The sequence below is a fragment of the Phocoena sinus genome, chromosome 2, assembly GCF_008692025.1.
Source record: "Phocoena sinus isolate mPhoSin1 chromosome 2, mPhoSin1.pri, whole genome shotgun sequence".
NCBI lineage: Eukaryota > Metazoa > Chordata > Mammalia > Artiodactyla > Phocoenidae > Phocoena > Phocoena sinus.
Window position 1 is genome coordinate 129,774,858 of NC_045764.1, and position 72,089 is coordinate 129,846,946.

At 40.5% G+C, this 72,089-nt stretch overlaps 1 protein-coding gene across 1 annotated transcript; it reads left to right on the plus strand.

Moving 5' to 3' along the window:
* Positions 1 to 27,235: 27,235 nt before the first annotated feature.
* Positions 27,236 to 41,623, plus strand: PTGER2 (prostaglandin E receptor 2). The gene is made up of 2 exons (XM_032623774.1): positions 27,236 to 28,771; positions 37,980 to 41,623. Exons 1-2 carry the CDS (start codon positions 27,929 to 27,931, stop codon positions 38,199 to 38,201), a joined length of 1,065 nt encoding a protein of 354 aa, XP_032479665.1. The 5' UTR covers positions 27,236 to 27,928; the 3' UTR covers positions 38,202 to 41,623.
* Positions 41,624 to 72,089: the final 30,466 nt, after the last annotated feature.

Consider the following 72,089-nt stretch of genomic DNA (forward strand, 5'->3'; position numbering starts at 1 on the left):
ACTAGTAATTTCCATAGTCTACTTTCCAGAGCCCCAGAGGGTAGGGCACAGGACAGGAGCTGGCAGGAAATCAAATCAGTAGGGGGTCTAAACCTTTCTCCATCTGAGTCATCCAGAGCAGGTCCATTTATATTGATACCTAGGCGTAACAAAAAATACCATACAGAAGAGATACAAATTGTACCAATTTCGAGGATTCTCTAGAAGGACTCACAAGACTCACATATAGGGAGAGGCTAAAACACACAGTCAACAATGGGAAAAAGCACATGAGGTGAAGTGCAGAGAAAACCAGGCACAAGCTTCCTAGAGTCCTTGCCAGTGGGATCACAACAGATGTGCTTAATTCCTCCAGCAATGAACTGTGACAACACCTATGAAGCGGTGTCCACCAGGGATGCTCATTAGGGACGTAGTGCCCAAAGTTTCTATCAGAGTTGGTCACATAGGCAGCCTCTACCTGGCACATAACAAAAATCTTAGACTTTTTGAAGGAAAACAGGTGTTCAGCATAAACTATATTTTTGCACAGTCTAAAAATATTGAAGCACCCTTATCGCTTAGAGAATGCCGAAAACCCTCCCAAAGTCCAAGTTCCCAGAAGCCAGCCAAGGGCCAACCATGTAAGCAGGCCTGTCTAATGATAGCAGTGTCAGGCCTGCTATATTAACACACAGAATTTCTACACACAGAATTTTCTAAGAAGAAAGAAAGGCATCATTCTAAACTGATACTATTATGTATCTAGAAAATATAAAGGAATCATCTGATAAGCTATTAAAACAAATAAAAGTTTATAAATATGGCTTAATATAAAATATATAAAAGTCAATAACATCTTTATATAATAGAAGCAACCTATACAAAAATGAACCAAAAAAAAAAAAGTCCTGTTTGCAATAGCTAATAAGACATACATAATGCCTGGGAATAATCTTAACAAGGTATGTAGTGATGTCATGAAGAAAAAATGCAAATTATATTGAAAATATAAAGTAAGACTTGGAAAAATAACTAGGTGTTTATCTCAACTTATATTCCTAGTTAGGAAGATTTCATATGAAAATAACTATGTCCAAATTAATTTATAGGTTTAATGTGATGCCAATCAAAATGTCTACTCCTTTGAGTTCCTTCTTTTCTTTTTTTTTTTTAACATCTTTATTGGAGTATAATTGCTTTACAATGATGTGTTAGTTTCTGCTTTATAAAAAAGTGAATCAGTTGTACATATACATATAGCCCCATACCTCTTCCTTCTTGCGTCTCCCTCCATCCCACCCTCCCTATCCCTCCCTTCTAGGTGGTCACAAAGCAACGAGTTGACCTACCTGTGCTATGCAGCTGCTTCCCACTAGCTATCTATTTTACATTTGGTAGTGTATATATATATGTCCATGCCACTCTCTCACTTTGTCCCACCTTACCCTTCCACCTCCCCATATCCTCAAGTCCATTCTCTAGTAGGTCTGCATCTTTATTCCCATCTTGCCTCTAGGTTCTTCATGACCTTATTTTTTTTAAGATTCCATATATATGTGTTAGCATAGGGTATTTGTTTTTCTCTTTCTGACTTACTTCACTCTGTATGACAGACTCTAGGTCGATCCACCTCACTACAAATAACTCAATTTTGTTTCTTTTTATGGCTGAGTAATATTCCATTATATATATGTGCCACATCTTCTTTATCCATTCATCTGTCATTGAACACTTAGGTTGCTTCCATGTCCTGGCTATTGTAAATAGAGCTGCAATGAACACTGTGGAACATGACACTTTTTGAATTATGGTTTTCTCAGGGTATATGCCCAGTAGTGGGATTGCTGGGTCATACGGTAGCTCTATTTTTAGTTTTTTAAGGAACCTCCATACTGCTCTCCATAGTGGCTGTATCAATTTACATTTCCACCAACAGTGCAAGAGGGTTCCCTTTTCTCCACACCCTCTCCAGCATATATTGTTTGTAGATTTTTTGAAGTTGGCCATTCTGACAGTTGTGAGATAATATCTCACTATAGTTTTGATTTGCATTTCTCTAATGATTAGTGATGTTGAGCATTCTTTCATGTGTTTGTGGGCAATTTATATCTTCTTTGGAGAAATGTCTATTTAGGTCTTCTGCCCATTTTTGGACTGGGTTGTTTGTTGGTTTGATTTTGAGCTGCATGAGCTGCTTCTAAATTTTGGAGATTAATCCTCTGTCAGTTGCTTCATTTGCAAATATTTTCTCCCATTCTGAGGGTTGTCTTTTCATCTTGTTTATGCTTTCCTTTGCTGTGGAAAAGCTTTTAAGTTTCACTAAGTCCCATTTGTTTATTTTTATTATTCTTTCCATTTCTCTTGGAGGTGGGTCAAACGGAATCGTGATGTGATTTATGTCATAGAGTGTTCTGCCTATGTTTTCCTCTAAGAGTTTGATAGTGTCTGGCCTTACATTTAGGTCTTTAATCCATTTTGAATTTGTGTATGGTGTTGGGAGTGTTCTAATTTCATTTTTTACATGTAGCTGTCCAGTTTTCCCAGCACCACTTATTGAAGAGGATGTCCTTTCTCCGCTGTATATTCTTGCCTCCTTTATCAAAGATAAGGTGACCATATGTACGTGGGTTTATCTCTGGGCTTTCTATCCTGTTCCATTGATCTATCTTTCTGTTTTTGTCCAGTACCATAGTATCTTGATTACTGTACCTTTGTAGTATAGTCTGAAGTCAGGGATCCTGATTCCTCCAGCTCTGTTTGCCTTTCTCAAGATTGCTTTGGCTATTCGGAATTTTTTGTGTTTCCATACAAATTGTGAAATTATTTGTTCTAGTTCTGTGAAAAATGCCAGTGGTAGTTTGACAGGATTGCATTCAATCTGTAGATTGCTTTGGGTAGTAGAGTCATTTTCACAATGTTGATTCTTCCAGCTCAAGAACATGGTATATCTCTCCATCTATTTGTATCATTTTTAATTTCTTTCATCAGTGTCTTATAGTTTTCTTCCTACAGGTCTTTTGTCTCCGTATATAGGTTTGTTCCTAGATATTTTATTCTTTTTGTTGCAGTGGTAAATGGGAGTGTTTTGTTAATTTCACTTTCAGATTTTTCATCATTAGTTTATAGGAATGCAAGAGATTTCTGTGCATTAATTTTGTATCCTGCTACTTTACCAAATTCATTGATTAGCTCTAGTATTTTTCTGGTAGCATCTTTAGGATTCTCTATGTATAGTATCATGTCATCTGCAAACAGTGACAGCTTTACTTCTTCTTTTCCAATTTGTATTCCTTTTATTTCTTTTTCTTCTCTGATTGCTGTGGCTAGTACTTCCAAAACTATGTTGAATAATAGAGGTGAGAGTGGGCAACCTTGTCTTGTCTCTGATCTTAGTGGAAATGGTTTCAGTTTTTCACCATTGAGGACGATGTTGGCTGTGGGTTTGTCATATATGGCCTTTATTATGTTGAGGTAAGTTCCCTCTATGTCTACTTTCTGGAGGGTTTTTATTGTAAATCGGTGTTGAATTTTGTCGAAAGCTTTCTCTGCATCTATTGAGATGATCATATGGTTTTTCTCCTTCAATTTGTTAATATGGTGTATCACATTGATTGATTTGTGTATATTGAAGAATCCTTGCATTCCTGGGATAAACCCCACTTAATCATGGTGTATGATCCTTTTAATGTGCTGTTGGATTCTGTTTGCTGGTATTTTGTGTAGGATTTGTGCATCTATTTCATTAGTGTTATTGGCCTGTAGTTTTCTTTCTTTGTGATATCTTTGTCTGGTTTTGGTATCAGGGTGATGGTGGCCTCATAGAATGAGTTTGGGAGTGTCCCTCCCTCTGCTATATTTTGGAAGAGTTTGAGAAGGATATGTGTTTAGCTCTTCTCTAAATGTTTGATAGAGTTTGCCTGTGAATACATCTGGTCCTGGGCTTTTGTGTGTTGGAAGATTTTTAATCACAGTTGCAATTTCAATGCTTGTGATTCGTCTGTTTATATTTTCTATTTCTTCCTGGTTCAGTGTTGGAAGGTTGTGCTTTTCTAAGAATTTGTCTATTTATTCCAGGTAGTCCATTTTATTGGCATATAGTTTCTTGTAGTAACCTCTCATCATCCTTTGTATTTCTGCAGTGTCAGTTGTTAGTTCTCCTTTTCATCTCTAATTCTATTGATTTGAGTCTTCTCCCTTCTTTTCTTGATGGGTCTGGCTAATGGTTTATCAATTTTGTTTATCTTCTCAAAGAACCAGCTTTTAGTTTTATTGATCTTTGCTATTTTTTCCTTCATTTCTTTTTCATTTATTTCTGATCTGATCTTTATGATTTCTTTCCTTCTGCTAACTTTGGGGTTTTTTAGTTTTTCTTTCTGTAATTGCTTGAGGTGTAAGGTTAGGTTGTTTATTTGAGATGTTTTTTCTCTCCTAAGTAGGATTGTATTGCTATAAACTTCCCTCTTAGAACTGCTTTTGCTGCATCCCATTGGTATTGGGTCATTGTGTTTTCATTGTCATTTGGTTCTAGGTATTTTTTTGATTTCCTCTTTGATTTCTTCAGTGATGTCTTGGTTGTTAAGTAGTGTATGTTTAGCCTTCATGTGTTTGTATTTTTTACAGATTTTTTTTCTGTAATTGATATCTAGTCTCATAGCGTTGTGGTCAGAAAGATACTTGATATGATTGCAATTTTCTTAAATTTACTAGTGCTTGATTTGTTACCCAAGATATGATCTATCCTAGAGAATGTTCCATGAGTGCTTAAGAAGAAAGTGTATTCTGTTGTTTTTGGGTGGAATGTCCGATAAATATAAATTAAGTCCATCTTGTTTAATGTATTATTATTAATTTTTTTTATGTTGGGGTAGGAGTTTATTAATTAATTTATTTTTGGCTGTGTTGGGTCTTCATTTCTGTGTGAGGGCTTTCTCCAGTTGTGGTGAGTGGGGGCCACTATTCATCGTGGTGCGTGGGCCTCTCACTGTCACGGCCTCTCATTGCAGAGCACAGGCTCCAGACGCACAGGCTCAGTAGTTGTGGCTCATGGGCCCAGTTGCTCCGCGGCATGTGGGACCCTCCCAGACCAGGGCTTGAACCCATGTCTCCTGCATCGGCAGGCAGACTCTCAACCACTGCACCACCAGGGAAGCCCCTTATGTATTATTTAAAGCTTGTGTTTCCATATTTGTTTACATTTTGGATGATCTGTCCACTGGTGAAAGTGGGGTGTTAAAATCTCCTACTATGATTGTGTGACTGTCAATTTCCCCTTTTATGGCTGTTAGTATTTGCCTTATGTATTGAGGTGCTCCTATGTTGGGTGCATAAATATTTACAATTGTTATATCTTCTTCTTGGATTGATCCCTTGATCATTATGTAGTGTCCTTCTTTGTCTCTTGTAATAGTCTTTGCTTTAAAGTCTACTTTGTCTGATATGAGAATTGCTACTCCAGCTTTCTTTGATTTCCATTTGCATGGAATATCTTTTTCCATCACCTCACTTTCAGTCTGTATGTGTCCCTGGGTCTGAAGTGGGTCTCTTGTAGACAGCATATATATGGGTCTTGTTTTTGTATCCATTCAGGCAGTCTATGTCTTTTGGTTGGAGCATTTAATCCATTTACATTTAAGGTAATTATCGATATGTATGTTCCTATTACCATTTTCTTAATTGTTTTGGGTTTGTTATTGTAGGTCTTTTCCTTCTCTTGTGTTTCCTGCCTAGAGAAGTTCCTTTAGCATTTGTTGTAAAGCTGGTTTGGTGGTACTGAATTCTCTCAGCTTTTGCTCATCTGTAAAGGTTTTAATTTCTCTGTCAAATCGGAATGAGATCCTTGCTGGATAGAGTAATCTTGGTTGTAGTTTTTTCCCCTTCATCACTTTAAATATGTCCTGCCACTCCCTTCTGGCTTGCAGAGTTTCTGCTGAAAGATCAGCTGTTAATCTTATGAGGATTCCCTTGTATGTTATTTGTTCCTTTTCCTTTGCTGCTTTTAATATTTTTTTCTTTGTATTTAATTTTTGATAGTTTGATTAATATGTGTCTTGGCATGTTTCTCCTTGGATTTATCCTGTATGGGACTCTCTGTGCTTCCTGGACTTGATTAACTATTTCCTTTCCCATATTAGGGAAGTTTTCAACTATAATCTCTTCTAGTATTTTCTCAGTCCCTTTCTTTTTCTCTTCTTCTGGCAACCCTATAATTTGAATGTCGCTGCGCTTAATGTTGTTCCAGAGGTCTCTGAGACTGTCCTCAATTCTTTTCATTCTTTTTTCTTTATTGTGCTCTGCAGTACTTATTTCCACTATTTTATCTGCCAGATCACTTATCCATTCTTCTGCCTCATTTATTCTGCTGTTGATCCCTTCTAGAGAATTTTTAATTTCATTTATTGTGTTGTTCATCATTGTTTGTTTGCTCTTTAGTTCTTCTAGATCCTTGTTAAATGTTGCTTGTATTTTCTCCATTCTGTTTCCAAGATTTTGGATCATCCTTACTGTCATTATTCTGAATTTTTTTTCAGGTAGACTGCCTATATCCTCTTCATTTGTTTGGTCTGGTGGGTTTTTGCCTTGCTCCTTCATCTGCTGTGTGTTTCTCTGTCTTCTCATTTTGCTTAACTTACTGTGTTTGGGGTCTCCTTTTCACAGGCTGCAGGTTCGTAGTTCCCGCTGCTTTTGGTGTCTGCTCCCAGTGGCTAAGGTTGGTTCAGTGGGTTGTGTAGGCTTCCTGGTGGATGGGACTAGTGCCTGTGTCCTGGTGGATGAGGCTGGATCTTGTTTTTCCGGTGGCAAGTCCACATCTGGTGGTGTGTTTTGGGGTCTCTGTGGCCTTATTATGATTTTAGGTAGCCTCTCTGCTAATGGGTGGAGTTGTGTTCTGTCTTGCTAGTTGTTTGGCATAGAGTGTCTAGCACTGTAGCTTGCTGGTTGTTGACTGGAGCTGGGTCTTGGCATTGAGATGGAGATCTCCGGGAGATTTTCACCACTTGATATTACTTGGAGCTGGTAGGTCTCTTGTGGACCAATGTCCTGAACTCGGCTCTCCCACCTCAGAGGCAGAGTCCTGACGCCTGGCTGGAGCACCAAGAGCCTGTCTTCCACACGGCTCAGAATAAAAGGGAGGAAAAAAAAGAAAGAACGAAAGAAGATAAAATAAAATAAATTAAATTAAAAAGTTATTAAAATAAAAAATAATTATTAAAAAATATTTTTAAGTAATAAAAAAAAGAAGGAAGAGAGCAACCAAACCAAAAGGCAAATCCCCCAACAATACCAAGCGTTAAAAACTATACTAAAAAAAAAACCAAAAAACCGGACAGACAGAACCCTAGGACAAATGGTAAAAGCAAAGCTATACAGACAAAATCACACACAGAAGCATACACATACACACTCACAAATAGAGAAAAAGGGAATATATATATATATATATATGTATATATATATGTATATATATACATATATACATATATATATACATATATATATATATATATGTATATATCGTTGCTCCCAAAGTCCAAGTCCTCAATTTGGGATGCTTCATTGTCTATTCAGGTATTCCACAGATACAGAATACATCAATTTGATTGTGGAGATTTAATTCGCTGCTTCTGAGGCTGCTGGGAGAAATTTCCCTTTCTCTTCTTTGTTTACACAGCTACTGGGTTTCAGCTTTGGATTTGGCCCCGCCTCTGCATGTAGGTCGCCTGAGGGCGTCTGTTCTTCGCTCAGACAGGACGGGGTTAAAGGAGCAGCTGATACGGGGACTGTGGCTCACTCAGCTCAGGGGGAGGGAGAGGTGCGGATACGGGGCGAGCCTGCGGCGGCAGAGGCTGGTGTGACGTTGCACCAGCCTGAGGCGTGCCGTGCGTTCTCCCGGGGAAGTTGTCCCTGGATCGCGGGGCCCTGGCAGTGGCGGGCTGCACAGGCTCCCAGGAGGGGAGGGGAGGATAGTGACCTGTGCTTTCACACAGGCTTCTTGGTGGCTGCAGCAGCGGCCTTAGTGTCCCATGCCCGTTGCTGGGTTCCGCACTGATGGCCGCGGCTCACGCCCGTCCCTGGAGCTCCTTTGAGTGGCGCTTTTAATCCCCTCTCCTCGTGCACCAGGAAACAAAGGGGGAAGAAAAAGTCTCTTGCCTCTTAGGCAGCTCTAGACTTTTTCCTGGACTCCCTCCCCGCTAGTCGTGGCGCACTAGGCCCCTGCAGGCTGTGTTCACACCACCAACCCCAGTCCTCTCCCTGCGCTCCGACCGAAGCCCAAGTCTCAGCTACCAGCCCCGCCTGACCCGGCGGGTGAGCAGACAAGCCTCTCGGGCTGGTGAGTGCTGGTCGGTACCGATCCTCTGTGCGAGAATCTCTCTGCTTTGGCCTCCGCACCCCTGTTGCTGTCATCTCCTCCACGGCTCCGAAGCTTCCCCCTCCGCCACCCGCAGTCTCCACCCACGAAGGGTTTCCGGTGTGTGGAAACCTTTGCTCCTTCACAGCTCCCTCCCAGAGGTGCGGTCCCATCCCTATTCTTTTGTCTCTGTTTTTTCTTTTGCCCTACCCAGGTACGTGGGGAGTTTCTTGCCTTTTGGGTGGTCTGAGGTCTTCTGCCAGCATTCAGTATGTGTTCTGTAGGAGTTGTTCCACATGTAGATGTATTTCTGATGTATTTGTGGGGAGGAAGGTGATCTCTACGTCTTACTCTTCCGCCATCTTGAAGCCCGAGTTCCTTCTTTAAAAGAAGAATAATTTTTGCCTACATTGACAAAATGATCCTAAAATTCACTTGGAGAATGAAAAGGGAAGAAAATACTGAAAAAAATTAGTTGTGAAAAGATTAGCCCTATTCTGTTTTAATCACAAAGATATGGTAATTAAAACAATGTGATGTATGTACAAAGAAAAGTCTAGATCAACAAAGACAAGTCCAAATATAGATCTTACTATATGAATGACAAAGAATGCATCTCAAATCGATGAGGAAGAGAAAGATTAGTCAATATATGATATAGTAATAACTGTTTAACAATTTGGAGCACGTTAATCTAGGCCCTAACTTGTTTTAAGAGAAAACCAAGCATGTCTTATCTTTTTATTATTTCCAATGACCATTATTTGACACCTAATTAAAGCCAAGATGTATTTGGCTTTGAAAAGGATTTACAGTTACAGTTTATATGCTGCTTCCATCCAAGGCCATGTGAACTTGGGTAAGTTGTTAGCTTCTGGAAGACTCAGTCTCCTTCCTCCTTGCAGGATTGTGGTAAGGATTTAAAATATATGTAAAGCTCTTAGCCCAATATTTGACATATTATGGTTGCTCAACAAATGATGGCCAGTACTAACTACTAAGTGTTATTACCACTACTCAGTGGTGGTGGTAGTGGTTGTGAAAGTAAGAGCTCACTAAGTAAGAAAATTGTAAGTCCCTCAAAATACATAGATAAAGAACATGAACAGAGGGAATTCCCTGGTGGTCCAGTGATTAGGGCTCTCTGTGGTGAGAGAGTTCTCTCTGCAGTGAGATAGACTGGGTTCAATCCCTGGTCAGGGAACTAAGATCCTGCAAGCCGCACAGCATGGCCAAAAAAATTAAAAATCAATCAATCAATAAATAAGAACATGAACCGAGACTTCTCAAAAGGGAAAGTAAAACTCATAAACTTGGAAAATGGTTCAACCTCACCAAAAGCCAAAGAAGTGCAAATGAAAACAATGGGATGGCATTTTTTGGTCTACCAAATTATCAAAACATTTTTTAAAACAGTGGCATCCAGGGCTGGGAGCGTGTGCTGAAAGTGGTATTTTTGTACATTTCTGATAATATATAAACTGGTACAACCCTCTTAGGAAGTTATGTGGAAACATATACTGTCATTTCAAAAAAGATCATATTTTTGATTCAATAATTTCACAGCTGAGATTCAGTCCTGAGAACAGTTCCCCAAGCATGGAAATACTACATGAATAAAAATGTTAAATGTAGTTCTTATTGAATAGTTGGAAACAACCTAGCTGTCCAGCAATTGGAGGAATAATTAGGATTTACTCTGTAGATATGATGATACTAAATAGAAAATACTTACAGTAAGAAAGAAAAAAGCAGGATGCAGGATTTTCCATGTAGTATTGTACAGCAGAATAAACTGGAAGGACATATTTCAAATTAGAAACAGGAATCATACTAAAGTGGTACGATTATGGAGAATTATTAATTTAAAATTTTAAAATTATAGTTAATTAAAACTAAGTTTTCCTATTTCCAAATGGGTTCTTTCTCTTTTAAATGACACCAAAATTTAACTTCAAAACTCTTAAAAGCTGATAGACCTGAGTTTTTATATTGCTCCTCTAGAGGGAGCAGAAGTACTTAAAATATGTCCTCACCAAACCCATCTAACTCACCGTAGTCAAGAATCTTAAAACTGGAAGTGACCTCAAAGATAATCCAGTGTGTTTTCTTTAGCGTTAGGGATATACAGAAGATAATCCCTAACTATAAATCATTCATTTTCTATTATTAGTGCTGCTTTTAAATGGCACAGACTTTCTCAAATTATAGTGTATATAATTTTTTAAATTAATTTTTATTGGAGTATAGTTGCTTTACAATGTTGTGTTTGTTTCTATAGCAAAGTGAATCAGCTATGCACATACATATATCCCCTCTTTTTTTGAATTTCCTTCCTATTTAAGTCAACACAGAGCGTTGAGTAGAGTTCCCTGTGCTATACAGTAGGTTCTTATTAGTTATCTATTTTATACATAGTATCAATAGTGTATATATGTCAATCCCAATCTCCCAATCCAATTCATCCCACCACCCCCCCTTGGTATCCATACATTTGTTCTCTACATCTGTGTCTCTGTTTCTGCTTTGCAAATAAAATCATCTATACCATTTTTCTAGATTCCACATATATGCATTAATATACGATACTGGTTTTTCTGACTTACTTCACTCTGTATGACAGTCTCTAGGTCCATCCACATCTCTACAAATGACTCAATTTTGTTTGTTTTTATGGCTAATATTCCATTGTATATATGTACCACATCTTCTTTATCCATTCCTCTGTTGATGAGCATTTAGGTTGCTTCCATGACCTGACTATTGTAAATAGTGCTGCAATGAACACTGGGGTGCATGTATCTTTTGGAATTATGGTTTTCTGCCGGTATATGCCCAGGAGTGGGATTGCTGGGTCATATGGTAGTTCTATTTTTAGTTTTTTAAGGAATCTCCATAATGGCTGTTTGAATTTACATTCCCACCAACAGTGCAAGAGGGTTCCCTTTTCTCCACACCCTCTCCAGCATTTATTGTTTATAGATTTTTTGATGATGGACACTCTGACTGGTGTGAGGTGATACCTCATTGTAGTTTTGCTTTGCATTTCTCTAATAACTAGTGATGTTGAGCAGCTTTTCATGTGCTTCTTGGCCATCTGTATGTCTTCTTTGGAGAAATGTCTATTTAGGTCTTCTGCCCATTTTTTGATTGGGTTGTTTGTTTTTTTGATATTGAGCTGCATGAGCTGTTTGTATATTTTGGAAATTAATACCTTGTCAGTTGCTTCATTTGCAAACATTTTCTCCCATTCTGAGGGTTGTCTTTTCATCTTTTTTATGGTTTCCTTTGCTCTTCAAAAGCTTTTAAGTTTCATTAGGTCCCATTTGTTTATTTTTGTTTTTATTTCCATTACTCTAGGAGGTAGGTCAAAAAAGACCTTGGTGTGATTTATGTCAAAGAGTATTCTTCCTATGTTTTCTGCTAAGAGTTTTAAGGTGTTCAGTCTTACATTTAGGTCTTTAATCCATTTTGAGCTTAGTTTTATGTATGGTGTTAGGGAGTGTTCTAATTTCATTCTTTTACATGTAGCTGTCCAGTTTTCCCAGCACCACTTATTGAAGAGACTGCCTTTTCTCCATTGTATATTCCTGCCTCCTTTGTCATAGACTAGGTGACCATAGATATGTGGGTTTATCTCTGGGCTTTCTATCCTGTTCCATTCATCTATATTTCTGTTTTTGTTCTCTATTGGCTTTCTCTCTCTCTCTCTCTCGCTCTCTCTCTCTCTCTCTCTCTCTCAGTATCTTTGTATAGACACATGGATTTTTATAATTCGGTTTGATTCAAGTCTAGTAAATCTTTTGTTGTTGTTCAAATTGTTGCAACTTTGGGCTCCCTATTTTTTTGAACTTAGATTTACAGATAATGTTCCTTCCTCTGAGCACTATCCTAGTCCTCAATTTATGCGTAATAGTTTTTTTGCTGATGTTCTTCTCTGTGATTAACTTAGGCAATACTCTTTTTTTTTTTTTTTGCGGTACGCGGGCCTCTCACTGCTGTGGCCTCTCCCGTTGCGGAGCACAGGCTCCAGACGCGCAGGCTCAGCGGCCATGGCTCACGGGCCCAGCCGCTCCGCGGCACGTGGGATCTTCCCAGACTGGGGCACGAACCCGTGTCCCCTGCATTGGCAGGCGGACTCTCAACCACTGCGCCACCAGGGAAGCCCAGGCAATACTCTTTATTATATATATATATATGTATTGCTGTGTGTTTTTGTCTAATATAAACAGCTTTCTGCCTTTTAATTTTCAACTTAATAATTCATGACCATAAAAAGTATTTGTCTCTGGCCTACCAAATCCGTAGTTGGTTGTCCATTTTCTTTCCAATTTTAAAATTTTTGTTGCTTTTGTCTCTCCCATTGTCTTTGTCTTCATAGAGGGTAGGCAGGAGCCAGGGCATGATGGGTCTTACATGCCAAGTTGAAGAATTTAGACTTTAATCTGAAGGCATGGGGGAAACATTGACCAGTTATAAACAGGGAAGTATCATGATCACATCTCCTTTTTGGAATGATTACTCAGGCCATAATATGAATAACTGAATGGAGGTGAACAGAACTAGAGACTGGAAAACCTGATTCAAGCGAGTCACATAAATTTTTTGGTTTCCTGGTGCATATAAAAGTTATGTTTATACTATACTAGATTCTATTAAGGGTGAAATAGTATTATGTCTAAAAAAAGTGTACATACCTTTATTTAAAAATACTTCATTGCTACAAAAAGGCTAACCATCATCTGAGCCTTCAGCGAGTCATACCCTTTTTGCTGGTGGAGGATCTTGACTCGGCGTTAATGGCTGCTGACTGATGGGGATGGTGGTTGCTGACTTTGGGGTGCCTGTGGCATTTTCTTAAAGTAAGAAAACAGTGAAATTTGCTGTATTGATTGACTCTTCACAAATGATTTCTCTGTAGTATGCAATGCTGATAGCATTTTATCCACAGTAGAAATTCTTTCAAAACTGGAATCAATTCCCTACAGACTGTCATACAGAGTGAAGTAAATTAGAAAGAGAAAAACAAATATCGTATATTAATGCATATATGTGGAATCCAGAAAAATGGTACAGATGAACCGGTTTGCAGGGCAGAAATAGAGACACAGATATAGAGAACAAACTACAGATACCAAGGGGGGAAGGCGGGGATGGGGGGGTGGTGGTGGGATGAATTGGGAGATTGGGATTGACATGTATACACTAATATGTATAAAATAGATAACTAATAAGAACCTACTACATAAAAAAAAAATTGGAGTCAATGCTTTCAAACTCCGCTGCTGCTTTATCAACTAAGGTTATGTAATATTCTAAATCCTTTGTCGTCATTTCAACAATCTTCACTGCATCTTCACCAAGAGTCGATTACATCTCAAGAAACCACTTTCTTTACTCATCCATGCATCCCTATGCATTCAAGTTTTTTTTTTTTTTTTTAGTTTTTATGTTATATTGGGGTATAGTTGACTAACAATGTTGTGTTAGTTTCAGGTGTACAGCAGAGTGATTCAGTTATACATATACATGTATCTATTCTTTTTCAACCTCTTTTCCCATTTAGCTTGTTACATAATCTTGAGCAGAGCTCCCTGTGCTATACAGTAGGTCCTTGTAGGTTATTATCATGAGATTGCAGCAATTCAGTCACGTCTTCAGGCTCCACTTCTATTTCTAGTTCTGTTGCCATTTCCACCACATCTGCAGTCACTTCCTCCACTGAAGTCTTCCTCAAAATCATCCATGAGGGTTGGAATCAACTTCTTCCAAACTTCTGCTCATGTTGATATTTTGACCTCTTCCCATGAATCACGAATGTTCTTAATGGCATTTAGAATGGTGAATCCTTTCCAGAAGGTTTTCAATTTACTTTGCCTAGATCCATCAGAGAAATCACTGTCTATGGCAGCTATAGTCTTACAGAATGTATTTCTTAAATAACTTGAAAGTCGAAATTACTCTTGATCCATGGGCTGCAGAATAGATGCTGTGTTAGCAGGCATGAAAACAAAATTAATCTCCTGAACATCTCTATCAGAGTTCCTGGGTGACCAGGTGCATTGTCAGTGAGCAGTGATATTTTGAAATGAATCTCTTTTGTGTGAGCAGTTGGTCTCAACAGTGGAGTTAAAATACTCAGTAAACCATGTTGTAAACAGATGTTCTGTCATCCGTGTTTTATTGTTCCATTTATAGAACACACAGTACATAATTCTTACAGATTCTTAAGAACTCTTAAGGGAAATCTTGATTCTTAAGGAAAATCCCTAGGATTTTCAGAATGGTAAATGAGCATTGACTTCAACCTAAAGTCGCCAGCTGCCTGAACCCCTAACAAGAGTCAGCCTGTCCTTTGAAGCTTTGAAACCAGGCATTGACTTCTCTCCAGCTATGAAAGTCCTCGATGGCATTTTCTTTCAATAGAAGGCTATTTTGTCTACACTGAAAATCATTTTTTTAGTGTAGCCACCTTCATGAATGATCTTAGCTAGATCTCCTAGCAGATCGTAGCTAGATCAGCTTCACCTTGCACTTTTATGTTATGGAGACGGCTTCTTTCCTTAAACCTCATGAACCAACCTCTGCTAGCTTCAGACTTTTCTTGTGCAACTTCCTCCCCTCTCTCAGCCTTCATAGAATGGAAGAGAATTAAGGCCTTGCTCTGGATGAGGCTTGGCTTAAGGGAATGTTGTGGCTGTTTTGATTTTCTATTTAGGCCACTAAAATTTTCTCCGTATCAACAATAAGGCTGTTTGGCTTTCTTATTGTTCATGTATTCACTGAAGTAGCACTGTAATTTCCTTCAAGTTTTCCTTTTCCTTCACAATTTGCTAACTGTTTGGCACAAGAGACCTAGCTTTCAGCCTATCTCAGCTTTCGACATGTCTTTCTCACTAAGCTTTTGATTTAAAGTGAGAGAATTGCAGCTCTTCCTTTCACTTGAACACTTACAGGCCATTGTAGGCCATTGTTATTAATTGGCCTAGTATCAGTAGTACTGTGTCTCAGGGAATAGGGAGGCCTGAGTAGAAGGAGAGAGATAGAGTATCAGCCTGACCGTGGAGAAGTCCAAACATACACATTTAATCCGTTAAGTTCACCATCTTATATGGGAGCAGTTCAGACCCACCCCAAACAATTACAGTAGTAACAGCAAAAATCACTGATCACAGATCACTATAACAAATACAATAACAATGAAAAAGCTTGAAATATTATGAGCATTACCAAAATGTGATACAGAGCGAATGTTGTTGGAAAAACAGTGCCAGTAGACTTGCTCTATGAAGGGTTGCCACAAACCTTCAATTTGTAAAAAAAAACGCAGTATCTGTGAAGTACAATAAAAGTGAAGCACCAGAAAATGAGGTTTTTACTTACACATGCCTGTGTAGCATGCTGCCTTTATCAATGCCAAGTTCCACGGCAGCTTATCTTAATTTGGATATAAACGGCCACAATTTCCCAGCTAATGTACTTTCCTACTCCTGGAAGTGATGACGCACTGTTTCTATTTGAAATCACCAACATCCCTCCTTCCTTCTTTGGTGGAAAATCTCCTCATCCTCCCCGCCAATTCCGCCAACCTACCTGCATCTGTGCCCACGTACACTGACTTTCATCCAGGAGGAAATGCACCTGTTCCCCTTTATGGCGCCCCCTACTTGTGCCCTACTCTTCTCTTCTCAAAATTCTCAAGCTGTTTGCACTAGCAATTACTGATTTTCTCTTGTGTATCATCTTTTTCTCCTTCTTTACAGGACAATTTCCATCTGTGTACTATTACCCATTTTATAAAGGGAACTCCACGACCCCTCCAGCTACCACTGAATTTCTCAGCACCCCTCATGGTTCTCCAAAACTCGCCTGTATTGTGGTCTTCATTCCTGTGGTTTCTCATCGTCAGTTCCCTCCTCATTCTCTCCCCTAGTTCCTCTCTAATCAGGTTTTATCCCTGCCACTCCACCAAAAGAGCTCTTAGCAGGGTCACCAATGGAACCTCCTGCAAAAGTCAGTGGCCAGTTCTCTGCACCCATCGCGTTAGACCCCTCGGCAGCACTGGCTCAGCCCACTGGTCCCTCCTTTATTCATTCAACACGTATTTACTGAGTGCTTACTCTATGCCAGGCACGGTTCTAATCCCTGGGATGATACATCAATGAATTAAAGAGACCAAGATCCCTTCCTTCTAGGTACTGAAATTCTATCAGAGGGAGATAGTCAACAAGCAAAAAACTAGCAAAACCATGTGTGTTAGAAGGCAACAGAGCTATGGAAAAGAGAAAACATAGAACTCAGCATGGCCTGTGGAATCTCCCTTTGACACACAGTTGTCACCATAACAAAACACACCCTATGTGACAACAATATTTAATATCAAATCAAATTGTATCTATATGTCTGTATATCCCCACATAATAAAAATGAAGCACATTTTCATCTGCTATCTTTCTTAAGTCAATACTCTTCTCCCTCCTACTTCTCCTGGATTTGATATGATATTGGAGAAAAGAAAAAGTAGAAACTCAGGGGAAGGGATAACGGGGATTTGAGAGTCCTTAGTTTGTTCTAGTTGCATAATATTCCATTGAACAGATATACCTAATATATTTCCATTACTATCTTTTACTTAACATTTAGGCTAGTTCCTAAAGCTAACATACAAATAATAATGAAAGAAACTTCCTTATACTTACAACTTTGAGCATTTATTCTTTCAGCTTCAGTTTGCTCATCTGTAAAAGGAGGATATCTCTGACCCTTCCTACAGAACTGATATAAAAAGTAATGAGGTAGGGCTTCCCTGGTGGCGCAGTGGTTGAGAGTTTGCCTGCCGATGCAGGGGATGTGGGTTCGTGCCCCAGTCCGGGAGGATCCCACATGCCGCGGAGCGGCTGGGCCCCGTGAGCCATGGCCGCTAAGCCGGCGCATCCGGAGCCTGTGCTCCGCAACGGGAGAGGCCACAACAATGAGAGGCCCGTGTACCACAAAAAAAAAAAGTAATGAGGTAATGTGTACAAAGCCTTGAACAGTTTTGGGAATATAATAAGTCCTTAATAAATTGCACATTTTTAATTATTGTATCTGATTATGAACTTCATTAGAGGGACCATATTAACATTTTTCAGGACATGGCTCAATGATAAAATAGCTAACCCCCACTGAGTACTTCCTATGGGTCAGGCCCTTAGCTCAATGGCAACCTTTAAAGGTCTGAGTACTGTTATTATCCCCATATTACAGATGAGAAAACTGAGGCATATAGAGGTAAAGTAACTTGCCTAAGGACAGAACTAAAAATTTGAAATCAATGCAATCTGACTCTAGAATCCATTCTCTTAAAACTCTATTGTGCTACCTCAGAATATATATGCCTCAATAAATTGTTGTTAAGTAAATAAATAAGTGGATTATAGATTTCTAGAAATGGAATTTCACATGCACATTTTAAAGCCTTTAATACATATTTCACTTACAAGGTATTCATTGCACTTCTAAGTTTCTTAAATAGAAGTATAGAAAATTTTACATATAAAATTATCACAACTGGCTTCCCTGGTGGCACGGTGGTTGAGAGTCTGCCTGCCGATGCAAGGGACACAGGTTCGTGCCCCTGTCCGGGAATATCCCACATGCCGCGGAGCAGCTAGGCCCGCGAGCCATAGCCGCTGAGCCTGAGCGTCCAGAGCCTGTGCTCCACAACGGGAGAGGCCACAACAGTGAGAGGCCTGCGTACCGCAAAAAAAAAAAAAAAAAATTATCGCAACTATGGGGGAAAAAGATCTGTATAGAAGAAAAATTGAAACAAACACAATAGAAATTTTTAAATTTTATTTTTTAATACAGCAGGTTCTTATTAGTCATCCATTTTATACACATCAGTGTATACATGTCAATCCCAATCTCCCAATTCAACACACCACCCCCACAGCCCCGCCACTTTCCCCCCTTGGTGTCCATACGTTTGTTCTCTACATCTGTGTCTCAATTTCTGCCCTGAAAACCGGTTCATCTGTACCATTTTTCTAGGTTCCACATACACATGTGAATATACGATATATGTTTTTCTCTTTCTGACTTACTTCCACTCTGTGTGACAGACTCTAGATCCATCCACGACTCTACAAATGACTCAATTTCGTTCCTTTTTGTGGCTGAGTAATATTCCATTGATCTTTGTTTCTGTTTTTGTGCCAGTACCATATTGTCTTGATTACTGTAGCTTTGTAGTATAGCCTGAAGTCAGGGAGTCTGATTCCTGCAGCTCCATTTTTTTCCCTCAAGACTGCTTTGGCTATTTGGGGTCTTTTGTGTCTCCATACAAATTTTAAGATTTTTTGTTCTAGTTCTGTAAAAAATGCCACGGTAATTTGATAGGGATTGCATTGAATCTGTAGGTTGCTTTGGGTAGTATAGTCATTTTCACAGTGTTGATTCTTTCCATCCAAGAGCATGGTATATCTCTCCATCTGTTGGTATGATCTTTAATTTCTTTCAGCAGTGTCTTATAGTTTTCTGCATACAGGTCTTTTGTCTCCCTAGGTAGGTTTATTCCTAGGTATTTTATTCTTTTTGTTGCAGTGGTAAATGGGAGTGTTTCCTTAATTTCTCTTTCAGATTTTTCATCATTAGTGTATAGGAATGCAAGAGATTTCTGTGCATTAATTTTGTATCCTGCAACTTTGCCAGATTCCTTGATTAGCTCTAGTACTTTTCTGATGGCATCTTTAGGATTCTGTATGTATAGTATCATGTCATCTGCAAACACTGACAGTTTTACTTCTTATTTTCCAATTTGTATTCCTTTTATTTCTTTTTCTTCTCTGATTGCCATGGGTAGGACTTCCAAAACTATGTTGAATAACAGTGATGAGAGCGGACATCCTTGTCTTGTTCCTGATCTTAGAGGAAATGGTTTCAGTTTTTCACCATTGAGAATGATGTTTGCTGTGGGTTTGTTGTATATGGCCTTTATTATGTTGAGGTAGGTTCCCTCTATGCCCACTTACTTTCTGGAGAGTTTTTTATCATAAATGGTGTTGAATTTTGTCAAAAGCTTTTTCTGCATCTATTGAGATGATCATATGGTTTTTATTCTTCAGTTTGCTAATATGGTGTAATACATTCATTGATTTGCATATATTGAAGAATCCTTGCATTCCTGGGATAAATCCCACTTGATCTTTTTAATGTGTTGTTGAATTCTGTTTGCTAGTATTTTATTGAGGATTCTTGCATCTATATTCATCAGTGATATTGGTCTGTAATTTCTTTTTTTGTAGTATATTTGTCTGGTTTTGGTATCAGGGTGATGGTGGCCTCATAGAATGAGTTTGGGAGTGTTCCTTCCTCTGCAATTTTTTGGAAGAGCTTGAGAAGGATGGGTGTTAGCTCGTCTCTAAATGTTTGATAGAATTCACCTGTGAAGCCATCTGGTCCTGGATTTTTGTTTGTTGGAAGATTTTTAATCACTTAATGTTAAGAAATTAAGTGATTTAAAATTTTAAGAAATTTAAAATTTTAAGAAATTGTGATTGGTCTGTTCATGTTTTCTATTTCTTCCTGGTTCAGTCTTGGAAGGTTATACCATTCTAAGAATTTGTCCATTTCTCCCAGGTTGTCCATTTTATTGGCATAGAGTTGCTTGTAGTCGTCTCTTAGGATGCTTTGTATTTCTACAGTGTCTGTTGTAACTTCTCCTTTTTCATTTCTCATTGTATTGATTTGAGTCCTCTCCCTCTTTTTCTTGATGAGTCTGGCTAATGGTTTATCAATTTTGTTAATCTTCTCAAAGAACCAGCTTTTAGTTTTATTGATCTTTGCTATTGTTTTCTTTGTTGCTATTTCATTTATTCCTGTTCTATTCTTTATGATTTCTTTCCTTCTGCTAACTTTGGGTTTTTCTTGATCTAGTTCCTTTTATTGTAAGGTTAGATTGTTTATTTGAGGTTTTTCTTGTTTCTTGAGGTAGACTTGTATAGCTATAAACTTTCCTCTTAGAACTGCTTTTGCTGCATCCCATAGGTTTTGGATCATCATGTTTTCGTTGTCATTTGTCTGTAGGTATTTTTGAATTTCCTCTTTGATTTCTTCAGTGATCTCTTGCTTATTGAGTAATATATTGTTTAGCCTCCATGTGTTTGTGTTTTTTACGTTTATTTCTCTGTAATTGATTTCTAATCTCATAGTGTTGTGGTCAGAAATGATGCTTGATATGATTTCAATTTTCTTAAATTTACTGATGCTTGATTTGTGCCCCAAGATGTGATCTATCCTGGAGAATCTCCCGTGCACACTTGAGAAGAAAGTGTAATCTGTTGGTTTTGGATGGAATGTCCTATACATATCAATTAAATCTATCTGGTCTGTAGTGTCATTTAAAGCTTGTGTTCCCTTATTAATTTTCTGTTTGGATGAAATGTCCATTGGTGTAAGTCAGGTGTTAAAGTCCCCCACTATTATTGTGTTACTGTCAATTTCCTCTTTCATAGCTGTCAGCAGTTGCCTTATGTATTGAGGTGCTCCTATGTTGAGTGCATATATATTTATAATTGTTATATCTTCTTCTGGGATTCATCCCTTGATCATTTTGTAGTGTCCTTCCTTGTCTCTTGTAACATTATTTATTTTAAAGCCTATTTTATCTGATATGAGTATCGCTACTCCAGCTTTCTTTTGATTTCCATTTGCATGGAATATCTTTTTCCATCCCCTCACTTTCAGTCTGAAGTGGGTCTCTTGTAGACAGCATATAGATGGGTCTTGTTTTTGTATCCATTCAGCAAGCCTGTGTCTTTTGGTTGGAGCATTTAATCCATTCCCATTTAAGGTAATTATTTATATGTATGTCCCTATGACCATTTTCTTAATTGTTTTGGGTTTGTTTTTGTAGGTCCTTTTCTTCTCTTGTGTTTCCCACTTAGAGGAGTTCCTTTAGCATTTGTTGTAGAGCTGGTTTGGTGGTGCTGAATTCTCTTAGCTTTTGCTTGTCTGTAAAGCTTTTGATCTCTCCATCAAATCTGAATGAGAACCTTGCTGGGTAGAGTAATCTTGGTTGTAGGTTCTTCTCTTTCATCACTTTAAGTATATCATGCCACTCCCTTCTGGCTTGTAGAGTTTCTGCTGAGAAATCAGCTGTTAACCTTATGGGAGTTCCTTTGTATGTTATTTGTCATTTTTCCCTTGCTGCTTTCAATAATTTTTCTTTGTCTTTAATTTTTGCCAATTTGATTACTATGTGTCTCGGTGTGTTTCTCCTTGGGTTTATCCTGTATGGGACTCTCTGCAGTTCCTGGACTTGGGTGGCTATTTCCTTTCCCATGTTAGGGAAGTTTTCGACTATAATCTCTTCAAATATTTTCTCGGGTCCTTTCTCTCTCTCTTCTCCTTCTGGGGCCCCTATAATGTGAATGTTGTTGCGTTTAGTGTTATCCCAGAGGTCTTAGGCTGTCTTCATTTCTTTTCATTCTTTATTCTGTTCCGCAGCAGTGAATTCCACCATTTTGTCTTCCAGGTCACTTATCCATTCTTCTGCCTCAGTTATTCTGGTATTAATTCCTTCTAGTGTAGTTTTCATTTCAGTTATTGTATTGTTCATCTCTGTTTGTTTGTTCTTTAATTCTTCTAGGTCTTTGTTAAACATTTCTTGCATCGTCTCGATCTTTGCCTCCATTCTTTTTCTGAGGTCCTGGATCATCTTCACTATCATTATTCTGAATTCTTTTTCTGGATTTCATTTAGTAGTTTTTCTGGGGTTTTATCTTGTTCCTTCATCTGGTACATAGCCCCCTGCCTTTTCATCTTGTCTGTCTTTCTGTGAGTGTGGTTTTAGTTCCACAGGCTGCAGGATTGTAGTTCTTGCTTCTGCTATCTGCCCTCTGGTTGATGAGGCTATCTAAGAGGCTTGTGCAAGTTTCCTGACGGGAGGGACTGGTGGATGGTAGAGCTGGCTGTTGCTCTGGTGGGATTAAAACTTTAATCCCCTTGACCGCTGATGGGTGGGGCTGGGTTCCGTCCCTGTTGGTTGTTTGGCCTGAGTTGACCCAACCTGGGCTCTTTGGTGGGACTAATGCCAGACTCTGGGAAGGCTCATGCTAAGGAGCACTTCCCAGAACTTCTGCTGCCAGTGTTCTTGTCCCTTGGTGAGCCACAGTTGCCCGCCGCCTCTGCAGGAGACCCTCCAACACTAGCAGGTAGGTCTGGTTCAGTCTCCTGTGGGGTCACTGCTCCTTCCCCTGGGTCCCGATGTGTGTGCCCTTCAAGAGTGGAGTCTCTGTTTCCCCCAGTCCTGCCAAAGTCCTGCAGTCAAATCCCAGTAGCCTTCAAAGTCTGATTCTCTAGGAATTCCTCCTCCCGTTTCCAGGCCCCCAGGTTGAGAAGCCTGACGTGTGGCTCAGAACCTTCACTCCAGTGGGTGGACTTCTGTGGTATAATTGTTCTCCAGTTTGTGAGTCACCCACCCAGCGGTTATGGGATTTGATTTTATTGTGTTTGCACCCCTCCTACCATCTCAGTGCGGCTTCTCCTTTGTCTTTGGAGGTGGGGTATCCTTTTTGGTGAGTTCCAGTGTCTTCCTGTCGATGATTGTTCAGCAGTTAGTTGTGATTCTGGTGTTCTCGCAAGAGGGAATGAGAGCACGTCCTTCTACTCTTGCCATCTTGAACCCAATCCACAACAGAATATTAAGAGTGGCCATTTTTGATGGATACACTCATAGGTGACTTTTTTTCTTCTATTTTTCCAAAATTTCTATAATGAGTTGTTACTTTATACAAAGAAATTGAATAACCATAGCCTTACTTTTGTGTTATATGTGCTTCTCCATCTTACAGTTGGTTCTGTTCTTAGACACAGAGCTTTCTGGTAAAAGGGAATTGTCATGATTATATTAGTCTCTTTTTCCTCTATCAATCTTAGAAAGGAAATTAGGGATCACAGGTAATTTGCCTTCCTAGCATTATTGGAGTTACTCTTTTGAATCTAAGCCATTGTGCTAATAAGCCGTGTTGTGGGTTTACCTTTCTGTTATTTCCTGTCTGAGGACAAGAGAACCATATTAACTTATGAGTTTTTGCTTGTTTGTTTTTTGCCCAGTACTTCCTGATACTCCAGACCTTTCTCCCTGCTTTTAGCAGTAGCTAGGGCATTCTATGCTGACTGCCTCAGAGAAAGGACAATATAGCAGAACATAGGCATCAGTTCTTTTTTTAAGATCTTTATTGGAGTATAATTGCTTTACAATGGTGTGTTAGTTTCTGCTAACGTGAATTAGCTATACATATACATATATCCCCATATCCCCTCCCTCTTGTGTCTCCCTCCCACCCTCCCTATCCCACCCCTTTAGATGGTCACAAAGCATGGAGCTGATCTCCCTGTGCTATGTGGCTGCTTCCCACTAGCTATCTATTTTACATTTGGTAGTGTATATGTCAATGCTACTGTCTCACTTTGTCCCAGCTTACCCTTCCCCCTCCCCGTGTCCTCAAGTCCATTCTCTACGTCTGCGTCTTTATTCCTGTCCTGCCCTTAGGTTCTTCAGAACCTTTTTTTTTTTTAGATTCCATATATATGTGTTAGCATATGGGATTTGTTTTTCTCTTTCTGACTTACTTCATTCTGTAAGACTTTATGTCCATCCACCTCACTACAAATAACTCAATTTCATTTCCTTTTATGACTGAGTAATATTCCATTGTATATATGTGCTACATCTTCTTTATCCATTCATCTGTCGATGGACACTTAGGTTGCTTCCATGTCCTATTGTAAATAGTGCTCCAGTGAATATTGTGGTACGTGACTCTTTTTGAATTATGGTTTTCTCAGGGTATATGCCCAGTAGTGGGATTGCTGAATCATATGATAGTTCTATTTTTAGTTTAAGGAACCTCCATACTATTCTCCGTAGTTGCTGTATCAATTTACATTCCGTTTTCTCCACACCCTCTCCAGCATTTATTGTTTGTAGATTTTTTGATGATGGCACAGGTATCAATTCTTAGCTTATGGCTTTTGAATGATAAAACCAGATCAGAGGAGATAAGGAAGAGCAAAGTTTCACCACTTCTCTCCCAGTAGTTCCACAGTCTGTGAAGGAGGGACGGTGAAGTTTAAGAGAACTGGGAGAGCTTAGATGTTAACACAGGGGTTTCCTAGATAAGGTTGCTCTGTATCCCCAAATCTCAGGGAGGTTTGAGGGATCTGAGGGCATAGGAAACCCATGTTTCACTTCTTGGGTAGAAACAGGGCAAGCAGCAGGAAACGAGAGTTCTCTAAGCCTTATGTGGTACGGAAAAAGTGAGAATATTTCCCAGGAGCACAAAAGTCATGATGACATGAAAAGAAAGGTGACCAGATGTGATTTTAGTCTTCAAGTTCACTCTTTATTCTGCCAACTGCAAGCTGCTATAAGTTTTAGTTTTAGAATTTCCATTTAGTTCTTTTTTATAGTTTCCATTTCTTTACTAAGATTCTCTACCTGCCCACTCACAATTTCCTGTAGTGTTGTGAACAAACCTTGAAGTTAGTTTCTATTGACTGCTTTTTCTGTTTGTTTTTGACCCTTTGGTTGACTTTTTGCTACCACTTTTACCACCTGGTGATGATAGTGTCAGAACTGAGTTAAGCAACAACGCTAACACATACCAAGAGTCTGTTGTCAAAGCAATCACTTCAAGTGGGGCAGGGCACCATCTCATTAGAAATGGTGCCTAATGTGTGATGATTTCCAATCTTCAAATAAGGACAGTTACAAAAGCCTTGTGAAAACTGTAAGGATAGCATCTCCAGTCTTCTTGATCAGTCTCAAGAAACCAACAAGACTTTCCCACTCATTAAGGAGTAGAACTGGAAGAGAACTGAAAACATTAGCATTTAACCCCCTGCCTTCTACCAAGTAGAAAAGAGTCCTCCAATGGTTAATTTTTTTCTAAGTAAAAAGCAGCTTCCTTGCATTTCCTGATATAAAGATAATACATACTTGTAGAAAAATCCACCAAGACAGAAAGACATAAAGTACTACCAGAGAAATTACCATTAATATTTTGCTGAACATCCTTCCAAGTGCTGCTCTGTGCAAATACTTATGCATATAATTTTATTTATGAATGGAATAATATACATACTTTTAACTCAATTGGTAGAGATCAGTAAATACAGATACACATCGTCCTTTTTAATGACTGTATACTGTGTTATATAGGTGTACCAAAATTTATTAAACCAGTCCTCAATGGTAGGACATTTAGTTCTAGATTCTTGCAATGATGAACATTATTTCTGCTTTCTCTGTGTATGTGTAACATCTTTGTGTACTTGTCAGATTATGTCTCCTTGAGGCAGTGTATTTCTATAACACTATTTCTGGGCTGAAGCATATTCAACCGACTTGACTCCTGGACCTATGGGGCAGTGTGGTGACTTTGTAGTATGTCAACTCAGCTAAGCAGGATATATCTTCCAGAATCATGCATGGTTTCAGTGTTGCATGAGCTCTGGAAGGCAACAGTGAGGCAGTGGCCATGTTTTTCACACTCTGAAGGACAGTGCAGGGCTCCAGGTGTGGTGGTAACTCTAGCACATTGTAGCTATCTGCTGGCTCCCCTTGCTGGCATGAGGCAGCACCCAGCTCCTGCCAGATCTTCAGCTTCTCCAGGTCCTAAGCCAAGTGCATGTGCAGCTCCATGAAGGGTGCCAGCTTCTCTTGCAGTATATCTGCGTCATCAAAGTTGGAAGTAATGAGAGACACACGCAAGTGTAGTCTGTCTTTGAAGATTACGGTTGTTCGTGAATTCCAGTTTGTCCCCACAAGTTCTAAGTCTGTTCTTGCTCTCATCATGTCCAGCTTTCTATCCTGACTGCCTCTGGCTGATCTATGGTGATTTCAGGTTCAACACTAGAACCAGAGACAGCAAACAGCCTTGCATAGACTCCCCCACCTTCTCCCACCAACATGTAAGGTCCAAAGCAGCCCTGTCCAATAGAACTTCTGTGATGACGTGGTTCTGTTTCTCTGGTTGAATCCTGCTGACCAGTGGGGAACAGGATGTAGACAGAAAGCCAGCATGCTAGGAATGGCAGGCCGGAGGAACGAGTCCTGGAGGTACACCAGCCTGCCACCACTGACATTCTTACATGAGGAAAATAAACCCCCTGTGAGCTTGCGATGTTGGGAATCCCATCCCCAGCCTAATTCCCAAGCCAGAGTCATCAAAGTGAGCTAAAATAGTCATAGACTGCAAGCAGGCTACAGGAAGGGGTGCTCTTCAGCAGGCAATCCTTCCTTTACTCTCAGAGGATGACTTCCCACACCCCCTTTCCAGTTCCCTTTTCAGATCCTTCCCCAAGTGAGTATGACCTTCCTTACAAAATATAATCACCCATGTTGTCTGTCAAACTGGGTTTTTTGTTTTAAACATCAGCCCATCTTCATGACTCTGCATATGTGACAATGGGTAGTAAGAAACCATTTTTGTCAGCTCCAGTCTCTGAAACTGGCCACTTACCAATTCAACTTAACCAGGAACGGTTCTTTCCAGGTGGGTCCTGAACGGTTAACTGAACATGAAAAACATGTATGGCTGAACATTTTCTTTCGCGGCTGAGCTTGAGTGGAGAACAATGTGCAGTGGTTTCAAGCTGTGCCCACAAACACAATTCTACACAATCACAAGGAACATTTCTTTTTTTTTCTTAAATGGTTTTTTGAACAAGTGGTTATCCGTTATGGTGTTGACATAAGAAAAGGCGAAATGCTGGGAACTGAATCAAAACGACACTGCAACAGGCAGCTTGGTGTGAGCGTGTTTTGGTTCCTTGAATGCACAGGCTTGCTTTTCACTTCCTCCTAACTCTGGTCCCGCCTTCTTGGTGTGTTTTCCTGAAAATGCTTTTTAAAAGAAAAGAAAAAGAACATATCGGTCCCTACTGCAAGCCGTCTTTGGTGTCCGTTGTTCCCTTCTTTTCACGTCTCACGGAACTGGTCCTCCTAACTTCTCTACTGTTTAGTGAGTCGCTTAGCTCTCCCCGGCGTTGCCCGCCTTCTGTAAATCCTACGCAGACCCCGCCAGTGCCCCGCACTCCCTCCCAGCCCTCTACCAGGGCTAAACTCTTCCCAGCGGTGGTCAGGCAGCCTGCGGACATCCAGCAAGCCGAGCAGCGGAGAACGAGGACCGCTGCGTCCACCGTCCACCCTCGCGCCTCGCCCAGCGCGCACTCCGCCCCCGCTCTCCCGGAGACTTGCAGTGTGACGCGCCCACCTCCCGGCGGCTCGCGGGCTCTCGCTTTGGGACAGCCGCCACCCCCGGGAGACGTGGAAGCGGCGGCGGCGGCGGCGGCGGCGGCGGCTCCCTGGGCGCGGGCCGGCCCAGGAGCGTGGAGCGCCGCGTGGATGCGGCAGCAGAGCGGCTTCTCCGCGAGCCTTGAGAGACCCGGGCAGAGCCCGCCCTCTATGCGCGCTGGGGGCCGGCAGGGGGCTCTGGATTTCGGTCCCTCCCCCTTTCCCTGGGTGTCTCGGAGCACTCCGGCTCTCAGACCCTCCTCCAGCCAGGTGCAGGCCGGCGGGAGAGGAGGACGCATCTCTTCTTCCGGCGCCGCACCATGGGCAATACCTCCAATGACTCCTGGCCAGAGAACTGCGATACTCGACAGTGGCTCCCCTCCGGCGAAAGCCCAGCCATCAGCTCCGTGATGTTCTCGGCCGGGGTGCTGGGGAACCTCATCGCGCTGGCGCTGCTGGTGCGCCGCTGGCTGGGGGACTCGGGGCGCAGCGCCGGCCGCGGGAACTCCATCTCGCTGTTCCACGTGCTGGTGACAGAGTTGGTGTTCACCGATCTGCTCGGGACCTGCCTCATCAGCCCTGTGGTGCTGGCTTCGTATGCGCGGAACCAGACCCTGGTGGCCCTGGAGCCCCAGAGGCGCGTGTGCACCTACTTTGCCTTCTCCATGACCTTCTTCAGCCTGGCCACCATGCTCATGCTCTTCGCCATGGCCCTGGAGCGCTACCTAGCCATCGGACACCCCTACTTCTACCAGCGCTGGGTCACATGCCGTGGTGGCCTGGCTGTGCTGCCCGTCATCTACACAGTCTCCCTGCTCTTTTGCTCCCTGCCGCTGCTGGACCACCGGCAGTACGCCCAGTACTGCCCTGGGACGTGGTGCTTCATCGGGCATGAGCAGACCATGTACCTGCGGCTTTACGCCACCTTGCTGCTACTGCTCATCATCGCGGTGCTCGCCTGCAACCTCAGTGTCATCCTCAGCCTCATCCACATGCATCGCCGGGGCAGGAGAAGCCGCTCCGGACCCTCCTTGGGCAGCAGCCGGGGCGGCCCTGGCAGCCACAGGAAAGGGGAAAGGGTATCCATGGCAGAGGAGACGGACCATCTCATTCTCCTGGCTATCATGACCATCACCTTCGCCGTCTGCTCCTTGCCTTTCACGGTGAGTCGCTCCCTTCATTTCCACAGAGGAACCGGGCAGCCTTCTCACACTCTCCCCTCTTACTCCCACCCTTGCCACCACCACACACATTTTGCAACTTGTAAAATTATGGCCTCATTTGTAAAGGGTCTATAGCCTTCCCCTCTCACTTCTCACCTTTGCCCCACTTCCTACTTCCCTAACCCCAGCAAACGGGCATCTCTATGCTACTGCTTCTCATTTACCAACACAGTCCCCCTGAAAGGGAGTCCTGGCTCTCCACTAAGCCAGCGCAGACTGCCACCCTAGAGCCCGAAGCCACTGTACAAGGCCAGTCTGGCTTAGTACCTGACGAAGAAGCAGCCCCTTCCACCTTTGGGTAGTTGTCAGTTCCAACCTGACTTCCCTGAGCTGTAGTTCGCCTCCCGGTGTCCCCCATCCACTGGTGCTAGTTCTCCAGGCTCTGCCTTCTGTTTCTCCCAGAGCAAAATGTAATACTCAACCCATAGCCTTCCATCGAGAATGGTCCCAGGTGAGAAGGGTCCATGTTGCCAGAAGTCCAGAGCATTCATTGTCTTAAAAGTTCAACAAAACCTAGCTTACAGATTTCCCAAACTACATATTGGGAGTATAACTCTTTGTTGCCATGAAAATTCATAATATGTTCATAATGATAATTAGAGGAAAGGCTGCTTGCTTGGAGGAACCCCTTGCCTAGGTTCTGGGCTGGGTGCTGCCCTGGTTGGGGGCAACATCAGTGGTTAGTTCCATGATGCTGTGAGTTTGAGCCTCCTAAGGTGTAATGTGGGTAGCAGAGCCTGGGATGTATCCGAGCATGTGCTGGCCTCTTACAGAGAAATGAGAGCTCAGTTTTAGCAGCTCCACTTCCAAATCTTCAGAAGCACAAGACTGACCCTACAGGGAATAAACAGTTGGCAGTGACTCTCACCTGACACAGTCTTGGAGAAAAGAAAAAGATAAACGATGCTGCCATTGGTCAGTGTGACCTGTAGAAGCTGAAGAAGTAACTTTATCCTACTTTCCGCCTCCCTCACTGCTTTAGATTATCTTCATTAAACTCATCCATAGAGGTGGGAGAGGACACAGGATCCTAAAAGCCTAGCTATGACCCTCCCACACACACAAATTAACTCCCTTTCTCACCTATGTTCTCTCCTCCCTGGTCCCCCACTGTCCTCACACTTCTGCCCCATCTTCTGTCAGGGTAGAAGCGGCCCTGAATCAATAAGTTACACTTTGAGAGGAATGAGATGGAGTATGTAAAAGATGCCCTTTTATAAAATGAAGTAGGATGTGGGAGGCTGCATCTCCCATTCACCCTGAGCTGGGGAGTTTGCAACAGAAATGCTGTGAGGTAGAAACCAACATGGCTTACACAAGTTTGTTTTGTTTTACTGGTAGAACTGGTAGAACTCCATTAGGAGCTAAATTAACTTTTTGGTGTTGGGACTAGGATGCAGAACATACATGTATCTGTGAGAGAAAGCATTTCAAGTTCCACTAAACAACTTAGAATTTAACATGAGAGACATAAACCATTTCTGAATTGGGAGGTACCTGTTTTGGATTAGTGGGAATCAGGATGTCAGTCCTTAGAGTTTTATCTATCATTTGTGAGTGTGTACGTATAAAAATACCTTCCACCCTCAGCTACTTAAAATAGCTTGGGAACAGGCTCAGAGGTGACCACACACTTGTGAAAAGGATTGTTATTCCCTTTGAGGAGGAGAGCAGGAGGAAAAGTTCTCCCCCTTGATCATGACTGACCCACAGCATAAACTGTATTTTTTTAAATAAAGGCAGTTGATTTTCAATAGGTTCCCCAGTTTTCAAGTAAATTTGCCTTTTGCCATGAGAATTCCATCATTGCCATATGTTGATTTTCAGATACACACACGCAAACACACACACTCGTTTCCTTTACTATTAAGCCAGGGGCAACTCCAGAGTTGCCAAATGGAAGAACTAGAAGTCTGGTTAGAAAGGGTGGAGACGTAGGAAGTTTGCTTTGAAGCTGAGTTTTTATCTGAGTGCCTGTTTATGGCTTTGGGGGCCAGATGAAGATTATGAGGGGGCTTTAGCTCCTTCAAGCCACTCCTTGGCATTGACAGTATCAGCACATATTATCTAGGGCCTCTTCTGGGTGTGTGCATGGCAAAGAGTCCCAGACAAAGAGTGGGAAAAATGCCTAGTGTTAATGTAATCTAGAAAGTTGGCTACACTGACTTCTTGCCTTGGGGCTAACATGACACATTTTCCAGATGAACTACAGATAACCCAGTAGGTGCAAAACAGATATTCGAACTGTACCCTAAATGGGAAGTACCAAGTCATCTCTCAATAGGGAAATTTACTTTGACCATTGACTAATTTTATTTTATCACTAGATTGTTGATACTTGTCAGTATCTTTCATTTACACAGCACTTTAAGCATTAGGAAATGCTACACTATCCAGAATTTAGTTACTTCTTGGAAGGCTTATCTGACAATTCAAATCTCAAAGCTACTGAATGGTGCATTACATTCTGCTATTTCAGAATGCTTGGCATGTGTCCCTGGGGGGTGCTTTTCCCCCATGTCCTTTTATTCTACTTGGCCCACACTAAAGTTGTGGTCAGAAATGGCCTACACCAATCTCCCGCCCAAGGCAGGAATCATTTCCACATATCCTAACCCGGGCTCTGATAGAAAAGGCAAGGGCTTCTGGTTGCCTTCAGAAATTCTCCTGTTCTTCTATAATAGCACACACAGCCCAATAGAAATACGGCATGAACCACAAATGCAAGCCACATAAGGAATTTCAAATTTTCTTGTAGCCACATGACAAAAAGTAAAAAGAAACAATTGAAATTAATTATTAGTATATTTTATTTAACCCAGTGTATCTAAAATATTATCGAGGCAAAATGTATCAATGTAAAATAATTATTAATGAACTATTCCAACTAATTTTCTTCCTGTGTCCCAGAAAATACTAGTAATCTACCCTGTCTCTGCCTCTTTCTAACTCGGGATAACAGAACTGCTTTCTGTGGCCCTCAAAGTGGTCCATGCCACTGGCCCAGCAAGGAGAGCTCACAGCTGTGTACCCAGTGGGACAACAGCCTAATGAGCACCCCAGGAGAAGAGGGGAGTGGGGAATTGAGGAAACCTGAACTGCTAAGGAATGTCAGCCATTGTCCCAAGGTGTGGGCAGGTTACAATTACTGCTTCCTCCAAGAATGCCAGCCTAGGACTTTCAAAGTTTGGGAATTGAAACTCAAAATATTAAATGCCCAGCACGCTGTAATGAAGTCAAGTTCAACTTCAAATGTCATTATTATCAACATCAAAATGGCTAACATTTTTTTTTAAACATCTTTATTGGAGTATAATTGCTTTACAATGGTGTGTTAGTTTCTGCTTTATAACAAAATGAATCAGCTATACATATACATATATCCCCATATCTCCTCCCTCTTGTGTCTCCCTCCCACCTTCCTTATCCCACCCCTCTAGGTGGTCACAAAGCACCAAGCTGATCTCCCTGTGCTACGCGGCTGCTTCCCACTAGCTATCTGTTTTACGTTTGGTAGTGTATATGTGTCCGTGCCACTCTCTCACTTTGTCCCAGCTTACCCTTCCCCCTCCCCGTGTCCTGAAGTCCGTTCTCCATGTTTGCGTCTTTATTCCTGTCCTGAATGGCTAACGTTTTTGAGTGCGAATTTTTTACATACTTCAATCCATTATCTTCACAACAATCTTTCAAATAGGTAGCATTTTTACTCCCATTTTACAAATGAGGCAAATAACTTACCCTGGGTCCCGCAGCTAGTGAGTGAGTGCTGGAGCCAGGATTCAAAGCCAGGCAGCTTAAGCACAGAGCCTGTGCTTTTAATCACAATACTGTCGGAAAGTACTCATTTCAGGGGTAACATATGAGAAGATTAATCCAAGATTTATAAGAGAATTGTGAAGATGTTATAAATATCTGGCCCACTTTGTCTCTTAATTTCAACTTTTAGCTTTAAAAGTACAATGGCAAAGACCTTTTTCTCCTTATCAGATCAAGGGGCCTGAGCTAGGGCCAAGGGTACAGTTTCTTTTTTCTTCTGCACTGACCTATGCATTAAAAGGCTGAGTCTGAGATTTTAGGAGATCGGCTAGTGTAAATGCGGGTCTAAATTAAGAAATAATCAGATAACCCCTCACATAAAACTTTCTGTTGGTACACATAAGATATAACTGATTTTTTAAAAAAGCATTATTTTGGCGATCCAATATAAAGTCATGCGTAGGACCAACAACATATTCCAGACTGTTTATGCACTAAAGGAATATTGCGTAAATTAATATATTCCTCATGTTAATCAGATATTGTCATCATTTCACAGTGATAAATGGAAACTTTCTTCCTGAAATGAAACAGGACACAGGAAATATACCAGACCTCCATTCTTGACTCAGATACTGTTTGTCTTTTAATTTCCAACCCATATCTAGCCATTTTTTCACTACTTTACTAATAATTGTGAACAACTTCTGGTCATTTTAAACTGTTTTCCCCATGTCATTAGGATAAAGTGTTTATGCATTTTATTCAGTTCTAAAATTTCAAGAGTGAACCATTGACTCATTCTAAAATGTCTTCATCTTTAGAAATTCTTTAGGGCTATAATTTCTAGGTTACTCTGATTAGTGGAAATCTGATCTTTGAAATACAAAGCAAACTCAAGTAAAGAGTACTGGAGTTTCCCATTCATTCCTGGTACTCTTTATGTGAAAGGTAACATGAATGGGGGTTGTAAAGCTGATTTGAAATTTGTCAATTACATACATGCACAGTATCACAATTCTAGTAGGGATGAAAGAGAAATTCAGAAATCTCTATGCATAACCAAAACAAACTTTGCCTGGTGATATTTTGAGTTAATATCCATGTACTACTGGAAGGCCCTTTATCATTCATACATCATCAATGATGTGTTTGGGAATTGTTGAAAGAGTTTTAACACACCTTACCTTTTAAGAGAAAGTTCTTCTATATGAGTGTTTTCACTTGGCACCTTTTCCTTTGCCATTTGATATTATGAAATTGTGGTTGTAAATAATGACATAATTACACTGATTTTTTAAAATGTAGACAGCAAGAACTATGGTCCTTTTCCCTAAAGAGAAGTGGTGCGTTATGTCTACACCCTTGGTCAAGGTGATGCCTGCCATCTAGCTGTGGAAAGTGTGGAAGAAAGAAAAGACCCAAAGAAAACCAAGTAGCTACTTAGATATAGCCATGGTTTTAAAATCTATAAACAGGAGAAATAATACCCATAAATCTTTGTGACACATTTGGAAAAAAGTCTCCTACAAACCCATAATCAGTCAGTGGTGAATTTCATGTGAGACTTTACGTCAGAGGCTTTTTATATAGATGGTGGCAGAGTGTGTAGTGGCTAAGAGGAAAGTCTGGGTCCTGCTACTATAATTGCATGGCTCCCCTACTTACCTGCGGTGTGATTTGGGACAGGATAACTAATTGTCTGAGCCTTGATCTCCTCCTTACTAAAATGGAAGTAATAACACTTTACAGATTTGTATAAAGATTAAACACAACAAGACACAAAATGCTTAGTACCATGCCTGGCATACAGGTATTCAGTAAATATTAGCTACTCTTTCCATAGGATTCCATTTCCAAAGGAAAATCATTTTATATTAATGACCAGGAACTGAATTCTGGAAGCTCCGTGTCATTTGTTTGATTGGCCAGGCCTAAGTGGGTCTTTTGTTTTTAAGTGTGATAAATGAATAATTTTAAACTATTTCAATTTTGGGGTAAGGGTCTAAAGCAGTGGGTTTCAACTTTGCCTGTGTATTAGGATCACCTGGGGGGCTTTAAAAGCCCTGACACCTGGGTTACAGCCCTGACCCCTGGGTTACAGCCCAGGCTAATTAAATCAGAGTCTCTGAGAGAGGGAGCAAGCTATCAGAGTAGTTTTATTTCTTTATTTAAATATTTTTTTCCCATCAGAATATTTTTAATTATCCACAGGTGATTTCAGTGCACAGCCAAATACATTTCTCATTTACTCTAAAATTCTGAACCCACTATGTAGTCACATTAAAGGTAGGAAAGTAGCTGAAAGAAACGGTGCCAGGTCAGTGCCAAGATAAAGTTTTCCATGGAGGTGGCAAGGATTCTATGGAAGACAAAAGAATACTAATTTTCCTCTGTGCCGCTTTCCAGGTATCACAAGCTCGTATTCTTAGCAAAGCCCTATAGAGAGAGTCTGTCCTAAGGAATTAAAACTCACTAGGCTGGTTTACATTAGTCCTTGGTATTTTTCTCATAGCAGATTTACTTGTAGTATGTGCAAAAGCATGTATAAATTCTACCAGCCTCTGAAGCTGAAGTCCAGAATATCACCGAAACATTATTAATTAATTGACTTCTATCCATTGTGTCAGCCTTTAATTAAAATCCAGGATCAGCTGGAGGGAGAGGGAATGAGGAGTTAGTGTTTCATGGGTACAGAGTTTCAGTTTAGGAAGTTGTAAAAAGTTCTGGAGATGGATGGTGGTGATGGTTGCTGTTCCCTGTTCTTTTTATATGATGGTCAGTCAAGTGCAGCCACAAGAGGAGACAGGAGATGCTCCAGAAAACAGTTTATCAAACTCACAGGTCTGAAAAACAGGAAGCACTGCGTAACGTGCAGGGCCACATGAGGAAGTACCAGTGCAGGTCAGGAGGAAAAAGCAGGAGGAGCTGGGGAGAGCCTGTGCCACGGACTTTACTGGAGTTTCTGAGGGAAAGACAAGGCAGAGTAGGGGAAACAGTTTAGGACTGGCTATTTTGAACCATTTCGACAGGCTCTAAGCTATACGAGTAGCCCCTAGTCGCCCGGTACCAGGCCTTGGAATGATGAAAGCTGCCTCCAAGGAGTAAAGGGCCACACAGCGGAGCTCTGCATTGGTTAGTTTGTATATCAAGCGATTGCTTCTGGGTAAGCCCTTGGCTATCTCTAAGCACTGGCTAGCCCTGGAAGGGGCAGTCTCTCCCCAGCCAGAAAGTTTTTATGATGTCAAAACATCACAATATACAGAAAATAAAAATACAAACAGTACAGTTGCACAGCAAGGCGAATGTACTTAGTGACACTTGAAAATGGTGAAAATGGTAAATTCTATTCTCTGTATAATTTAAATTAAAAAGAAAAAACCCAGGGTCCACAAGATTGAAAATGGTGAACTCTAGGCAAAAGACAAGAACCAAAGGAAAAAAAATGGAGAGGTAGGAGAAGACAGAACTTACATCAAGAACTTCAAGGTTCTCTGAAGTATGTCTCTTTTGCAAGCATAAAAGAGGAAATTATCTTCTACAACATATCGGCCGGCTCCTAAAATGCAAAGTTTAAGCATTTCTAAAAATTACTCAGCGTAGTGGATGAAAAGGAAAGGAAACAAATAGTACAGAATTGCTTCATCCTCTAAAATCATTTTTCACTTCTCATTGGTCTGTCACACTCTAAAGAGATCAGGAACTATGGTTTGGGTTATTTGCCACAGAAAACCTGACTCATCTTCATGTGTGACCCATGACACTAGAGGCTGAGCCCTCTCTACATGGCCCACTAGAGAATCCGGTATTATATTCTTTGGCAAAATTAGATCTAAACTCAGCTACAGACTTTTTCTACAACAGAATGCTCGGTTGTGTGTGTGTGTGTGTGTGTGTGTGTGTGGTGACTAATATATTTTAATCTATCAGGTTTATGTACACTGTTATCCTGAATTCCTAAACTTCAAAATCGCTCCTTAAATACACCATATAAGTACTATCAATTTCTCATTCAAAATAGTTTAGCTGACAAGAAAAGTATTGCTCCCTTGCATATCCCCACCTAACTTTCCTCTTCTCTGTATACTTAGGGACATCCACCATCAGTTCTTTCTTTCTTTTTTTTCCTTTACTCATCTGCCAAGTCTTTTCTCCATTCCCTTAAGCCAAGATTCTCTGGCATAAACACCTATGGCTGCCAAACCTTCCTGATATTGTCCTAACATAAGCAACCCAAAGATGACTACTCTTCTCCCTCCCTGCAATTTGCTTTGTATATCCAGTTGCCAGATGCCTGCAGAGTAAGTAGTGGGGGGAAAAGGAAACAAACCATTCCTTCTTCTGGCAAGGGAGAGTGGAGGAAAGAAGAAATAGCTCTCTAACTCACCAGCTGCCTTTGGTAAGAAAGTCCCAGGAGCTCTATAAACAACTGGTTTCAAACGACTAGGTGTAATTTACATGTTTCTCTCTTTTCTGTAAGCCATGTGGAAATGTTTGATCTTTATCAAGCATGTACTGGCACATTCTCTGCAATCTGACCAAAAAGTTGTGTTGTTCCCTAAATATCTAAGATATCAGATGAGAGCTGGTATACTGCTTTGAGGACATTGGCCAATGCGTAAAGATGTGTCAGTGGCCAATGCATAAAGATGTGTCAGCTTTCCGGTGTTTAGGACTTTGTTCTGAAGACCTTTGGTCTAACATAGGCGACCTGGATGTAGCACACAGTGAGCGCTGCTCTGGTGTCAAGGGACTTGGAATTTGTGTCCTGAGTCGGCCACTAACCAGCCCTGGGAACTTGGGCAAGTCCCTCACCTTCTCTGCACCGTGGTGTCCTCACTGGTAAAATGGAGATAATAAAGACTAACGCTGGGGGGACACTTATTAAGTGAGCAGTTTTCAGTAGCTGACCCTGATGATTTCCTCTCATCCTGCCAACAACCCCAAGAATAGGTATTGTTATCGTTATCACCCATTTTAAAGATGCAGAAATGAAGGCACAAAGAGGTTAGTTTTCTTACTTATGGTCCCAAAGCTATCTGTGGAGCCAGGATTCAAACCCAGGCAGCCCAGTGGCCAGAACACAGGCTCTGTTGTGTGCCCTCTCACTGAATTGTCGTAATGAAGCCAGATTCAGTTTTTGGAAGTAACTGCAACATGTTGTTATTAACTCACTTCCTCATCTGTCAGAAAGAGACGATACTTATGTTTCAGAGTGTCTGTAAGGCATAAACATGTGCGAGAGGAGTGAGATTTTGCTACCTCTCTCTCACCACTACGACCACACACAAAACACGTTTTGCTTTTCAGTCTTAAGAAATTGCATATGGTCTAAGCCTGTCCACTGCTACAATGTAAAACTAACATCCTTTTCCCCTTTTGCTTCTTACAGATTTTTGCATATATGAATGAAACCTCTTCCCGGAAAGAAAAGTGGGACCTCCAAGCTCTTAGATTTTTATCAGTTAATTCAATAATTGACCCTTGGGTCTTTGCCATCCTGAGACCTCCTGTTCTGAGACTAATGCATTCAGTCCTCTGTTGTCGGGTTTCATTAAGAACACAAGATGCAACACAAACTTCCTGTTCTGCACAGTCAAATGCCAGTAAATAGGTTGACCTTTGAGGCTGGTAGTTAAGAAGTGCTTAGTGAGCCAGCATCTGGAAGATCATTTTAAAATGGTTCCTTGGAGAAATGGAGAAAAGTTAGTTTATAAATACAATGAAGCTACCCTAATAAAACAGAGAAAACAAACATTTCAGTACTGGTTTGGGCTACAGACGTGCTGACAAGGCACTTCGTGGAAGGTATCAGAAGGCTCTATAAAACCTACCGTCAAAGAGCATGTTCCGTGGCCTTTAGAGGAACAACCAATTGCATTTAAGATCCAGTGCTTTCGATTTAAGCTTTCCTGTTGAATGAGAAACCATGTAGTTTTGTAATTTGTTTAAAACCCTAAATAGTTACTGTGTTTTCTATTTTAATCTTCTAGGCTAGTACCATTATAAACATACAGTGTACAGTCAGACCAGATAAAACTTCTTACGTATTCTCTAGGAAGTGAATATGTGCAAGCAACCAAGCCCGGTGTCTTGTGATCGTCCTTTCTTTGGACAATGAATCTGAAAACCATAGGTACTTTGTACTGTATGTTTGTGTATGTGGGAGTGCTCTCTTTTTACAGCAGTGTAACTCAGTATTACTGAGTAGGCTCAGCTCATTAATGTCAGCTTTTTCACCATCCACAAGAAGCTGTGTGTCAGAGTGTCAGGTTATTTATTTTATAACGTCTGCCATGCTAATAGTAACCAAAAAGGCTAGGAATTTTCCTCTCAACAATAAATAGTAGACTATTAAGAGAGGTAATTCTGATTAATACTCTTCATTCTATTTCCAGGGAATCGTATACGTGGCTATGTCTGAAGCCAAATATTAGGATTAAAAACGGAAAAATCTGGTCAGTTCTTCAGATACACTGGAACTCTTTTAATGCTGAAGTTGAGGACATAACTAACATCTACTTTATAGGATGGTTGTATTGTAGCAAAATTCATCTGGGAAATATGGCTTGACTCATACTGTATAGGAAATCATGTAACAGTGAGTCATATCCTAATATATTTCTAAATCTAAATGTTTGGCATTATGTAAACTTGGCATAAAATATTTCAGTGAATTTGCACTGTTTAATCATATCTGATTTACAGTGTAAACTCATCTGAAATGTTACAAAAATAAACTGTAAAACAAAAAATTGAAAATGGGATAGTATGTGATGAATTCCCCCCAAACAACAATTTATAATTAGTATAGATATAATAATTTTTAAAATGAGATAAAAGTGGAAAATTTTCATTTAATTTGGCAGGTTTTTAAAGTGTGGTTGTATTACAGATTAGAGTTTGAAATATTCAATACAGTACTTGGTATTAGAGGATTTTTTTTCCCTTATAGCATGATCTTTGAAATAGTGGACACCTTATTTTTTTGCAGTGAGTGTTATTACAGCATAGTTGTAATAAAAAACCAAAAAAGAATGTTAAGTCTCATTGAGTTGCTTACGCAAAACTATTTCCTATAAGTAGTTATCAGACTAGATGATCACTTAGGAGTGATTCCAGACCTATCTAGAAATCAGTGTATTTTGACACAATCTATGTCAAATCATCCCTTATTTTAAAAAGAATAAATGAATGGTTTGCTTTCCTACTAATTTAAACAAACCAGGCAAAGTTTAATTTAGCTAAAATCTGGACATTTAAATAAATCTTCCCTGTCCACCAAGTATTCTAGAGTTAAGAAATTGTTCTAAATAGGATTAACTAGGCTCACGGGTAATTCCTAAACATAAAATTCTAAAGTTACTTTGAATCTGGAAGATTAATTTCCTTTATCAGATGACTTTTTTCCCCTCCAAATGAAAATGTTAAGTACAATCATTCACCGTACCTCACCACCCCCCAAAATTCTCGAATAATGCCTGAGAACTTAAAAACACAAACTTGGACATAATATCACTACTGGGAACAAAATTTTCACTCTGTGAAAATGAGTTTAAGTCATTAAGAACTGATAGATTTCCAGCACTTTGATTCCTAGTATACTCCTTTTCCTTGCACTGTGTTAAATGACTAAATCCTGTTATTTCATCTGCACTGATATTTACATAGAAGGAATTGAAAGTTAAAGTCCTATGTAATAGTAAACTGCTTACTATTCATGGAAATTTCAAGGTAATAGAAAAAATTACTGATCTTGGATATGAAAATATTTTTAAATTTTTAAAAATATTTTTAAAAATCACGTCACATCAGACGTACCTGTTTAAGTTTACTGACTCATTTTCAAGTAAAATAAAAAACACAGAGTTTAGCCTGGTATATCAGAGAACTGAATTGTGACGAAAAAAGGCCTAGATTTTATTCTTTGCCCCTAACAGTGAGTGGAATGAAAAGGGAGAAAGAAACTATAGTGGATGTTCAACTCAGAATGCCAGCCCTAACTTTAGGTGTCCAGAAATGGGATGGGCCAAAGCAGTCTATCCTAAGCCGAATTTCCTGGATGGTTCACTGTGGCCCCAGGTCATCTTTCCCAAGAGAAAACTGGGAAACTCTGGTACTAAACTGTGGCCTTGAATCTCTAAAAATCCTGATAGGGCCTGAGTTTGCTTAGAAACTGTAGAAAACCTCCCAAAGACTTGAATCTCAAAGTGGTCTGGACCCATGACAACCTAGAGCCAGAGCAAGGCTCTAGAAACAGCACCAACCCAAAACTGCCATGCTGGCGGAGGCTGTGAGCCCTGGGCAGGTGGAGGGAAAATCCGATCCACAACACTATGTTCTCAGTGTAATTCAGTTCAACTGTTGGTGCCCCTGCCGGCTCACATCAGTGCACTTTGAAAGACAGACTGCCCTCTTGCTATCGTAATGTCAGCTCTGCTTTGAACCAAGAAGAAACCAACATATTCAAGTTTAGAATTCGATGACTTTGAAAGGCAGGGGAAGACAATTAGCTCACACTTAAGATGAGGGGTTTATTTTTCCTTCACTTAGCCAAATCTAGTGGTTTAAGCCAAAAATAATGGTTTTCTGAATTTAGGGAAAGCCCCTATTTGAGTCCTTCACAGAGAAACAGTCTTCCCTGCAGATTTAATATGTGTGGACTTGGCAATACCTACTCATGATGACCATCTTCTGCCTTTATGAAACACAATTCCATTGGAATTTCTCTCTGCACGTTTAAAACATACCTATAATCATTATACTAACAGCATTATCATTGATTTTTTTTTTAATTTACAAAGCATTTGATCACCTGCAATACACACTATGGAAATAAATGTCATTTTAGCAATTCACAGAAGCTATAGTCTAATTTATACATGGGAACAAGGCCATGTATTGGGCATTAATTTTATTTCAGAAAGTTATTTTCTGGTAGGTTTTATGATTTTTATTGTAAGTAAATTTTCTTGAATTATATTTTTGTATTTCCTATAAAATGTATGTACAATTAAAGGTCAGTTTGGGTGGTTTAATTCTGTGATCTGTGTGTTTCATTTTTTAAAATATGCCAAGTCAAACAGATCAGTAATGATTCCAGCAGAAAGAGCTGGCACGTTGAAAAGGGTAATTGAGGACTGTTGACTGAAAGGAATATTTACAGAGGGAAGGGCAGGGTTAAGGGAATCAACAAGGGATGGTGGAGGAGCCCTTGGAAGCTGCTATCACTCCCAGGCCTGAAGGAACAAGGGAGGAGCAGTGAAAGCTGTGTCCCACGCAACAGAAGCTATGGCCTTAAGTAGGGAAGCATAGCTGCTGCCGAACCACAGGGAGGGAGGGAAGGGACTACGTTCCTGGAAGATCTTCCTGCTCTTCTGCCTGTTCCTCCCATTGGCCAAACCCAACTATAATCCAGAGAGTAAGGGGAACCTGGGTAATGCAGTCCATGAAGACCACAGTACAGGTGGAGAGTAGACTTAGAGGAGCAGATGAAGGATATCCAGCATAAGGAGATTAAAAATATGTTCTCCTTTTTAAAATTACACCAACGGCTCTGTGGTGACCTAAATGGGAAGGAAATCCAAAAAAAAAGGGATATATGTATAGCTGATTCACTTTGCTGTACAGCAGAAACTAACACAACATTGTAAAGCAACTGTACTCCAATAAAAATTTTTAAAAATAAAATAAAATTACACAAAAACTGAAAACACAGAATGGGCAGCCTTTCTTTCTGCCTTCTACTCCAAATAGATATCTTCTAGCAAGCTTGGGAAATAAGCATCAGCCCCACGTGTATGGAAAGGGGTAAAATATTATAGATTCCCTTACCAAAATATTTATCCTAGACCCTGTTCCCTTGAGGCTAAGCATTTACATTTATCCCACCCTGGAGGCAGTTTATATGATTGGAGGAGAGAAAGGAGATCGGACTGAAGCATCTTTCTGCTTTCCCTGCCCACAGCAGTACAGAGTAATAGCTCTTCCTAAGCAGAAAAAGGGTGATAGTCACGTATACTGGTCTAGCAATCAACCGAAACTTACTTTTAAGAAGGACCACAGGAGTGAGAAAAATCTAGAAAAATATCATTTAGTGCTGAGGGTAGGCCATATCCCCAAACTTAACATAAGCTGGGATGCATCTACACAGATATTGTAGAGAAAGAGTATATATTAGCAATTCAGCAATTCTGCATAGTTTAAAATGCTTGTAAAAATATCAAGAAAAAGCAAATTTTAACAAAATGGGAAAAGATTGGACAAAGCAAGTCTCCTAAGGCCATCTGTCCATGTTGCCCTTACTGCTACCACAGGACTTGTCTTTACTCCCTCTTTAGTCTCCTCCCTTTATCCCTTTCTGGAGCATACTTTTCCTTGCAGACTAACGCCTTTTCCCCTTCTACCAGGTCCTATCGTCTTTGATGCACACACTCAAACTTTCCCCTTTCAGCAAACTCTAGATTTATCCAGGGGATATTAAAGATGTGTGACACTGCCGGTTGTGTTCTCAGACACGTTATTTAACCTCTCTGACTTTCAGTTTCCTCATCTATAAAGATAATAAAATTATCCACCAATGTAATTATTGTAATTATTTTGAGGATTAAATGAGTAAGTACATACAGGACATTCAGCACAGTGCCTGGACGCGGTAAATGCAAATAAGGTTAAGGATTAGTACTTTCTCAGATGCCTGGTTCAATGGCCCCTCTGACTTCTTCACACACGTCTGACTCAGATTACTCATTCTTAGTGCCGCTCGTGGAGCATCTATTTATTAATGCTGGGCAACTGTCAAGAATGAAAACGATAATAAGTATGCGGGATGAGTTTGTACTTCAGAGAGTGCAATGAAAATTGGCACAATGAGACAATGTAGAGGACCCAGAGTCCTAGGTAGAATGTAGAGTTCTAGGTGTAGAAGCACCCTAGACTTCTCTAGGCAAAACTTTCCTGTTTTCTTCAACTGTCCCTTATGTGACACCCTACCATTTTGGTGCCCTCTTCCAGATCTTATCCAAGTTACCAATGTCTGTCTTAATATGTTGGGCCAGAACTAAACATCAAGAAATAATTCTAACCCAGTCTTTCCAGGACTTAGTGCTGATGTGTCAGTTGCTGGCTTGATCTGGACATTATCTTTCCATTAATGTAACCTGAGATTACAAAGCTCTGTGAGCAACTAGGTTATACCTTTATATCGTTCAAAAAATGGAAGAAGCACCAGCTTTCTACTTTACAGAGAGGAAAAGTGGGCATGCAGAAGGGAAGTGAGTTGCTCACTAAGGATATCCTCATAAGATACCGTTATGATTATGGCTGTGGCGATGACCTTGCTGCCTGAGACCACACAGTCATTTGGTTTCTCATTAGTCATTAGCCTGTGAGTTCTTGGGTTGAATCTGTAGACTAGTGATGGGGAGCTTCGAACTTATCAGTCAAGCCTGGTCTGTTGTGTTAACAACTTGGACCTTGAGATGATGTGGAACTAGGTGCCAGTGCTGGACCCCAAAGAATAATTTTTCCCTTGAAAACGGAACTCACTACTTTTAGTTATCAAATGATATTTTTGCTAGAATTAACGGACCAATGCTCACCTCAGCCCTAAGAGTGTGCCTGATCTGTCATGATAAATTAAACATTCAAACATTCAACAGCTGCACAATTAAACCTTTGAAGACATAGCTGAGATTATCTTTCAGCTCTTAAAAAACTCAACATGTACACATTGTTAAGAGCTCAGAGGAACAAGACAAAAGCCATACACCTTTAAAAACTCAACATTAATTTTTATGCTTTTAAAAGTAAATGTCAAAAAAAAAAAAGTAAATGTCCTCATGTTATTTGTAAAATGAAAGACACAATAACCAAAACACGCCAGGCTGAGTACTGTGGTGTACTACTCTTTGACCTGTAAAAATGAATCTTTCTGGTGTGAGTAGGTGTTCCGATAAAAGCAGAGCAAGCTTAACTATAAACTAGGGATCCTCATTCTCTTTACTACCTATTATGGTGACTAGCGAGTCAGACGCCCACTTCTGAGACGAAACACTAGCTCAGATGTTCACATTTTCTTGTGAAACGCCAGTTTGGAAAACTAAGGAAGGTGGCGAGAGTCAGATTCCTGTCTACCTTCTACAAATTTCTTCTGTGTTCTCAATTAAGTTATGGTGAACCACAGTGGCTGCAAAGACATACTAAGCGAGGAAGCACAATTATCCTGTGTTATCAGTATTAAAACCTTTTAAAAATAATGTCTTGCCTTTAGTTTATCTTACTCGAGCATGTTAAAATGCTATTTAAATACTATTTAAAATGTTTCATAATAGGAATTTTGGATTAAGAGACAAAACACATGGGGAAAAGAACCCGATCACATTTTTTTAAATATAAATTTATTTATTTTTGCTTGCGTTGGGTCTTCGTTGCTGCGCGCGGGCTTTCTCTAGTTGCAGCAAGTGGGGGCTACTCTTCGTTGCGGTGCACGGGCTTCTCATTGCGGTGGCTTCTCTTGTTGCAGAGCACGGGCTCTAGGCACGCGGGCTCAGTAGTTGTGGCTCGCGGGCTCTAGAGCGCAGGCTCAGTAGTTGTGACGCACAGGCTTAGTGGCTCTGCAGCATGTGGGATCTTCCCGGACCAGGGATCGAACCTGTGTGCCCTGCATTGGCAGGCGGATTCTTTTGTTGTTGTTGTTGTTGTTGTTTGTTTGTTTGTTTTTTGCGGTACGCGGGCCTCTCAATGTTGTGGCGTCTCCCGTTGCGGAGTACAGGCTCTGGACGCGCAGGCTCAGCGGCCATGGCTCACGGGCCCAGCCGCTCCGCGGCATGTGGGATCTTCCCGGACCAGGGCACGAACCCGTGTCCCCTGCATCGGCAGGCGGACTCTCAACCACTGCACCACCAGGGAAGCCTGGCAGGCGGATTCTTAACCACTGTGTCACCAGGGAAGTCCTTGATCACTGTTTTTTAAACCAACACCCCAAAAAGTTCATTAAGAATGGTGAAACTGGGATTGGAATACAGACATCTGATGGATGAGATCTTCCCTCTGCACGATGTGTCCCTACTCCTGAGGTCCCTCCCCCACCTCTCTGCCCAGCTCCTAACTCCAGCCACCCAGCCCACCTATTGTCCTGGTGCACACCAGCAGGCTCCCGTTTCGGGATCATTGCCCTGGCTGTTGTCTCTACTTGGAATAAATGCTCTTCCCCCAGTCAGCCACGGCTCACTTCTTCACTTCCTCACCTCCCTCAAAATGTTACTCTAGTGACGCCTTCTCAGTGAGGCCTTCACTGACCCCCTTCCTAAAATTCCCCCCCCCAACCTTACACACCCCCTTCCCTTTCCCACACTCTATCACGTTCCAATGTGAGTGACCTTAAACGTACCTCAAAGTTGACATATTTATAACATTCCTGGTCTGTGTCCTTGGACTAGAATCTGAGGTCCAGGAGGGAGAGATTGTTGTCTGTTTTGTTTTGACGTCTAATGTTATAGTATCTTACAGTGGCGGCCAGATGTCCCATACACTTGCAATTGTATCTTACAGATTCCAGGGTCTTCTTCTATTTTAAAAATTTACTCAGTATATTTTTCTTCGGATATTTTGAAAATTATTCAATGCTATGTACTGAATGTTTTATGGATATTTGTTTAATCTTCAAAATGATGCAGTAAGGTAGATATTGTCCCCATTTTTTCAGATGACAAAACAGATGTCAAAGTTAAGCAACTAATTCAAAATCACATAGCTTTAAAAGGAAAGTAAAAAAATATATATTAAACCATTTTCTGATCTCAAGCCCAGGGATCATTCTACTGATCCCACAGAAATGGAGATCTGTAACGGACCTCTATTTCTGACTATATTCCACTGGAATGAAAACTCCATGGGCCATGGACCTTGTCATTCTTTATCACCACCATATTTGCAGTACCTAGGATACTGTCTGGTATGTTATAGGTATATATATATATATATATATATATATATATGTACATGTAAACACACACATATTTGTTGAAAGAACTAAAGAGTGAATGAAAGGCTAATGTCGAGGACACAGTCTCTATTCATCTCTGAAAGACTCAAAATAGTTCAACTTCCTCCTCCTCTTTTTCTCTCCCTCCTCTCTGAACAACTCAATCCCAAGCCCATTAGGTGGGGTAGAGGAAGGTTGGCTTCTGCAGCTGGGGGATGTGTGAGCCTAAGCAGGGTGGTGGAGCCCACGCACGGAGGCTGGTGTGGAGTGTCAGAGCCCAGGCAGGGGGAGGATGCATCCACAAGGGGGTGGGGCGGTGTGGGATGCGGAGCCCTAGTGGACTGGGGAGAGCGTCCCCACAGAAAGGCAGCCTGGCGTGGGGTATCAGATCCCCAAGGGGGTGAGGAGATTATCCACGCAGGGAGAGTGAGGCAGTGTGGGGTATCAGATCCCCAAGGGGGTGAGGAAGCTATCTGTTGATGCACAGGGGTGAACTGGTACAGGGGGACAGACCTGAGTGGGAGGCGAGGGCATCCTTGTAAAGGGATGGCCCCGGGACAGGGCTTAGGAGCCTGAGCAGAATGAGAAGGGCATGCACCTGTAGGGGCAGCCTGGTGTGAGCTGTCAGAGCCCAAGCAGAGTGAGGATGGTGTCCACACGGGGCAGCTGGGAGCTCAGATTGGGGAGTGAGAGCTTGAGCCCAAGATAGAGGTGAGGGGTGATGGCAGGGATGAGAGACTGGCTACTAACAGAGGGATTTATCAAACAAGCAAATACCTTAAGGATAATGGAAACCAGGCTTGTCACTGTTGGAGAAATATAAACAGAAAAGTTAGAATGAACTCTGTAGTGCTGGATTGGAATTGGGGGTATTGGTATTAACTCATATTTTTCAATATATAAAGATAAGTATAGAACTAAATACATATGTAAATGTGCTTGTGTTTTCTCTGTTTCGTCCACTGAGAGAAACTGGGATTCCTTGCCCTGTAGCAATGAGCACACCTAGCACATGGATCTTGATTTCTAAATGCCACTTTCCTCTAGAAGGAACCAGGGCTCCTTGGAGAAATGTCTGATTCCAGACCTGGGGCAGAGAAAGTATGAGATGACCCAGGGGCATCTCATTGTACGAGAAAAAAGGAAGCGCTCAAGGAGTGAGGGGCCATAAGAGCATTCGTATGTGACTCCAAAGGAAAGAGAATGTCTTTGGAGACACACACTGAAGTATTCAGCAGGTGACGATGTATCACCTCTGAGACCTAATCTCAAATTAATTGAGGGAAGAAAGTTATGTGTACTGTACCTCCAATGCTTCTGTGAGCTTATAATGGTTTCAACATTTAAAAAATTAAAAAATAAAACCGCAGGCACACTCTGTGCAAGAGGAAGAAAACAAAAAAATGTCATATTTGTTGTACGTAGGGAGGCATTAACAAGGGTAAACTAAAATCAGAATTTAATTTCTATCACTCTGATTCATTTTTCCTCATATATTCTGTTTTTCAGCTGTGAGTAATTATCAATGAAATGAAAACAAGAACTAATACTAATGCTACTGAATGTTAATGATAGCTGTCTTACTGGCTGGTGAATGCTGTGGTCCATAAAGCTGCTCTTTGTAAGAGTTTTTATCGTAACCTTTCCAACCTGTTCACCAGCAAGTCAGGCTAAGCACTGGTATGATGCTAATGGTTTGGCTTAAAGAATTTATATACCTATCATCATGTTCCCATTAGAAAAAAAAGAAACTACACACATTTGCAGTTATGAACAGTTATTTAAATTTACATGAGTTATTTTGGAGGGAAATAACGATTATTTCAGCATCGACTTAATGACAATTTTAGATATTTAAAAAAGTGATTATGGGCTTCCCTGGTGGCGCAGTGGTTGAGAGTCCGCCTGCCGATGCAGGGGACACGGGTTCGTGCCCCCGGTCCAGGAGGATCCCACATGCCGCGGAGCGGCTGGGCCCGTGAGCCATGGCCGCTGAGACTGCGCGTCCGGAGCCTGTGCTCCGCCAACAGGAGAGGCCACAACAGTGAGAGGCCCGCGTACCGCAAAAAAAAAAAAAAAAAAAAAAAGTGATTAAAAGAAAACATGGTTTATCCACCAGAGGTCCAATCCCATATTGTGATTATTTGAACTGTGGGCTTTCCCAGCCTCCTCAGAATCACTAGTTTATCCTTATCTATAGGGTAGCCCTCCTTCATCCTTCTTGTTTCTCAATTCAACCTGCACAAATGCAACAAGGTTTGAAATCTCACAAATGGAGACTAATTATTCTTAAAGATGAATTTCCACAAGACCTTTTCCTCATGGGAAATCTGTCTTCTCACTTTTCCTGTCAATCATAAATCTCTGCTCAAAAGCATAGAAGGGTTCTGTTTACCCTAGGGACTGCGTAACAGGGTACCCAGGTGAGGGAGGAGGTTGTCAGGAAATTAGTCAGAAGTGCTGCCTTGTTCTGTTTAGCACTCATATCCTTCCCTGCCCGCCCTCCACGCTGCCGCCAGCGCATTGCCCTTGGAGACTGAATTGCATGATGGTTGGTATAAAGTTTGGACTTTGAAGTTAGACCACATTTCAAACCCTGCCTTTGCCCCTTACTGTGTAACCTTGAACAAGTTACTAAGAGACTTTCTAAGCCTCTCTTCTCACCTCTATCATGAGGTACTTGCCCATCTCACAGAATTTCTGAAAGAATCAGAGGGTATGTCACATAAAATACTTAAAGCAATGTCTAACACACGGTACATGCTTTAAAAAATGCTGGTGGTTTTTATCATGACTGATGTTTTAAATGATCATGTTATTAAGATCCCATATTTATCGTGTATTGAGTTCCAACCCCCTGCTGTTCAAAGATTTCTTATCATAAGAGATGCGCGCGCGCGCACACACACACACACACACACACACACACACACACGCAGACCGCCAGCACCACCAACCCTACCACCAGTGCCGGCACACCAACTTCATCCTATTTGTGGCCACCTAATGACTTTGACAGATGTTACCAACAAGACTGAGGATGACTGGGGACCCTGACGGAGGTGATGTAGCTGATTGGAACTACATCTGTGTTCACAGCAAAGAATCACCAAAGAAGTAGTGACTTGAGCACCTGTCCCACCTGTCTCCATACCACCCAGACATTTGGAGGCGTTCATGCACTTCTTTCCCCAGACTGTCTCATTTCATTCAAATGTCACTTCCACAGCCAAGTCTTTTTTGACTTATATAAAATAACCCTATAAAATATTCCCATCACTCTTTTCCCCCTCCCTGCAGTCTGTTCATTTTTCTTTACCACCCTTTTCACCCTTCTCAGTACCTAGCATTAGTGTGTGTGTTTGTGTGTGTGTGTGTGTGCGCACTTATTGTCTTTCTCTCCAAGTAGAAAAAAATCTCCATGATGGCAGGATCTTCATCCTTTTTGTTTACCATTAAAACAATATCTCATGTAGCAGGGGGTTCAATAAATATTAAGTTAATGAATGAATCTAATTGTCAGCTAGCAGTTTAGGCACAAAGGACCCTAATTTTTAATTGAGGCCAAAGAGCTTTGGAAAAATAAAATATTCCCATGTTTGTTACAGAGAGATTTACAAGGAAAAGAAGACAACTTTAGCACAATTCATGCAAAAAGACAAAACAAAGCCAAAGAGCCCTCAAAGTAGCCTTCACTACGTAGCTCTTAATACACATTTGTAAAAGCATATCTTTCTGTATTATTTCTTTTCTGTTTATTTTCATGATTGGGGTTTCTCTTCTCATGAAAGATGTTTCCAGGAATAGAACCCCACTCTATAACATTGCACCTGTAGGACCTAGGAGTCCAACCTGTGACTATGGTCCAGAACCAGTTCGTTGCTAAGTCGCCAGTTTCCTAACGTCATTGGCCCCTATCATTCTGAGGGTGAGAACCAAGCTCCTTAGCAGATGAGCACGGATGGCTGGGTCTGCTCGCTCCCTGCTCTTACCTCATGCACCCCCTGGCTCCTGTCTCAGTGCTGAGGTGCTTCTGGTTTCACTTCTGCATGCCTGGTCTCACCTTGTCCCTGAGTCTGCAGTGCCTCTATCTCCCTGTCCTGGTACACACCTGTCCTTTTTTTTTTTTTTTTTGCGGTACGTGGGCCTCCTCACTGTTGTGGCCTCTCCCGTTGCGGAGCACAGGCTCCGGACGCGCAGGCTCAGCGGCCATGGCTCACGGGCCCAGCCGCTCAACGGCATGTGGGATCTTCCCAGACTGGGGCACCAACCCGTGTCTCCTGCATCAGCAGGCAGACTCTCTACCACTGCGCCACTAGGGAAGCCCTAAAATGTTTTCTTTTACATTACTAAAAGGAATTCATCCCATTCCATATCAACTATAGCTTGTGAGATCCTAATTATGGTAATACACGTCTCACTGATACTTGTGGAATTGTATCATGACCCAAATCCAAATCTGCAAAAGAAAATGAATACAGATAGAAAAAACATACCTCAGACTAGTTGTTTGTTCCCCTGAAAATAATCTTACAAACAGTACCCAACTTTTAAGACAAAAAACAAAAACCACTTAACCCCACTTCAGTCAGATGAATCTTTGTGAACCAGTTGTATCATCTTTTAACTCAGCAATAACTTTAAATAAGGAATCCACAGAATTATATATTCCAGGAAAATTTTCAGAGTATAAGTTGTATCTCACAAATAATGGCGTTAACTATTATTTTACATGAAGTTTTCTCAGGGAAAAACATAAAATAAAACTGATATCTGATAGGCATTTTCATTTCTTATGCCAAAGAACAATAACCCAGAGGTTAAAACTAGAAACTATGGTTTGAATTTCTTATGAATTCAAGATAAGACCTCAAAATAGTGACATAAATAATGAACTAGGTCAGATACCATATACAAAAAAGCTTTTAGTAGGCTTCCACTTTAAATCTTTATCCAAAAGTTTTGTTTGTTACTCAGACTATTTATTTGGAGAGAAGAATTCTTTTTTTTTTTTTAATGGTTTTTTTTTTTAAACATCTTTATTGGGGTATAATTGCTTTACAACGGTGTGTTAGTTTCTGCTTTATAACAAAGTGAATCAGTTATACATATACATATGTTCCCATATGTCTTCCCTCTTGCGTCTCCCTCCCTCCCACCCTCCCTATCCCACCCCTCCAGGCGGTCACAAAGCACTAAGCCGATATCCCTGTGCCATGCGGCTGCTTCCCACTAGCTATCTACCTTACGTTTGGTAGTGTATATATGTCCATGCCTCTCTCTCGCCCTGTCACAGCTCACCCTTCCCCCTCCCCATATCCTCAAGTCCGTTCTCCAGTAGGTCTGTGTCTTTATTCCTGTCTTACCCCTAGGTTCTTCATGACATTTTTTTTTCTTAAATTCCATATATATGTGTTAGCATACGGTATTTGTCTTTCTCTTTCTGACTTACTTCACTCTGTATGACAGACTTGGAGAGAAGAATTCTTAACCAAGAATTAGGACCAACCAACATGGACATTTAACTTTGGCTGAAACAGTAACAGAAAAGAGAAATTAGGAAATACACACATAAGGAAAGAACCTCTGCTTTCTTCATGAAGAGGTCATTATGACTGTATATCTTGTTTCCAAACATCAGTAAATAAAAAAGGTTCACTGAGAGGATTCTTCTCTGGAAATGCAGATGTTGATTAAAAGGATTCTTCTTTAGACTTTTCTTTGGAAAGTCCCGTGAAAATCAAAAATACTCATGGGAATACTGTTTTTATTTTTTTTGTATCCACTGTACTTCCAAAAGGATTTGACGGCTCCAGAAAATATAATGGATAACATCCAATGTTGGAACACAAGAAATATTTTTCAGAAGAACCCTTAAAAGACTTTTATTAAAAATTTTAAAATTTGGCCCAGTGAAGGCATTCTGTATACTGTCAAGAAGATGTAATATACATAAGATACTCTCTGATTATACAGCAAGACAACATTGTGGTGACTTTTTATTCTCAGTGTAGTTAAGCTTTAACCGTTTCCCACAGTTCCCTTCTCTGCATGGCTCTGGGGTCAGGCAGGTCACAAGAGAACTTTTTGCCAGATTTGGAAGGCAGAAGTGAAGCAGCAGCCATGTTTAAGCTTAGAATGTTGCTGTTAGGTCAGGTACAATTGCAGTTCATGCAATTGCTGTGGATTCGCCAGTTCACTTTGTTGGCATGGGAAAGGAGTGGCTGGGCCCCTAGTTTCCCACCTCCTCCCAGATCTCCTTGGGACAGCAGCTGGGCCCACTGTGCCTCCAAGAAGGGGCTGGATTTCCTTATTCAGCTTGTTCAAATCCTGGGCCAAGCTCACATGCTGCTCTGGAGGGCACAGGTCTTCTGCAGGTCACTCACATCATTGAGGAGATGTGGGAGTCCCATAAAAGGTATCCTAGATATCTAGTCTAGATCTCCTCAACTGATGAAAGAGACCCTAAAAAAAGATAATGCTCAGGCTTCCCTGGTGGCGCAGTGGTTGGGGGTCCGCCTGCCGATGCAGGGGACACAGGTTCGTGCCCCGGTCCGGGAAGATCCCACATGCCGTTGAGCGGCTGGGCCCGTGAGCCATGGCCGCTGAGCCTGCGCGTCCAGAGCCTGTGCTCCGCAACGGGAGAGGCCACAACAGTGAGAGGCCCGCGTACCACAAAAAAAAAAAAAAAAAGATAATACTCTTACTAAGATTTATCTAGCTTCTAGCTCCCTTTGGGAATATTTTTAACTTGATACCATAAACAAGATTTGTAAGGGTGAGTCTACCAACTTTCCCAAGGAGACTGTCTTTTGGGCCAAGGAAAACAAGTAATACAAAGATGGAGGCTCATTCTAGAGAGATCTTTGTAGACCTGACAGTGTAAAAGAGGTATCTTGTCTCCATGGTTTGCACAGGCTATCCCCAGAACAGTACGGGTTGTTTCATTGTTCAAAATAGAGGAAAACATATATAACTACACAGTCAGTTGACCAGGATAAGAAGGAAATACTGTCACTGCCCTACTCTATTATTGGCTTGGAAGCCTAAGAAATGGAGTTAGACAAGAAACAGAAACAACAAGTATGAGAACGAAAGGGGAAGACACATTGTTTGTAAATAATGATTGTCTATATGGAAAATCCAAGAGGCACTTTAGACAGATTATTAGAATAATTTTTTTAAAGTTCAGCAAGTTTTCTGGGAAGAATAGATTAATTTGGAAAAACCTATAGTGTTCCTATACACAAACAATGACAAATGAGAAAATAGAGTTGTAAAAAATTAAATATATAATATTAAATGTAAATTATATATCATTTTTTAAAATGAACAACAAAAACTACAAAGTACCTCAGAATAAATCTATCAAAAGACGTGAAAGACTTGTATGGAGGTAATTATGATACTTAAGTGAAAGATATAAAAGACTGACTAAATGTAAAGTTATATTATGGTCATGAGTGGGAAGACTCAATAATGTACAGGTATCAATTCTCATCACATTTATCAATAAATTCCATGAAATTCCAATCAGTACTTTTTGTGGTATTTGTGGGTGTGTGAAAACCATAGTGAGATACCACTCACACGCACTAGAATGGCAATAAAAATATTTTTTTTAATGGAAAATAACAAGTGTTTGTGAAGATGTGGAGAAATTAGATCCCTCGTACATTGCTGGTAGGAATGTAAAACGGTGCAGCTGTTGTGGAAGACATTTTGGGAGTCCCACAAAAAGCGAAACATAGAATTCCCATACGACCCAGCGATTCCATTCCTAGGAATATACCCCAAAAATTGAAAACAGAGACTCAAACAGATAATTGTATGTCAGTGTTCATAGCAGCACTATTCACAGTAGCTGAAACATGGAAACAGTCCAAATGCTCATTATCTGATGAATGAATAAACATAATGCGGTATATCCATACAAATCAATGTTATTCAGCCATGGAAAGGAATGAAGTACTGATACCTGCTACAACATGGATGAACCTCATGCTAAGTGAAATGTGCCAGTCACAACAGGCCACATATTGTATAGTTCCATTCACATGAAATATCCAGAGTGGGCAAAGTAGGTCAGAAAGACAGAAAGCAGATTAGTGGTTGCCAGGTCCTGGATTGGGGCAGAACAGGGAGTCACTGCTTAATGGGTGTGGGTTCCCTTTTAGAGTCATAAAAATATACTGGAACTAGACAACAATGATTTCTCATCATTGTAAATGTACTAAATGTCACTAGTGGTAAATTTTATGCTGTGTGTCTTTTATCACAATAAAAAACACAAATGATAGATGGTATACATTAAAATGTAATAATCCTACACATTTAAAGACTCCATAAATAATGTGAAAAGAGAAACCACAGACCCTAAAAGACCTTTGCCACTCATGCAGCCCAAAAGGATAATCTATCAAGAATATTAAAAAGAACTTGTGTAGATCTACAAGGAAATACAAATAATACAATGGGAAAAAGAGCAAGGACATTGTCAGGCAATGTATAGAAGAGAGAACCTAAATGGCAAAAAAAATATATGAAAAATATTTGGCCCCATCAGTAATTAGGAAAATGCAAATGAAAACACATTTTGCACCCTATCGGACAAGTAATACTTTAAAAGACTGATAATACCTGGTATTAGTGATGATGTAAGGAAATGACATCTCTAACGCATGGTCAATAATGCACATTGGAGTAACTCTGGAGGCTAATTTGACAATAGCTGATCAAGGTAAAAGTCTGTATATGGTATGTACCAACTAGCAATTCCACTTCTAGAAATATACCATAGAGAACATTGTTTTGGTACAAGGAGATGTGTACATATATGCTCACAGTAGCATTCTTTATTATTGTCAAAAGGAGGCGGGGAGGAAAGAGCTTCAAATAAATGGACAAATAAACTGTGGACTACTCCTACATCAATTAGAATGAATGAATAAACTAGATCTAAATGCTTACCTATGGGTAGGTCTCAAAAACAACGTTGAGTGAAAAAAGACAAATTTCAAACTGATTTTTAGGATAAACTGATACTTGTGTTAAACTTTGAAACATACAAAGTGAACCAAATGTTGCTATCAATGCAGACATCTGTAGTGAAGGTACAAAATCTTAGAAGGAAAGAACACCCAGTAACTTTCTTATGGTGTTTCTCTCTGGGGATGGAAGGGAGGAAATAGGATGGCACAAAAGGGATATTGTCTCTAATTCTAATGTCTTAAAAAATCTGCAGCAAATAAAACACATTGTTAATAAGTGTTAATTCTGAATGGGGGGCACCAACATCTTTATTACTTTCCGTGCTTTCTGTGAGTCTGAAATTGTTCAGAATAAAATAACCAATAGTCTATTAATATGGAGAAATAACGTGAGAAGCAACTCTGCAAAGACTAAGTACGTAAACGTATAAATTTTGTCACGGTGAGAAAATCAACTAAATAAGAGTGTGTATGTGTGTGTGTGTGTGTGTGTGTGTGTGAGAGAGAGAGAGAGAGAGAGAGAGAGAGAGAGATAATCCAAGCAAAGCAAGCAGCCAGGTTGTTTTTTAGCAGGAGAGACCGCATAATGACAACTTTAATGATGCTCCCTAGTCAGAGGTCAGAGATCCCTGGACAGTGCCACGCCCAGACACTTGTCCATTTGCCCAGGACAATGTGTGCTGCTATTGACTCAGGGCAATTCCTGTTTCTCTCCCAGAGAAGGCAGCCAGACGACAAATCCAGAACAAAAGCCATCACCCATTCCTGGTTCTCCCAATATTTTTCATAGACCCGTTTCATTTATTTGCTCATTGACTTGAATCTGATATGGGACATAATGTCATTGGTTTGATCAGACATAGTTTTTTAGATTACCTTAGCTATCATAATTACAACTGGGAAAAAAAGTGATCTCCAGCTCATTTACTTTTGAGGCTATGTCCTGACACCAGCTCATATTTTCTGAAGAATAACGAATGGAAAATGTTACCACCACTTATTTAACAGGTTTGCTATTGGTTTTCTGGGCTTTATGTTCTGAGTCGCCATTCAAACAGTCTTTCAGAAACGACAGCTTCTTGGCAGAGAGGCTAAGAGGCTCAGCGGTCCCACAGTTGAGATCTCTGTCTTGCAGTGCTGCATCCAGATTCCTGCCTGCTCAGCCCGTAGGAATGCTTGATTTACATGCTACTTTTTGGAACTAATAAACACTCCTCCCTAATGCTGGGCTAACTGGCAGAAGCCCTGACTTAGCGTTCTTGAGCTTTTTGAACCTTACCACAGGAGGTAAGACAGGGAATTCTGTTCCTAAGAATCACTGCAACTTTATAAATATTGTGTGTCAGTAAATGTGACATTAAAATGGGATTTCTATTTGGTTGCGCTGGTGGCTGTTATTTGTTTTTGGTTTTTTGGGTTTTGTTAACATCTTCGTTGGAGTATAATTGCTTTACAGTGGTGTGCTAGTTTCGCTTTATAACAAAGTGAATCAGCTATACATATACATACATCCCCATATCTCCTCCCTCTTGCGTCTCCCCCCCACCCTCCCTATCCCACCCCTCTAGGTGGTCACAAAGCACCGAGCTGATCTCCCTGTGCCATGTGGTTGCTTCCCACTAGCTAGCTATTTTCCATTTGGTAGTATATATATGTCCATGCCACTCTCTCACTTCGTCCCAGCTTACCCTTCCCCCTCCCCGTGTCCTCAAGTCCATTCTCTACGTCTGTGGGTGACTGTTATTTGCACAGCAGCCTTTCTGAAATAAGGAGGGTGTCCTTAGGCATTAAGCAGAGTACAAGATAAAATTCGTAATCTTTTTCCTTCATCTCATCATCCAGATTTTTCTAGAACACAACCTTCCCTTTGAGAATGTAAACTTCTTGGCAGGAGGGACTTGGAGCTACTTATCTAGCACGAGACCTGGCACCTAGTTGGTATCTGTAGAGAATAGTGCAGACATCAGATGATCCCGTGGATCATGGTTTGCCTTACCTAACCAAAACACAGGAAGCATGTCCTACCCTCTGCCCTCAGAAGACTGAATAAGAAAACAACAAAAAAAAACTAAAAATACTAGGGTTCAAATCATCCTCAATCAGGAGAACATATGAAGAATCATAAGCATAACAATTGTGATTTGGGGAAAAAAACATCTAACACTAAAATCTTTAATGATAAATAGCTCATGAATAATTCATCTATGTCTAAAGGACAATTCTTTATATTGAAGGACAAGGACCAAGATATTCATTTTTATGCGTATACATACACATACTTACAAACCAGGAAATACTTTCATTTATAACCCTAAAGCTTCTAATTTTTAGGGTAGATGGACCTCGGTACCTAAGGGAGACTTTCTTTGCTAATCAGTGTGATGGCTTGAGTGTGTAAATTTGGGTATAAGCAAGGTGGCAGAGTTGAACAGTTCTGTCTAATTGCAGAGAGAGAAATTTGCAATCTGAAGGAGGTCAGCGCACAGCAGAAATACTTTTGAAAAAGAGCCTGAGACACTGGGTGTGCTACATAAAAGAAAGATCAGAGAGAGAAAACTCTTGTGAAGATGTGGCCAAAGACCAAGAAGGGCCTTTGGGAGACAATGGTCTCATTAGTGTTTAAGCTGTGTGCTATGGGATTTATGACATGAAATGCCTCCCCCATCTCCTGAACGAAGTCTTCAGTTTACATTGCTCCTTAATGCTTTTCTGTGACTGAATTCTATTCAAGGATCTAAGAGAGGTGCTGGGTTCTGTTTCTGGATTTACATGGAGCAAAAGAAAGAGAGGACATACAGACAAAAGAAGGAGAGAATGACAGTTCAGCTGACTCCCTGTTAGTCCCTCTCGGGTGTCTCTTAAACATCTCAGACTTAACATGGTCAAAGCAGAACCCTATTCTTCCACTCCAACCCTGTTCCTTCCGCAGGCTTCCCCATGTTATTAAATGGCACCGCATCCACTGTGCTGCTCAAGCCAAAATCTTCTTTCATTCCTCATTTTTTCTCACTCCCTACCTGTAATCCATCAGCAAGTACTTCCAGGTCCACCCCACTAATATACCCCAAATCCATCCACTGTGGCACCGTTGTCCCCATCTCCTATCTCTCTCAGGAACTACTGCAATAGTCTTCTAACTGGTCCCCTTACTTCTGCTTTTGTCAACCACAGTCACCCTGCACTGGCTCATGGTCTCTTCACATAACATCCACAGTGACCCTTAGTATTAAAAATCAGATCACATTCCTCCCATATTTAAAGCTCTCCAATATTTATCCATCCCACTGAGAATGCAGTTCTCCTTCACCATGGCCTACAGAGCACTCCGTGCTCTGACCCTGCCCCTCGGGCCACATCCTACTCCTCTCCCACTTCGGTTCCATCTCAGCAGTACTAGCATTACTTTTATTTCTCAAATACCTTTGCCACAAGAGCATTCCCTTTTCCTAGCGTGTTCTTCCTCTAGATCCTTGCTTGGCTAGCTCCTTTTTCTTATAAGATCTCATCTCAGATGTCACTTCCTCAAGAAATGGTTCCCCATTCTAATGCAGCTATTCTTCTGCTAGAAAATCCAATCATATGACGCTGCTTTCACAAAACATACAAAGAGGCTCTTGGGGGTGTGAGAGTAAGGCCTCAGCCTCCTTCCCTTGTAAGCTTTCGGAGCATGCATGACTTCTGCAGGTATAACAATTGGTTATTTTCAAATGTATTCTTACTAGGATGGAATGAGACCTGCCATACTTACTATAGATCTCTCCCTCACCAAAAAGTGAGCTTCACGTTGGTAGGATTGCCAGGTAAAATATAGGACATTGGGCTTCCCTGGTGGCGCAGTGGTTGAGTCCGCCTGCCGATGCAGGGGACACGGGCTCGTGCCCCAGTCCGGGAAGATCCCACATGCCGCGGAGCGGCTGGGCCCGTGAGCCATGGCCGCTGAGCCTGCGCGTCCAGAGCCTGTGCTCCGCAGTGGGAGAGGCCACAACAGTGAGAGGCCCGCGTACAGAAAAAAAAAAAAAAAAAATACAGGACATTGATTAATTTGAACTTCCAATAAACAATAAATAATTTTTTACCGGAAGTTCAAACTTAAGAGTCCTATATTTTTATTTGCTACCATCTACATGCTGGGCACCGAACAGTGGCCTGAGGTCAGGAGGAGGCTTTGCAACAGACAGAGCTGGGATCAAATCTTCACTCTTGGATATAGTATGGAAGTAACTTTGAGCAAGTTACTTAACTCATTGAGCTTCAATTTCCTCATCTATAAACAAACCCACCTCACAGAGTGTTTATGAGGCTCTAATGAGGTAGGCTTTGTAAAAGCACTTAGCATAGTGCCAGGGGGCTGGATAAATAGGAAACCTGCAAAACACCTTAATCTGCCTTCCTAGTCTTCTGGTACTTCAGGTCTGATCTCTGGCTGAGATGCTGAAAGCGAATTTTTGTCTAAGATCATTAGAATCAGCCTTGAGGGCAATTGAATTAAGGAAATATCAATTATCTATTGCCACAGTAATGCTGCGTAACAACATGAAACCTCAGTGGCATTGGACAGTAACATCTATTCTTGCTCATGAGTCTAGGGGTTGGCTCAGCAATTATGCTAATCTGAGCTGGGCTAGTGGGGTGCGCTTAGGTATCTGTGGTCAGCACTTAGGTGGGGTGGGGACTGGCTGGTTAGGATGGCCTCAGCTGGGATGACTTGGCTCTGTGCCACATGGCCTCTCATCTTCCAGTAGGCTGGCCTGGGCCTGCTCTTATGGCAAGGATAAGCCTCCAAGAGAAGAAGCAGAAATATACGAGTACTTTTACAAGACCATTTGCATTGTTTGCTATTGTCCCATCGGCCAAAGCAAGACATGTGGCCAAGGTCAGATCTGGTTAGAAGGACACTACCAAAAGGTATAGAGAGAGGCATGAAACCATTAGTGGGATCAATCTGCAATACCCCCAACACATGGAATTTGTAAAATAAAATTTCAGATTTAGGAAGTCAATAAATGAAGGCATTAACAAGGTAGTAGGTACCTGATTGAGGTGTCTGCTCTGCTTCTCTTCTCCGGGAGTTGCCCAGCCCACCCATGGGGGTGGTTTCTTGGCAGCCTTGCTTCGTCTGTGTGACCCTACACCCTGGTTTTGGCTGACCATCCAGAGGGGGAGCCTCTGACCCCAGCCAACCTGATAACATTCTCTTTCTAGAATTTGGAAATGGAACCAAGAGGGTTGAGTCAGAATCTGTGTGCGACACGTAAGCTTGGGTGCTCTGGGGAGGCCATGTTTTGCCACCTGAACTGCGGAGCAGAAAAACACAGCCATTCTCTCAGCTAGTAGACAATGAATTAAATGAAGTAAAAGCTGTATTAATGTCCTGTTGATGCTGTAACAAATTACCACAAACTTAATGGCTTAAAGAAGCAAATTTATTGTTTTACAATTCTGGAGATCAGAAGTCTGAAATGGGTTGGCAGGGCTGCCTTCCTTCTGGAGGCTCTGGGAGAAATTCCATTTCCTTGCCTTTTCCGTGTGCTTCTAGAGGTTACCTGCATTCCTTGACTTATGGTTGCATCACTATAACCTATGCTTCCATTGTCACATCTTCTTTTCTGACCCCCGGCCTCCCTCTTTTAAGGACCTTTGTGATTAAACTGTGTCCACCTGGATAATCCAGAACAATCTCCCCATCTCAAGATCTTTAACTTAATCATATCATCAAAGTCCCTTTTGCCATGTAAAATAGCATTTTCACGGGTTCCAACAATTAGGACATCTCTGGGGGTCATTACTCTGCGTACGATAAATGCTCATGGAGGAACAGAGATGGAAGGAAAAGAAAAGGTTCCAATAGCCTTCTGCTTCTGGACCAAGCCAAGACGTTCCGGTATTCCTGCCTCCTGTTTCATGACACACTCTTACATCCTTTTAAGGAGTCTTTTGGGTGATAGCTCCCTGGAGGCTCTGTTGAGAAGAATCCTGAAAGCTTATTGAAATGCATGATCAATTAACAGTGTTTGGGGCTTCCCTGGTGGCACAGTGGTTGGGAGTCCGCCTGCCGATGCAGGGGACACGGGTTCGTGTCCCGGTCCGGGAGGATCCCACGTGCCGTGGGGCGGCTGGGCCCGTGAGCCATGGCCGCTGGGCCTGCGCGTCCGGAGCCTGTGCTCCGCAACGGGAGAGGTCACATCAGTGAGAGGCTCACGTACCGCAAAAAAAAAAAAAAAAAAAAAAAAAAAAATTAACAGTGTCTGACACCGGTATCAAACCAGAGAGTTATATTTGTTTATTTGATACACACACACACACACACACACACACACACACACACACACACTCTCTCTCTCTCTCATCATCCTTGTTCTGTATTAGAAATTATAGAGTTGGCATGGCTGAGTGTAAAGAATATTTTTTCTTATCAAACTGGGGCTTAAACTATGAAAATTTATATCCTTGTTAGTGGTATCAGAACCTGAATTAAGGGATATCACCTTCATGACTGCCTGTAACATATACCACGTAACTTGTGGGGTGTGGGTAGGCTGCGTGTTACCAAGTACTAGATACCTAGCACTTAGAAGACCAAAAAAAACAAAAACAAACAAACAGCGTGGTGTTTTTTCCACCCAATACCTTTCCCTTTGAACAAAGTAACTTTTCAGGGACTGATCACAAGCCCGCATCAAACGTCCATCGCATTCTCTTTCCTCTTCCTAAGCCGCGTGGCCACAGCCAAGAGGCCATCTGCATCACCATGCGAAACACTTTTCCTTGTCAGAGCACTTTCTCATAGGAGAAGGGCATTGGTTTCAGGAACTCCAAGTTTTATTTCTGTCCGTTTTGTTTAGTACCATGTGCCAGGAGCTCACTTATGCCTGGACCCTTGGCCTGGCTTTTATAGGAAATTCTCCCCTGAGTGACACTTAATAACATCACTAATCACTCATTCCAGTGTTCTCAGTGACTTCCCAGAGCTGAAATTACACTGTCACGTTCACACCAGACAGGAAGAAAGATAAGATGAGCCTGTCGTGCTCCAGAATTTATGAGGTGGGCCGGGGGGGCGGGGTGGGGGAGGAGGGCGGGTATTGCTCTATTTTTTTAAGTGGCCTCAAGAATTGAAAGAATCAGCGAGAACACTCAGAAGAAGAGGCAACAGACCAAATACCTTTACAAAAGAGACTCCTTTCTGTTAACTCCCACTGTAACGTTCTCTTATCCTGAAGAATTCTTTCCTCCCTGAAGGTTCAAGGAGGCAGATGTGATTTAATCCCCCACTGGAGTTCTTAAACCCTGCAGAATGAGTGTTTACAAAGCAGGATATTTTACTAGATGTTGTAAAAGAGATGTCTGTGTGTCTGTTCTGTCAAGAAATTAAAATCCAGTCTTTGCCGAGGAGCATAAATATCCTTGGCAGAATCAAAATTGCTCACACTTACTGCAAAACATCCGTCTTCCCCCATGGTGAGTTTTCTCCCATCATGCAGTCGGCTGTGGGAATTATCATCCTCTCGCTCTTGGAAGGCCCGGGAGGGAGACATTGATGTGTGATGCTCTGAGCCACGGAATTACATCTCTCTGCAGCTCCAGGAGCATAGAGGCCCACAGAGGTCCAATGAGTGACCTGAGACATTTCATCTCTCAGCAATCTGATATTTTCTCCTCTGGTAATGAGCAGTTTTAAAGAAAGACATTTATATTTTAACTATGTCATTCTTTTTACTGCTTTAAAATCTGATTTGATTTTCTTCAGCTCTCTGGGCTTCATATAAATGTCGGTAAGCTGAATAGATTGTCAACACTTGGACGGATGATCAGTTATCAGGAGATTTCTCAGCTTTACATTCAATGAAGCAACTCAGGCACTGTTTATGTGAACTACTGGTGCTTTTAAGATTTTTTCCTTACCCCCTTTACATGTCCTTAAAGACCATCACCTTGGGAGTAAAACAACCACAATGGCTTGATTCCGAGCAAAACCTCTTTGTTCTTCCTTCTCCTGTGACATACGCTCAAGACCAAACAGTTATCAGAAAACTAGAATTTACATACATCCAAATTTAAAATCAGTTCTTTTTAAACTAGTTAGAACATGTTCCATGATTTAAAGGTCAAAAAATATCTAGCATTTCAGCAAAAACTTGAATCATCACCAGTAACTAAAATTAGAGAATATTACTTGCCAGTTAATTCAGTTTATATACTTGACAATACTACAGCTGTATTTCTTTTTAAAATAGCCTCTTAAGCTTTTAAAAGTCACTCAATTGCTGATTTGTTTAGAACCACAGTTGTTTGTGTACTTATTTCACTTTTCTTCTGAATGTGGGTTCCGAGGGTGAGACACCTCAAAGCATTGCATGGGGAAACCAAACAACATTTCTGTCCTTCAGAAGCTTAGGCAATTGCAAGGGATGGGATCCCCAGCCCAAAGGGCTGTCCTCATCCTCTAATGGCGAGACTCTTTTCTTTCTTCTCCACTTACTGCTACCCTTGCTAAAAACGTCAACATTTCTTTTTATTCATTATTCAGTTTTTGTCAAAAGCTTCTACTAAAAGAGCAATCACCCCAGATCCTTTTTGAAAAGGAGTAATGTAATATAAATCACTCCTTTAAATCATAGTAATATACAGTATGTTATTACTTGGAATGCTTAGGGCTGGGAGGTGGAGTAGAAAGAGGAAAGAAGGAAGTCTCTCCCAAGAGAATGATTAAAATAGGCTATTTGGCTCCGTTGTGACACTGTAGTTCACACTTTAAATAAATATTGCAGATTTTAGGTTATAAATTGGGTTTTTTTAAAAAATACTTAATTAATTAATTTTATCTTTGGCTGTGTTCGGTCTTCGTTGCTGTGCACAGGTTTTCTCTAGTTGCGGCGAGTAGGGACTACTCTTTGTTGCGGTGCACGGACTTCTCATTAAGGTGACTTCTCTTGTTGCGGAGCACGGGCTCTAGGTGCGCGGGCTCAGTAGTTGTGGCTCGTGGGCTCTAGAGCACAGGCTCAGTAGTTGTGGCACACGGGCTTAGTGGCTCCACTGCATGTGGGATCTTCCCGGACCAGGGATGGAGCCCGTGTCCCCTGCAACTGCAGGCAGATTCTTAACCGCTATGCCACCAGGGAAGTCCCTAAATTAGTTTTAAAAGTCAAACATCCTGGGGAAACATTTTTAGTACATTAGTAATATTATTACTGATATCTTTTCCTCGCAAAACTACCAATAAAATGGTATGAAGTGTCATGGTTCTGCCCATTTTTTTGTCTGACAAGTAGTTATACAAACACAAGGTTTCTTTTAATAAACCAAGCAAGTCAAGTTTATTCCGGGAGAAAGAAAAAGTAAAATAGAAACAAGTTGAAATCTATAACTAAGATTTTTCAGATGAAAAACCACCAAAGAGTAACTACCTTCTTTCTTTAGCAAACTTAATACACCAAAACTTGGATTTATACAAATGATACCTAGAAAATATTTCTTCTTTGATAACACGAAGTAAAATTCTTTAAGCATCCTATTTTTCTAGTTCTATTAAGCAATTTATAAATATAACTTTAGTATTAAATGTGTTGTTAATGGGAAACAGCCTCCTTTATAAGTAAAACACAAATCTTCCAAGATTTTAGCAGAAGATAAAAGTCCGCAGGAAGTCATATAGGTTTTCTCCATGTTAATTCCTACTGAAGCTCTGACTCAAGAAGAGACACACACACACCCACCCTCATTCTTTAGTTCCCCTTGACCCAGTCAAAATCGATTTAGTATTGTCTTTTATACTTATAAACACATATACTCATACTGCTTTTGATTTTGCTGTTGTGGCGAGAACATAGGAAATAATTATGGAAAATCCAAACTCAAAAAATAGGCACATTTTTAAAGCACGTATTTGTGATCCTAAAATAACCTCCCTCTGGCCCTAAAGGACTGGTAGAACTTTGCAGACACTTTGCCCAGCTTGTTTCTCCTCTACTTCCCCACGTTTCTCAAGTTTGCCCAAAAGTCCTGGGAATTATACCCATAAGAACCAATCTAAAATGACTTATCTTAGACAACGATTTTGACATTTTCCTTTTATTTCCTTGCCTTAAATTTTCTTCACCCCCAGATTCTCAAGCCTAGTTTCCCGTATGAGGGACACAAATGATTTACAGGGACATGATGATTAGAATAATGAATTGACTACCACTTTCTAGCCCAGGTTACTGGCTCTCTCCACTTTTGTAGACAGCACACCAAATATAAACCCAGCTGTGTTATTCCCCAACTGGACATCAGCCATCGCATACACACAAGAGTGTGGCTTGCTCCACACACTGTCATTGGAAGGCATGGAATTCAGGGACTAAGGTTGCCCCGGTCTCCATAAAACCATCCTACATGGAGGACAAAGCCCCTCAAAACTGCAGGAACAAACCACACGGAATACTTGAACTAAAGGAGCCATAGGACTAACCATTTGAGCAGCAAAGGGGGTGGGTTGGGGAGGGTTATTAGGAAATAAATCTTCGGATGAACAGCCCATCGAGAACTGGGATTTGACTGTGCGTTGTTTATGACTCAATGTGGAATGTTACCAAATTCCATTCATGGAATTTTATTCATATCTGAAACATAAACTAGGGAAAAGAATTCAACAGCAACAACGAAATGGCAACAAACTCTCAGTAATTAGGATAGGTTCTGTATTTCCACTTTCTGTAGAACAACTACAGTTCAAGAATAGTAGTTTCTTACAAACTGATTAACTCAGTATCCCAGTGAGCAGAGCAGAAACCAAAAATTGGTGAGTTTCCATTTTTTTCAGATGGTTTCCCTTTTCTTTTCATTGCTGTCATGCAATAGTTCATTGCTCTTCCTAAGGAAAAATGTGTTTTGCCAGTAAAGATGTCTTAAGGAGGCTGTTCTTTTTACAGATCGGTGTCCAGATCTTCCCAGACTTGCCACAAACAAAATTCCTCTCACAGGAACTTCCCCCATAAGCATCCCAACCCACTGCCCTTAAATTCTGATGGGCAACTCCATCCTAGATATTCACATTATCTGACCTCCAGAATTATCTTCCATAAAGTATATATGGATAAAAAACAAGATTTTCAGTGTACAAATGTGGCATTTCTGAATGACTTTTTCTTCTTCAAAGGCTTGTGATATTAACATCTTAAATGATCTTCCATGAGAAAACTTTCTATCCAGTTAGTTATCCAAGTGTCTCTTACCAGGAGTGGAATAGAAAAGAGCCTGAAGTGGATAAGATTTTTGTCATCTCAGCATGAACCTTCAGTACATTAAAACTAAATTACGATGATTCCATAACTTCTCTTGGCCCTAAGAATCATTCTACTCAGTGATGAAAAGAGAGAGAGAGAAGCACGTTCTGAACAAAAGTTGGCACAAGAGGAACAGGCATGAAATATTTGGGCTCTACATGGGCTTTTATTTCTCAGGAGCCCACATTCTTTTTGGGCCCATTTCTTAGATTGCAAGATTCCTTAGGAAAAACAGCTCTATCGTAAGCCAAATACTAATTAATGGCAAAGAATTATACTCTTGCAATAATCATCCAGGGAATTCTTTGGGGTTTATTTGTTTATTTTTGTTTTCTTTTCTTTTTGAAAGGTGTTGAATATGCCAGGAAGTACTGTGCTTTGATGCTCGTGATACAGTCCTTTTATTTTCACCAGGGGCATTTTTGCATGCATGGGACAGAGTCCCTCACCAGTTGACCAAAGCAGCTTGGCTGTTTATTGTAGAAGTGAAGTACCTCTTCAGCCAGTTTTCACAAAGCATGCTGCTTCTGGACCTTTCCTCAGGACAAGCCTCTACTCTTTATTAGGCCAATAAAAACTTACAGCCCTGGAGTCTTTTCCCCCTCAAACGTGTGACTTTGAGTGTGTCCACAGGCCAAGAAGAAAATGTGAAATACTGACACCCAGACCCACCAGTCTGTTCCTGCCTTTAGCACGGGCGTGCTCAGGCACAGATGGGCTTGATGAAGCAGACTTCTGCCAGGAGACCTGTTTCGCCAGTTGTATTTATTTGGAGCACCTGAACCTTGACTTCCATAATTGAGGCTTCCGAGAACTGTTATTCTAACAAAACACCTGATGTCTATGGCATACTCATAACATGCCAGGCGTTTAAGTAGACTTGGCTCCTTTCATCTTCACCACATTCTTAAGGGGTAGGTTCCTTATCTTACGGATGAGGAAGCAGAAGCTCAGAGAAGTTCGGAAAGTTGCTCAAGGTCATCCAGCTGAGCAATTAGTAGAGACGGGCTTCAAATGCAGGAAGTTTGAGTCCAGAGCCTGTACCACCTTTTGGGAAGTAGTTTACCTCTTGAAATGAAAGAATGTAAAGAACATTTAAATAACTAAACAAACAAATAATAACAACAACAATGCCTTTACAAGTTCCTTTACTCAGAGCTGTATATGAAAATCATAGAAGAATTAGTTGAGAATGACTGGGGTTAGTTTAAAATATCCCATAAACTGTATAAAATGTACAATGAGGTTCTTACATAAACTTACAATTTCTCCTCTCTAAGGAGTTAATGAAAACCCTTCAGCAGGTGGGGTTAAGAGAATCACCTTTCTTCTTGTCCAGTCGAAATGCTTCCCTCACTGTTCACTCTCCCAGAGTCTGCTTATCTCACAGTGTCCTTGCCCTAAGGCGATTTGGAATTGCTCAAAGTTGACCTTAAGCACCAAACCATTATTAATAGATTACTGAGAAGGTTTGCACAGTGCCTGCTGTAGACCTTTTTTTTTTTTTTAACTCAGTGAATGGTTTCTATCATTCTCATCCCCTCCCCTCTCCATTCGCACAATCCTGTAACATTTTATTTATACCTGTTCCAAGGGCTCTACATCTTACATCTGTTTCTGTACTGTGTTCTACCCTCTGCGGCAATATAAGAATTATTTTATTTTGCTTCTTGGGGCATGAAGTGTGGTTTCCTGACAGAGGTCTCCAGCTGACACTGTTGGTAGGTGCCCTAACCTACCCTCTCAGCCTTCACCTCACTGATGACTGAGGACACCTGTGATTCTCCCCTTGGACAGGGAGCAAGCTTGCAGGCTGAGCCAGAAGTGTCAGAATTGGTGACCCTGAGAGCAGTACTCAATCCACTGGTAGATGGGAAATTGGAAGATAAAAACTACCTCACTCCTGGTTAGTAAAGCTCTGAGGCAAATTCTACATCATCTCCCAGGGTTCCCCAGGTGCCATGAAAATCCATATAATACTTTCAAACATATCCCTAGGCAGAGCAGTCCGGATGACTTCTGTTCAGTCATTTCACATGTAGGCTCAGTGGGGACTAGAGAAGCTGGCCGAGGTGAGCTGGTGCCAATGTGATTAAAGCACCAGATTATAAAGATTATAATCATGGATTCTATACAGTATTGGCAAGCATGTGAGAAAACAGCATTCTCATGTAACCTTTGTTGGAGTGAGAAATGATATAATTCTCAGAAGGCAATTTGGCAAAACTCTGAATGTGTGCATACACTGTGGCTCAGAAATTCCCCTTTTAGGAATTGATTCTGCAAAGATACTTACCCATGCATGTCTAGACACTTTCATCGTAGCATATTTATAGTAGCAAAAACAATGTCCCTCAAAAGGATACAGAAAAGTTGTGGTGCATTCATATAAGGGAATACTTCATAGCCTTAAAAAAATGAGATGAATCTGTGTATATTGGGGTAGAACATCTCCAAGATATACAGTTAATAAAATGAAAAGGCAAATTACAAAATATTGTCCCTTTTTGTTTTAAAAAATTATATACAAGTAAGCCAGATCATATCGAAAGACATATTGTTTTCTGGATAGGAAGACTCAAGGTGAAAAAGATACCAGTTTTAAGTTATTTAATAAATGGAATGCCATCCCGATTAAAAAAAAATAACATCGGATTTCTTTTCCGGAGCTAGATAAATGAATTCTAAACTTTATGCTAAAAAATAAATAAATAAACCAGCAAGGAGAGCCAGAAGAGCAAGAGCCTGAAAAGGATGAGCAATATGGCGGGGGGGGAAACACAACCCCTATCAAATATTAAAACATATTATAAAAGCCTCTATAATTCAACTGTATGGTACTGGTGCATGAAAAGACAGACCAATGGAACAATAGAAAGTACAAAAATAGAACCAAATTGATATGGAAATGTTATAGATGGCATTTCAAATCAGGGGAGAAAAGATGGACTTTAAAATATTCTTTTTAATGAAAAAATTTTTGACTTAGAAATTTTAGAATGAATAGCCGTGTAAACAAAGGTAAAATTGGATCCATATTTCATACCATATACCAGCAGACATTCTAAATGGATCAAGTGTCTAAAAGTACAAAAATAACCCATATTAACATTAAAGGAAAACATGAGTGAATTCATTTAAAACTTCGGAGTAAGGAAAATCTTCCTATCTAGGACTCAATATCCAGACACAATAGGATAAAAAAAGCCTTCACATGGCAAAAAGCTTCATAAGCTAAGGCAAAAGACGAAGGACAAATTGGGGAAAGTGTTTGCGATGTTTATCATGGAGCTAATCTCTGTAATATATAAAGATCTATAGTCTATATTATAGACTGAGAAAAAAAGACTGGCAACCTGGGTGGAGGAATGAGGATACAGACCTCCAGTTATAAGATGATCCATGTACAGCATGATGACTATAGTTAACAATACTATAGTATGTTCTTGGAAGTTGCTAAGGAAGTAGATCTTAAATGTTTTCACAACAACAACAAAACAGTAATTATGTGAGGTGATGGAGGTGTTAACTAATCTTATTATACTAGTCATTTTGCAATATATATGTGTGTCAGATCATCACCTTGTACATCTTAAACTTACACAATGTTATATGTCAATTATATCTCAGTAAAACTGAGGGGAAAATGATTGACAACCTGATAGAAAATTTGGAAGAGCCATGAATAGATAATTTTTAGAAAAATAAAAACATATGACCTTTAAACATAGGAAAAAATTTCAACCTCACTTACACTAAGAAAAATTAAAATACAATGAGATAAAAAAATAAAGCAATTATACTCCAATAAAGATGTTAAAAATATTTTTAATAAATAAATAAAAAGAGGAGATATGGGGATATATATATATAGCTGATTCACTTTGTTATAAAGCAGAAACTAACACACCATTGTAAAGCAATTATATTCCAATAAAGATGTTAAAAATAATACAATGAGATATTATTTCTCTACCAACAGATTGACAAAAATCCAAACTCCTACAATTTCCTCTGTTGTGGAGGAACTGAAACTCTTATACATTGTTGGTGGGAATGCATAATTGTGCAACCCCTGAAGAGGGGCATTTATCAATAACTAGAAAAATGATATGTATTTACCCTTGACCCGGCCATCCCACTTTTAGAAATGTATCCCAAAGGAAAAACTTATATATACACAAATTATTTATTGCAACATTATTTATAATAGCAGAGGATTGGAATCAACTCAAATGCCCATCAATGGGATACTGGTTTAAAAAAAAAACAAAATGCCTCCACACAGTTGAATCTATGCAGCTGTAAAAAATAATTAAGGCAGTACTTGATTTATTGATACAGAATGATGTTCAGGACGTATTATTAAGTTATTATTTTAAAAAGCAAAGTGAAGAATAGTGTGTTAATATCCTATATTTTAGGTAACAAAGGGGAATACATACATACATATATATGTCCTTATATTTTCACAGCATAAACACTAAAAGTTTAAATCAAAAATTAATAAAAATTGTTACACGTAGAAGAGGTAGGAAACAGAATGGAAGCATCAGGGGTGGAGGCAATATTTCTCTAAAGATACCTTGTTATAGTTTGCCCAGGAGACATGTACTTCTTTTAACTCATTCAAACAATAAAATTAAGTCAAAATGAAAAGAGAAATCTCTATAGACTGAAAGCAAATTGGAATAAATGAAACTAATTGTATGTCATATTGGTAACATAACTTCACAGAGAAAGGCAAAACTTCAAGTAACTTCAGAACACAGTTGTTTGACCACATATACTTGATGGGATATAGTCAGTAACTGCAAATAAGTTTCAGCATCATTTATTAGTTTTGTTAGTAACAGTAATATTCATGTTGTTATTACTGTTATTTTGAGACTTTTAAATATGGCAGGATAAAATAAATAAGCAATAATGTTATAGGGAAACAACATTTTTAGGTTAAAAATAGATACTAGAATAAAATCAAACAATTTAAGTAAGAATTCTGTAATCATATTTTTACTGGAAATATCAGTATGACCTCATAAATTTTAAAGTATATTTTCTGCCTCTGACCACTGAAAAATCCAATAACAATGATCATTTGCAATACTTAGAGTTAGATCTCTAAATACCATCCCCATTCCCAGAAAAAAACCCACAAACACCAAAGAGGATTCTTGAAGGAATGACTAAGTTTTGCAGAGAAAAAAAGACAGAGAGAGGAAGGAAGGAAGGAAGGAAGGGAATGTATAACATGACCCTGAGCA

Excerpts from the sequence above, each read along its gene's own strand:
- PTGER2 (XM_032623774.1), top strand. The coding sequence starts at position 27,929 with ATGGGCAATACCTCCAATGACTCCTGGCCAGAGAACTGCGATACTCGA. Across the intron at positions 28,772-37,979 it reads TCTGCTCCTTGCCTTTCACG|ATTTTTGCATATATGAATGA; the intron begins GTGAGTCGCTCC and ends TGCTTCTTACAG.